Consider the following 72,089-nt stretch of genomic DNA (forward strand, 5'->3'; position numbering starts at 1 on the left):
TCTGCTAAACATTTGGTGTATACTTCTGACTTTCTTGAAGCCACCTATTGCTGCACAACTAGTGTTTCATCTTTGCAGACCAGCAAAACCCCACCCCTTGGCCCATTATCTCAAATCTGGGAGGAGAATCCCCCCTTACTCTTTGCCCTGTTCATACCCTCTTTGGAAGCCACTTTTCCTTGCTCATCCCTGCTGTTGTTACTTTCCTCCCAAATAGGATTAAGGCAAACCACTCTTCTTCACGAGACTGACCCATGGAACTGAATGACCAGACCGAGTCACAGGACAAAAGCCAGCCCACTTAAACACACTTGTAGACTTGCACATCTGCCAAGGCCTTGTCTGTGCTCTGTCCCCCCATTTGGAAGTACAACAGTACTACATACTGCCCAAATGTGCAGCATGAACAGCATGAAATCCTTGGGACATCATCCTCATCCTACCTCTAGAAAAGCAAGGAGTGAGGGTACAAACCGAAAAGCTGAGAAAAGGCGGACTCGTGCAATGACTCAGTGAGCTGAGGCGACCACAGAACCAAAAGCTCTCAGTGCTGCTGCTTTCTTTGGAGCGCACTTGCCTTCTCCCTCATTTGAGGCACTGCCGCACCTTTGTCCAGACTCACCTCCCCTGACACGCTGCCACACAGGCTAAAAGGCAGTCGTCCACCTCTGACTGATTACTCTTTCACTCCTATAGTTATTCTGTTCGCTCATGGCTAGTGATAAAGCCTGCCCAAGGGCTTAGCCAACCTGCTTTACATAAGGTAAATGTCAAATATTACCTCTCTCCCCTGTTTTCCTACAGGAAGGCATGTCCTTGCTGATGTAATGGAGTAAAAGGCTAATTCAGCTCAGGTGATGGACATGATCAAGTTTCCGTGAAGTTCCTTTGACAAGGTGACGTATGGCTTCATTTTAAAGCACCATAAATGGAACTACAGCCTTGTTACTCAAACTGACATTAAAGGTAAGTAAGCAGAGAAGGGAAAGAGGTAAGAGTCCAGGATATTGCATAAGCTGCAGAACTGTGGAGAAGAGGAGGGGGCAGGGAAAAAGAAGGAGGAGGGGAAGAAAATAAAACAAAGAACCAAAACCCTTTTACAACAGTTTTCTTGTGAAAACAAGTTTTACAATAAGCCCATGTTGACTAAGGAAAGAAAGGCATAGGTTGCAACAGGCAGAACAGTCAAATCTCACAGATTTCTGACCAAACATACTCAGATGTAAACTTGAGCCAGGCAGGCACACATTACAGGTTACATAACACTGTCAGCTGCCTCAGCATTACATTATTCATCCGTCATCACTCAACAAGGAACCATTTGAGAAAATTATTAACAATTCCTCACAAGAGGTAACTGAAATGCAAGAGGTTCCATCTGAACAACAGGAAGCTCTTCTTTACTGCGCAGGTGACAGCACTGGTACAGGTTGCCCACAGATGTTGTGGTCTCCTTCCTTGAAGATATTTAAAAGCCACCTGGACACGGTCCTGGGCAACCTACTTGAGCATGGAGCTTGGATGAGATGACCTCCAGAGGTCCATGCCAACCACTCTATGCTACTGTAATTCCTAAAAACACCGGGGGTCAAATTTTCTTCTGCTTGTTTTTTCTTCCCACACTGAGAAGACCTTGAGTAAGACTGAGTAAGTGGAAGCACACAGGCAGGATACAATTCCTTTGTATTTGGTACTACATTCTGCATGAACTTTGTGTGGTGAGGTATGAGCCTACTCAGATCATAAGCATCATGTTTGACTAATAAGCATCATATTTGATGGATGGAATTGGGATGATCCAAATTATAGTACTGAGGCATTTGTTTTTTAAAAAAATTTATTTAAACAAAGTAAGGTACATTTCACAGAAATGGTCACAAAATGCATAGCATATATAAACAGTATTGTTACTTTACATATACTAGTTATTATTTTAAGTATTGCTTTTCCAAAACCAACCAGCCTGCTTGATGAATCAGAAAGCTAAAAAAAACAGTTATCCCATCTTAGGGCACTGAAAAAAATAATGATATGACAAAGCAGATGTTCACTTCTTCATTCAGTCTACTGGAATTATTATTATTGCTGCTTTACTAATTTGTCAGTTTCTATTATGTGGAAACATCCCATCCCTGGAGTCACATACCAAGACAAGACTTCTATCAACTGGAACATGAATTGCATTTGCTCAGACAACCAAGACTCCATGCAACCACAAGGAAAGGTGACTGAAGTCTTCACGTTGATTAACTTAATGGACAGAGACTTTACGTGTGGACAGAAAAATCATCATTTTTTCCAAGTTGTGCAGACTTGTCACACCCATACTGCTGTTCATAAGCAACTTGATTGTAAGTTGGCAAGTCCATACATATTTCAAGCTTTACTTTGATGTAAAATTAATGCCTGGTAGAAACAGACCTTACCCTCAGCACTGATGCAATGTGGAATTGAGCCTATTTAGAGCACCTTAGAGCCTGAGCACACATCAAACATTCAGAACTTCATAAAATCAAATCCAGAGTTGTCTGTTTTTTGATCTTTGGGATGCAAGGGCAGAAAGAAAAAAAGCACAGCACTGATTCATAACCACAGCTGCAAGTCAGATACCAACTCATTCACACAACACTTCAGAACATGAATTGTAACTGAAATTCTTCCCATTCATACTTACATGACAATAGACAGAAAATAAATGCTGAGGTAAGAGGAGTTGCACCGGATTTGCACTGGCATAAGGAAGTCTAAAATCAAACAAGCTGTAAAATTCATTAATTGCTTCACACAGAATAGAGAAGGAAAAAACCTCTTATTTTCAAAACATACAGATACATGTATTTGCTCAAGAATAGAATGACTTTCTGTATTGTGACATAAGCTTTACAGTAGCTTAACCTTGGCTTGGACTGAAAATAAAGAAGTTTGAACTCTGGCCAGCGGAGCTCCTTTAGAACTGTTTGCCAAGCAAAACGAATGAAGGCTCAAGCAGTCCAAGAACATTGACATTTCATTCACCGTCTTCAAGAAGTTTTTGTAAGTTGTTCTGTATCTAAGAAAGAGAAAAATTAACTGGGCAACCAGAAGTGTTATACTGCATTTTTAAGAAAAATCAAGACATTCTTCAATATACTTTCTGTGTGCCTGTTAATTCTGTCACAGCTATTTATACCACAGGTATTCATGTTAAGTGCTTTCTGCACTAGTCAAAGGAACATCTAGATATGATCAGCCAGCAGCAAACCTAGCTGATCAACTGAAATCAGGCTGATAAAATCATCTCCTCCTCCCATGGATTCTCTTCTTCATTAGGTCTGAGAAAACAAGAGAACAAAACCAGAGCTAGAAAAAACGGAAAAGAAATGCAAATATTTTGAACTTGATCAAAATCTACTAAAAGCCTCAAACTTACAAGTCACAGCTTCTAGGTTTCAGTGGGTAATTGAAAGAGTTTTATAACAGCTTCAGCTACATAGACTGCTGACATGTGCACAGAAAAATAAAGTCTTCCAAACAAAAACAGTTATGTCCCGCGTTCCAGACTTAGTATACTGATTGTGGGACACATTCTGTCAATTAAACTGAAGGCAATTAAAGTCAGTCACATCCTCAAGATTATTTATGCAGACCAATTTTACACAGCCTGTTTATCTATCTTCCATCTCACTGTCCTTAAAAGCAGCAAAGGGGGAATACACTGGGACACACGCCATCCACATGCGTCCTATACATCTTAGTAACTAGTAGTCACCAGCCAGATTTAGTCACAGCTACTTTCAGACTTTAATTTGAGGATCAATTTGAGGAGACATTGTACTTCCTGTTCTAGACACCACTTCTTAATCCTACCTTGTGATCTTCTGGCCCAGAAGCACACCTTTTCCAAGAACAGTAAGAAGCACGTAGTTTTTTAAAAGTCTTACACATGAATTTCCATTCATCAAACTACATTAGAATAAGGGAATGAATAACATCAGGACACATTTTCCCTCCACTTTTATCCTAATAGACATGGTGCATTTTTTAACAACTTGTTAAAAACATTAAAAAAAACAAAGCAAAATTCTGCTAGGCCATGGAAATTTTGTGACTCCAGGTATGAAGTGGAACTGGTAAAAATCATAAGGTCACATTGAAAAAGTCATTGCAACATACTTTTGTACGGAACATTTGCTACCTGAAGAGTAATTCTTAAGTTTTTAACCTAGTTTCTGCAATGTATCTTACAATGCTGCAGTCCCACAGGAAGGGAGGGGAAGAAATGACAATTTGCACGGAAATTTTTATGCTAGTTTTGATTCTGAAGCCAGCTGCAGTCAATTATTAGCACTTTTCACCAAGACATAAAACAAACAAGCAAACAAACCCACCCCAGTTGAACAGTTACAGTAACTTTGCTAGGAGAACATACAGCTATTAGACTTCTACCAGTTTTGCAGTACATGAGTAGGGTCAAACACTGTTCTAACAACTGCTGATCTACATTAGGGATGTGGCAATACGAAGCTGCAGGCAATACTCAACTTGTAGCAGAAGAAAGTAATAGTGTCTTGAGTATTTTCCAATACAACATAAGGCTTCAATTCTGCAGGCACTAACTGAAAAAAGCACATGACTTAAGACTCTAATTCAGGACAGAAGGTCACTTCTCTGGGAATAGCTGAATGCTCTGACCATCCGGCTGCCTTTTACTGTGGCTCCTAGCTCAGGCTATATAAGGGACTGTGAAAGTGCCTAGGCCTGCTGCAAAAGACTGGCTGGCTTCCCACTGAAATGAAATGAGGTCTCCCATGGACCATCTTGCCAGCTGAAAGCCTGCCCCAGACAGCTGGAAGGCTGTAACCTCTTAAATGGCCTAATATGGCTAAAGATTGTAACTAGTAATCATCTGGTAAGCATTTTTCTCTTGTATTCATAAAGCTATCATCCAGAGCGTACAAAGGGGTTATGCTGGCATTATTCTAGATTTCTACAGATAAGGGGGTGGCTGTGTGGGGGGGAAAATCTGATATTGGCAGAGGCTCTATAAATCCTATGCCACACAGGTAACAGTGATATTATATAAACGTAGCTTTAGGCTATTTGGGAAACCTATTTTGGGGATAAAAAGGCATTGAAAGACCTTGGCAAACACCCAGTTTTAGAAACAGAGGCAAAAGTATTCCATGTGACTTAAGCATGTAGGAATTCCAAAAACTTTTGTTTTCACTAATCCTTTTTTTCCATATTTGGTGAGTGATACTGACTTCTTCCCAATATACACGTTTCATATGCTTATACTAGGCATAGGTGTCAAGATTTTGGTGGTGTGTACTGCAGGGTGACCTCTGTGAAGAGGCTGGGGCTGTCCCATGTTAAATGCAGCCATTCCAGCTGGCTCCAATGGACCCACCTCAGGACACAGCTGGGCCCAGCAGAAAAGTTGTTTGTACCTCTGGGAAAGCACATTTAATACATGGCAAAGACACCAGACGGAGAGAGAAGGAGAGAAAAAGAGTCAGAAACAACACAGAGAACATCAAGGCTGGAGGAGGGGGAGGAGGAGGAGAAAGGAGAAGAGGAAAGGTGGAGGTGCCCCAGTGGCAGAGCAGATATCCACACTGCAGCTCATGGAAAGTCCACAGCAGAGCAAGTAGATATTTCCTGAAGGTACAGCTGCCCTTGGATGAGCCTACTCTGGAGCAGGGGAAAAATGAAAGGAAGGAGTGGCAGAGACAAAACTGTCTATGCACCAACTGTAAACCCCCCACTGATCCCCAAAAACAGCTCAGGGGCAGGGAGGGAGAAGAGGAATCAGCAGTGAAGGAATGAAGATGAGCCTGGGATAGAGGGGAGAAAAAGTGTTGTTCTAACATTTGTCTTGGTTTCTTGCTACCCAAATCTATTTTAAATGGCAGTAAGTTACACTGATTTTCCCCAAGTTTGTTTTGCCTGCAGTAGTAACTGTTTTGCAATTTCCCTGTCTTTATTTTGATCCACAGACTTTCTCAACCTATTTTCTTCCCCTGTCCTGCTGAAGAGGGGGATTGCAAGAGCAGCTGAAATGGTGGGTCTGACTGCTGCCCAAAGTTAACCCACCACAACACCTAAAGCAGAAATAAGGTGTCCCCACCCACTCTTGTTTTGCATAGGATTCCAATTTCAGCAAGGGCATTTAGTCTTGCAATTAGAGAATGGTAAGGTGTAAAGGTCAGGTATAGGGAATTACACAGCTGGTGAAACAGCATTTGTGTTACTGAAGAGAAACAGGCAGATTTTAACCATTCTGTATAAGGAGGATGACTATGAATGCCAGCATGTTTTTTGTTTATTTGTTTTTTAAATCAAAAATACAAAAACACAAACAAAAGCTACAGACAAGGAAATCCTGTTAAGGAAATTGCCTGCTAAGTTCAAAATCCTTAGCCCCAATGGACAAAGGAAAAAAAAATCAAGATCCATATATGTAATAATCACCTCCTGAAGTGTCTGATTTACTAGTGTTCTGTATCTTGAGCCTCAAGTGAAGGCAAAACACTTACATATATTAATGCATGTACTTGGGCTAACTTATGATAGACAAAACCTCAGTCTTTTGTCTAGTAAATATGCCAGTTCTGTGTACCAAATATGGGAGTGACTTGACATTTTCAAAATAACAGACTATAGAAATTCAGCAAGAACCTGATTAATGTATTGGCATTTACATCATATCATATGAATTTACCTTTTCCAATTTTATAAGATTGGCAGTTAACTCATCACAGAGGGCATCAGCATTAATTTGCAGATGAGATCCCAAACCTTGGCGCACTGGATGGCTGTCAAACAGAATGAAGAATTCAGTATGATGGAAGTGAAAAAGTAGAAAGCAGAACTGAAGACACGTAGATAGAAATACTTTGAATGGTAACATTGTGAACTGTACTTGTTTACTGAAGCAAAGGCCTAAGTCACTTTTGTACTCTTGACTGCATTCTTTGTATTGTCTCATTCCCCAGAGCTTGGATGAAAACTTTAGAGCTATTTCCACTAGAAGTTAAAGAGTTGCATAAGTTCTGTGCCGTGTGACTTAGAGGAAACCAAAAAGTCCAGCCTGTTGACAAGGGTGAAGTGCACATTAGGTCATCCCGTATGTTGTACTGTTTAGTATCAGAATGACAGAAAACAGGACCTTCCTGTTTAAGAGTGTTTCTGAAGAGCGAAAAGTATCCTGCTAATCAAAATGTGCCAGAAGTGGGAAAGTTTTTTTTTTTTTAAACATTGCCTACTATTTAGTATATTTACCCTTCTCCTTGTATTATTGGTGAAACATAGACGTACGCCTTTTTAAGATAAAGAACTATTTCCTTCATATTCTTTTTTTTCAAGAACCTAAATCTATCTTCTAACACACGCATGCCCGTCATGCTGCTTTCCACAGAACACACATGAAAGCAGCTGGATCCTGAGCAGCAGAGTCATTGTTCAGTATGACCAAGATTGCATTGTTAGAGTGACGTATTTTTCATGGAGGGGTTGTCAAAGTAAGCTGAGTTAACAAGCATCTGCACTCAAGGATTTGCTACAAGTCTGAAACACTTTGAAGACAGTTCCATCCAGTCTGGTACAGCTGTCTTGAATTTTATTTTCTTCTGTTTTTCAGGTGGTGCTTCCCTAGCTGTCAGCATTTCTAACTGTGTGTCACTGCAGGCATTGCAGTGAGATTTACAAATGACTTTAAGTCATGTTTTTCAGGGAAGCTCAGAAAAAAAATCCATTGTAAGCAGGGGAGAAGAGTTAATGCAAAACGTAATACTAAATAAGTTCATAGCATTCTCAGCACACAGCTGAACTGCCTTCTGTCCTAAGAGAAGAATAGGAAACTGATATGACCTACAGTGGCATACTGCCATGGTGCATGCCCCTGAACTGTCTCTCCATTTGCTGTCTGCAGATTTCCTGTCCATGCAACATGGATAAAAAAATAACATCGGGGTAGATTACATTCATGATCTGGGTTTTTCCACAGCTATGGAATAAAATTACTGAAGAATTGCTAGGAGAATTCTAATAAAAGATCAGCAGTCCTGCACTGGTCCTTCCCTAGACTTATTATGCACTAACAGCATATTTTCTATTTTTTTTTATAGCTTGAGTATTTCTTACGTGCTACCAGGAAACATGATTTGATAACTATCTTTCTACCTTATATAGAGAGCAGTCCTTGAACCCTTTTCCTATGGCCTATCTTTTTGCCATTCCCCTTCAAATAAACAAAGAATGCTTCCTGGTTGCAGTTTTTACTATTACTACTATTATTTATTTTAGAAGGACAGGACATCAGTTTCTAAAGAAGATCTGGGCAGCCCAAAGCTTTGGAAAACATCCTACAAACAAATCAGATATATTAGTCCAAAGACTATGAAATACCTTCTGTCATCTTAGGCTAATAAAATGACATTAAGACCTAAGACTAAAGTCATAGCTTTTTAAGAGAATCATTATCTGGAAAAAATTTCTCTTTAGCAGTTTACACTGAAGTTACTCACAGCTATCTTTACATGCTGGAAGTAATATTACATCATGACATACTACACTTGCATTAAAACTCTCGAACAGAAACCTGTGAGATGAGGTTTGTGCAAATACAAGAACTACAGACCACAAAGAATCCCGAGGGCACTACAATATCACAGGAGTTTCAGAAGAAAACAGATTGGAGCACGGGAAAAATAGATATTTTTTAAATTAAAGTAGCTACAGAGTGTATCTTACTCTTTAACATGTGAATCAAAGGATGTGATGGAAATAAGACGTTCCTCCAGGACATTGATTTTGTATCTCATGTAGAAGGTAGAAAATATTAAAACACAGACACTGTAAGAGAGCAAAATAAGGCACTTCAGTTAAGTTTGTATGGACATGGAAACTTCAGAAGTACCTGAAAAATTTAACATTAAAAGGCCATTAAATCATTATTTGTACATGTTGAATAATAATGGCATCTTTTAAAAATCTTAAGTGTCTAAAACTCAGGAATACCCAACCAATGGCATTCAGACAGTTCTGAAAGTCTATTCCTTGAGCATGGCTTTGATAAATGCCCCATAAAATGAACTTGCAAGTTGTTAAACTCCAGCATTTCCTGAACCAAAACATCCTTTACTTTTATAATTAAAAGGCCCATTAAATAGGTCTGACCTGGCATTTCTATTTCTGAAAAGGATAAAGGCCAAAATTCACAACAATTTCCTCTTTCAAGTAAAGCTTAGAAGATACTAATCTATGTGTATGTAAGAAAATCCAAGTATTTTGACAATCTTTATATTAATTGTTTACTTACAGAACTGCATAAAATATAAGTATGTGGTTCAGCGATAAGAGCTTCTGGGACTTCATTTTGTGGAAGAATCTGAAAGCTTCAGAATGACCTCCTAGGAAAAGAACAAAGTGTTATTTTGATCAAAACACAGCAGGGTACACAAATGGTGTTTTGAAGCATGCAACAGATGATATAAATTATATGAACTTAACTAACTCCAACTGAAGATCTGCCTTTAATTCCTTACCATTTCGAAGACCATTTCTGGCTTTTCCTTCAGGTATGTGTTTACTGTGCGCATCTGAACGGGCAGACTTTGCTTCGGTCTTTGAAACTTTCAAGTGAGTCTGTGTCTCAACGACATGATAATCTGTCAAAAGCAAGATTTTGAATAAAGCCAAAATATGAAGTCAAAGGAAACTATCAGTAGCTTAAGTTTGTCAAGAAACAGGAAGAGTTTAACAAGCATTTCTGGACATGGATAGAAAGCAGCAGTTGGTTTACTGTCCTTAAAACAGTTTGCATGATAATTCAACATAATGACAAAACAGAAAGAAGCACCTGGACAGGAAGAGGATTGTGTATGGTAAATTTACATTTCCAGATCCTTTGAGATATGGCAGCCCATGCAAGCTCCACAGATTATCAATTAATTTCCAGTCAGAAGATTAAACAGACCCAGAAGTAATCTCTCAAAAGGACTGAATATACAATAGTGATGATTCCAAAGTACTTTAATAGCAATTTCAAATGGAGATAAAACATTGTTACTTTAAAAGGGAAGACTATAGCTCCCTCTCCTGCCCAACCCCCCCTTTTTTTTTTTTTTTTCCTAATTGCAGATGATATCTTGAGTGAGATAGGACAGAAAAATCCTGTCTCACACAGATTTGCTCATGTTTTACTTGTACATTCTGGACTGATCTAATGATACCAAGAAACAGAATCACAAGGGACATCTGCCCCTCAAATGATTTTCCTTTAATTCCTAGCGATTCTTTAACTGAATATTGCTTTTTTTCTGCTGTGTAAAAGAAAATTGAAAGGTTTGAAGTAGTTATCAGCCTTAAGGAAGAAAGACAGCAAGTTAGATTATTATTCAGAAGCATTCACACTGCAAGTAATGACACTAAAATTTAGGTACTGCTCCACAAACACCAAACAATTAAAAACACACACAGTAAATACGAAAGCAAATAACCTCAAATTGTACTACTGAACAAAATTGACATCGGAAGAAAGAAGAGTTAAATAAAACTAACCCAACTGAAAACTGCTATTAAAAAATATATTTATAATGTTTCATTTGAAAGTAAAGGTAAAAATTTCTAATTATACAAATTCACTGAAGTCTAGATGGAACCAGGAATAAAAATGGAACAAAACCACATTAATATGCTAATATATAGTAATTGCATAGCAGACTAATACCCTAGATTTTGCTGTTAATAACATTCAGCATGTGCCACATTAAATGAATTCTGCAATATTTATGAACTTATGTGCAGTGTGTTTCTTTATGACTGCAAAGAATAAAACCAGGGTTTAAAAAAAAAAAAGGAAAACCATTTCAAAAATCTTTTTTTTGATGACTAAAAGCCTGTGAATGACAGAGCACAATCTTTATTCGTATAGATTCGAAGACGTTACTGTGTAACTTGAACAACTTCAAAATAGTTCACTAAAAAAAAAAAAAAAACAACAACAAAAGAGAAGAATAAAAGGAAAAACACCTCCTAAGTTGTATATCTGGTAGCATAACTGATAGGGAGCAGACAGTGCATGCAACTGGAGGCAGTAGTGATAAATCAAACCTGATGCTTACAAAGTCATTTCTTAACTCTGGATGACAAAGGGGTATAATAATGGAAACTCAGTTATTGTGACTTGGAGGAAGATCTTAGATAAAAAGAAAGGACTCCACAGGACTGTGGAGAACACAGATACACCTCCACATGAGAAGGGGATTGCAGAAGCAAAACTGAGAGCTAAGCTCTACCCATTTTCTTGGGGCCCCATGATCCCACTCACCTTGAAAGCATTCAAGCTCTGGGGTCTGTGAGCCTGTGCTACTGGACTCCTCCATCTCTTGTCTTCGTTGCTGCACTATTCTATCCAGATCAGAATAGTCCTCATTGAAATCCTGATGGAAAAAGAATCACAGCAACATTCAGCCCTGTTCTAAGTCTAATCGGTCTTACTTCCTCTGACCTCCCTTTAGAAACCGAACAAGCAATTACAGATTTAAAACTGTCTGACCAGGAACAATTTTTGATATCAAGATGTTAAGATCAATGTCAGCAAAATAGGCCCCTTATCACCAGAATTTAAGCCCCATTTCCTGCCCTCATTTAAGTAAAGAGATTAAGCCTGTCAGCAAAAGAAATGCTATTAGACAAACACAGAAGTCTAGAACAGGCATTACTAGTTAGAATCTGGTCATCACATGTGGCTAACACAGCTCTTTCAGTTGTCTGAGCTGGTTCACAAAGGAAGAATTGCAACAAGAAACACTTCAAAAATAGTCAATGGCAGAGGAAGCGGCAACTGTAAGTTAGTACCGAGAGTTGTGAAATCTGTCAGCTACAGAGAAATATGTAGGGCATATGCACCTAATCAGATCAAACTACACCTTTGCTAATCATTTCCACTGCTTCTTAATGTTAAATAGCTCATAGAAGCTTCAGAAACAGATGTCACAAATCCCTTTGGTTTCCTTCCCTCAGAATTTATAAGTGGGACTTGCAATGAACAGCGCCATGCAACAAAAGAACAAACACTGAAGCTGTTTACCAGGGTCAGAGTTGTAGGACGATCAGCCCTGAAGCTGTTTTCAGCAGAAGATGGATTGGAACTGTTGCCCATACTTGTATCCTGAAAAAAACAGCAGTTTTAACAAGGAACACATTTAGCAACTGCCTAGCATTTAAAAGCAGTAAAGCAGTAATAATGAACACAAAGCTACATACCATTTTCATTCCCATTAGTACTTACCCCAAGATGTCTACAGATAGATTTTAATAGCTTGTAGGTGGTATCTCTGGAGAGCAGGGAGACAAACATGTACTGAAAAACAAAATTTCCAAAACTGTTTGGAGAAAAGACACACAGTGCAAGCTTCCTTTTATCTAACTAAAAGTGGTAGGTGGTTTTGTTGATCACGTAACTATTTTAAAGAACCTTCATATAGCAGGGAAAACGTCTGCTCTTTCTAAACCTATGAACTGAGGTTAATCACATGGAACACGGAACAAGCACAGAAAATTCACCATGTTCTGCTGCAGAAACCAGAGTATAGGCCAGATCTATTATTCAAAACAATTTTTCTTGTTTGTTTTAAAGACTTTGCATACTGTGTTTTCCCTAACTTAAAAAAAAAAAAAGCTCATTCTTTGTACATTCTCCCATGTCCACAAAACTATTCTGCCGTGAAAATGGGTCATTTCTAAAGCTGCTGATAGGATGGATAATCACATTTTCTACAGATTGATGCAATTACAACAGAGAATTACTGGGAGAAACTGTATTTTGTTGCAGCTAGGGTGTTGCTGATCAGATGAGTCACCCAAATAAATGTAAGAATACTGTAAAGGGCTGCCAACAATGTAGGTAACCCTCCCTGCATACACTTTCTGACCCAATTGTTTTAGTTCCCCCAGTGCCACTACATAGCATTCTTTGAGAATGATGAATGACAGATTACAAGCAACAAGTTGCAACTAGAGATTACCTTTCTCTTCTCCTCATAAAGCTAAATATAACTTTGTTTGCTGCAGGTCCAAAGAAAAAAGACAGGAAGTTAGCAGGAGGGAAAAAATGGTCCTTGCCTGTCACCAGAGAGGAGGCAGAAGAAGCTCAAATTATCCCCTAAGAAACCAGATCCTCCAGGGTCAAAATCTAAATGATGACAGGTTACCAATTCTTCTAGCTGTTTAAATGACCACCTGGCACCTTCAAGAATCCCTCACGATTACTGCCTGTAAATAGTGAGGGCAAGAAAGCAGGAAAAAAGTGAAAAAGAAAGCAGTGGGGTATGGAAGTGTTGTCCTCTACCAGTACTTACTCTATCTGTGACTGTTGCTATGATCAGAGCATTTGGCACAAGAAGGGCAGTTTTGGTTTTCTTCAGAAGTGTCACTGAGAGCACAGGTATGCTAATCTGAAACAAGACCATTGTAGTGTTAGTCCCAATACATGCACACAAATCTGCATACACAAGGAGCCAGTCTACTAATTGCTATAAATCAGATCTTCAGTGCTCTACACACAAATATTTATCTGCTATATCCCTGATTACTAACAACTCATTTGGGTAGGTATGGTTTCAGAACAACGCTATTTCTTAACTATTTTTATTTCTATTTTGATCAGATGCTAGTCCAGGCTTTTGCTTATGTTTTCCTTTTCTTACTCCTTCCAGCTCTTAAAAGACTATGGGCTTAGTTCACAGTAGATCTGCAGAACAAACTAGTCTTAAAGTTAGGCTTCCTGTTTAGGAAAAAAAAAACAATAACAAACACTTCAGAACACATCAGACAAGAGGCTTGTTGAAGAATGAACCTATAACTCTTCACCACTTTACAGACCCCTTAATTTGCAACAAGCAGCTGAGTAAACAGCTTGTCCTTCAGTATCACTGAATGATCCAATACCCACATACCTACTGTCTCATTTAAATTGATTCTTGTCTGTGCCATCCAAACTTCAACATTTATGTTGGAAAGTTCTCAATTTCGCCTCCTTTGCATTTATATCCAACTGCATTAGTGATGGTTTCAGGGTATTTCAATTCAGATATTCTTTATGGGGTCTTGTAAACCTCACATAACAAAGGACTGAATAACTGGTTTGACTTACTGTTGGAAAGCCTAGAGCTTAGGAAGTTAGACAAATATATCAATCCAGGATACACATGGATAGATGACAGCTTCTGTTAAATATTCCTTTGCTTCAACTACCTGAGAGATTCAGAATTAAAAGTGTCCAAAGATTGACCAATGAGTGATTAGAACACTGAAATGAGTTCTCCTGAATTGATGTGTTTTAAGTTAACTCTGTTCTGTTTCATAAAACCTTGTTATTATTCTGAAAAAAAGCTAAGTGCGAAGCAACATCAAGTCATGAAATGAAAAATTATCATTTGCTTCAGGTAACAAAAAATTTGTTTGTGTATGTTTGTCTGGATGCAAGATTTCCAGCCACTGTTTAAGCATGGCTAATCACTTCACTGATTGTCATATAAAGGCCAGAAAGTCACTCAATTACTCAGTGCTTAGTTTCATTTAAAAAATCTGTGCTAGAGGGGAAGGGGGTGCGTCTGGGGGTGGGGTGAGGGGTGTAAGACAACCAAAACAAAATCCAATGCCTGTAATTTTATCTTATCCTTAGGCCTAGGCCTGTAAGTCTGGACACCATTTTTCTATCGGTTCTTGATATGTCAAGTCTATTTGTCCTGCTTCAGAGGTCAAGTCTTTTGAAAAGAAGTTATTAAACAGCTACTCCACTATACTTTTTCTTGAAGTGGATTATTTTCTTGTTCCACAAAGTTTTTGTAACACTTTCATTCCAAAAACTTTTTTTTCTGGGTGGAAAGAAGGGGGCAGCTATGATGGGTGTTTGACTGGAGAAAAACAGAACTGTCATGCAGTCAGAAAACAATTTGCATCACTTTTAAAAAGCAAATAAACAACGCCAAAACAAATAAAACCCAAAAACAACACAGATTTTTCAGCAGAAATTCTAACAGTAATAATAAAAAACGTGTTTTAGAAGTTTTGAATCGGTTCAGTCCACCTCAAAGAACTTTAAATAAGAGATGTTAATGGCATTCTGTTGCCTACAATTTTGATGGATAACGTTACTGTAATCAAGACTAAAGAGTACTTAAGTGGGATTAACTACTTGCTTACTGCACTCTTACTTCAACATTAGATTAAAATGGGAAAATCACTGCAAAGTATTTTATTTCTGTCTGGAGTAATAATTCTTTCACGAAACAAAGTTTTCCTGCAGGTATCTTGGAAAGCAACTAAAACACTATGATGATGCTTAGCTCCAGGAAAGATCGCAGGCCAAGACAGGTGTATAGCCAAAACAGAATGACATGGAAAGAGTGAACTCTTTCAAAGCCAATTAAGTCCTGCAGAAGGAATCTTGTTTTCGAACATGCAAAGTGTTTGCATTGCAGATTCAAGTCTCCTGACTTGCATAGCTATTTCACCTACCAAAGGTTTTAACAAAGATTCTGTAGGTAGAAAACCTGTGTTGAAAAATTAAATAGAACATGTAGACCTGCTGCTTCTCAAAATAGATGGGTTCTGAATAAGTTTAGATTGTTCCAAGTAATAGAGATTTTGCATCTTGGCAACTTTGTCAATATACGTGACTGCTGTGAAGGTGGTTTTTCCAGTTAAGCTTGATTTCCTCCTCCCTCTTTTACATTATTCTTTATTATATCCCTGATTTCCCTGTTGTTTTGTTGATGATATTACTAAAAGTCAGTGCATGCTCTACGTGACTGAACCTAGCTTTAAAGTGTGTGTGTTGAAGGGGCTGAAGAAGACAGACGGAAGTAAAAGACCAGGCCAATCTTTCACTCTTCATTTTTTCCCCTCAATGTTTTCTAAAAAATATTCTACAAACATTATTTTCTAGAACTACATGATTATCATTTTGCATCTTTTTTAATGTCTTTCTATTCTACTTGGCAGACTCTTACTGAATTTTAGTAATATACATTTAGCTTAGCTTGAATTTTAGAAAGCTGTCCCTCAGCTTGGAATAGACCCATGCACATTTCATTTGTGCTGAACAGGAGATTACTTACATGGCAACTTTAATTTTAATGACAGGATAGGTGTTACTAACTATGAATGAAAAGAGTAAATGATGAACTAGTCTCCAACCCTTTGTTAATTTTGATTTCCTTGTTGTGCTACATAGCTTTCACTGACATGCAAACCACCCACATTAACATACTACCTGTAACTAATACAATCCATCAACTAGGAAACAACCATAGCTCAGTTTCTTGGCCAAGCAGTAATATGCAATAAGCCATTAAGTCACTCTCAGCAGCGTGTTGTTAATCATTTTAATCATTTTTTTAAACCTATTCTACCTTCCTAAAAGCCATTTCAAAGACATACCGTGTTCCATCACAACATTTGACAGAAGAGAAATAAGATATTGCAAGTACTAAACTGGTTTCAGCACCTAAATTCACTGAGAAGGGTCTTGATCTGAACAGGAAATCATTCAAGGAAGTACTTGATAAAGAAGGAAGCAAAAATCAAGCCATTTCCCAATAAAAGCTCAAAGACAGAACAGAGATTACATAAACAAAGAAAAAGACCCCAAACCTCCAAACCAATAAAAACAGAACCCACCTCTTCTTGGACACAGTTTTTTTATCTGTATAAATAGTATTTGCCACAGGGGCTGGCCTAAAACCTTATGTGGGTCATATCTATATCGAGAAAAGAGTAAATGATGAACTAGTAAATTAGGATCTTCCCAATTGTTCATGTCCTATTTCTGTTCTTCACATTAGACTCACAAGTTAAAACCTTGCAGGCTGTTTTTTCTTTCCCACTCGTCTGTTCATGCAAAACCAGAAGGATCTGCTAGAAGAGCCCCTTTGCCACTCCTCTCTGAAGACTAGTTTAGTTTCTTCTTTAATTGTCTGTTACTCAGCATGCTTGATCCTTCCCTTCATTTCCCCAATGTAGTCCTTAAACTTTTCAACCCTGCCTCCTCCTCCTCTTTTTCAAACACAAAAGACACATTTTTGTACAGTTTCTGTTAAGTGGGCTTGGCATCATTATATTTCATATCCTTTCCTTTCACCTTTTTTTTTTTTTTTTCCAGACAGGAAATACTTGATAGACACTCAATCCTAGAATGATTTTTGGGCTTAGATTCTGAACAGTCCATGTATTCAGTGCGTGTTTTCTAGCCTTGCACAATAGATTGAACTTCTAGTGATGACCAGATTCCTAAGGAACAGCATTACTATTTCATACACAATGATTTTACAAACCTTAGTGTCTTTACCAAAAACCTTGGAATGGAAGCAAATCCAGTTTTCAGAAAGGAATAACTTTCCTTGGTACAGAATTTCTTTCTGCAGAGCACAGGTAAAACCTAAAACACAAAGATATTCTATAATATTTAAGGTAGCCATAACCCACAATAAAAATTTGGCATCTTTTTTTGCTCTTTTTTTTTTAAAGCCATAATTTGTTTGGGTATATGCCTTTTGATAAACATTGTCAAACCTTGAAATATTCAAAAAGTTTTAAGAATACATAGAGAAGCTCAGAAGATTTCACAAGCCTAAATTTAATTCAAAACATCTGAAAAAGACTGAAATGCATAACTTGGCTCCCATAAGCCAAGAATCTTTTCTGAAAGAGTACCACCTAGGCTCCTACAAAGTTTTAGACTAGCTTTCTGGTAACTGTATTATGTAAATATCAAAAGCATAAATTAAATGTTTTAAGTTTAAAACTTTTAGGTCTTAAGCAGTTGTCTGGACCAGATGACCAATAGAGGTAGAACACATGTAAAATAATCCTGCTTTTACTTCACAACCACTGAGCAAAAGCAATTCTAATTCATGAACTGCTATCCTTGTATTCCTTTCAAGAAATGTTTGCCCGTCATCTCTATGTAGAATTCACTTGTTAAAACTATCACAGGAAACAGTAGAATCTTTTAAGTCCTCCTCCCACCAGTGCTTTTAAGTTTCAGAGCACCATCAACAACAAGAAAAGCCCAAGCTAGTCACCTGACTGGTGCTGTCTCAATTAAGCAGTGCCTTTAGTGAGGGAGCTTCAGTACTAAAAAATGTTGCACTGGGTTACTCTGTGAAGAAGTGCAAAGTAAACTACAACTCCAAAACATGCCCAACACCTGAAGAATAAAGAAATCTGTGTTTTGCAAGATTACAATGGAAGCATCCACTGCATGCAGGTGAAGGCCTTGCAGCTACAGGCAGCTGTAGTTTAAGGATTTTAAAACGTACGTAGTGCCTTTTATATGCTGCCACAGTTGGCAGGTAACAACAGTATTTTGGTCCACAGCCAGCAGTGACAAGGGTCTTAATACTTACTTTGTTTCAGTGGCTCATCAATGGGAACATCCAGAAACAGCTTATGAAAGTGTGCATTTGCCTTCAGCTAAAAAACAAAAAGCCCCACCACCAAAGATACATGCCTTATTAGATATTCTTATGATTAAGTGACCCATTCCACTGCATATTCTCCCAGTACCTTCTCATTTTGCCCATTTGCTTTATAGTAAATCCTCACTTTCGCTATGTGGTTATAAAGTCATTACCCTACACAGATGAATAAAGGAACCTGTATTCTTATATAACCATGAACTATAATACTAGTAAACAACAGTGCTCTTGTGCAGTTTTGTATTTACTCTTACTAGACATAAACAAACAAGTCCATCCTCTGCCCTACCTGATTTGAGACACGTTTTTTCCTTTCAATCTTGGAATCATTCTTGATATCTGTTGTCAGGAGTGGACTGTCTGAACTGCTTTTTGTCCTTAAAATAAAAAAGACATACTATGTGAGATGCTTGATCTCATTTCATGTATCTTTATAAGTTACCAACAGGACATGCTTTTCTATAAAACACATTAATCCTTCAGTAGCAATTATCCAATTCTTCAAGGACTGTACAGCAATGAAGAAGAGTCTGTCTTAGCCTTAAACCATGCTAGTCCTCACTGAAGGTCTTTTTTAATTTGGAAGGAATATTCTAAATTACTAATTGTAAGGAAGAAAAAAAATAATAATCAAGGCATTTTTACAAACAATGTATCATCAGAGTGCTTAGCTTCACATTTGTTTGTTTCTGGTCAACACATAAAATACTAAGCATGTTACTTAGTAATGTAAGAAAAGTAAGGCAAAACATAGTCATAGAGAGTGCAAGGCAGCGTACTTGAAGCTATGAACTTGTACTACAAAAGGCGGTCCCATTTGGAAAGTGCAACAAAGAAACACAGATGCACAAATCAAAGACTGGCTATGAACTGTGCAGAGTAGTGTATGGAAATCATGAAGATAGCCAGCAATCCTAGAAGCGAGGTCTCCAATAAATGAAAGGGAGTTATGATTGACAGTTGGGTAGGAAATTGTTCCTGTACAGCTTTAGCCACTCATACTGGAAAAAGAGAAACAACTACTTCTGAGTTGTTGGGTTTTTAGAATGAGTATAGAGGAAAATCTCTGAGGACGATGGGAAAGTAAGTTCTGTTTGTTTGTTTTATACAGGAGAAACTCATGACATGAACTGTTTAGAAAAACAAAAACAGAGGTGGGATAACACTGCAGAAATGAGAAAGAGAACATTATCCCTGAGCTTACACTGCACGCAGAAGAAAAATGTATAAACAGGCTATAAAAGAAGTTAGTTCTTTTTAGAGGCCTTCAGATGCAGACTGGCGAAGATCAGCAGGAAGGATAAAACACAATACAGCAACTCTGCTGAATGACTGGAAGAACGTGTCGTGCTGAGCAGCGCTAATACCATGGGGAAAAAAAGGTGCTACAAGCTTCCGTTACTGCACCGTATCTTGCATGGTAAGTCTTCTCTATTTCCTAAACTTGTGAGGTTCAGGGTTTCCAGTCAAAACTGTAATGCTTATGCAAAACTGTAATGCCTTATAGCAGAAACCTCCCATACACATGGATAGCCCCATATATTTCCATGCAATATACCAGTCAAACTGAACAGCCAGCCTTACACAAAACCTATGCCAGCCCCTCTGCAGCACACAGTTAAATTGTATGAGAGAGATAAAACTAAGGAATGTTTACATAAACAAGTAGTCATTAATTTCTTCGTATTACTTCAAACACCTTCTCCTTAAAGATGCTTGAGGAAATTAAGTGATGCTTTGCAACTATCTGACTTGTGACCAGAACCACAGTGTCAGGTTGACTGCTGACTTTTGCAGTGGCTGCTCAGTTGAAAGTGAAAGGGATGCAAAATCTGTATTTAAGTCCACTGTGTGGTGGACTTCTGCTTGTCAAACTGGCTGTGAAAGAGATATAACCAGCAGAGGCACTGAACAGTGCAACATATTTTTCCCCAGAACAGGAAAACTAAGACAGCCCAAAAGTTCATATTCCCACTGTTCTGGCTGCTTCTGGGAAATGACATATCAGCTCCTGGATGTAGGCTCTGATCCCTGTTTACTCATATCGTGTGCAAGGCAACCCACAACTGAGATGTCTGCTAAATCTCGCCTTTCAGTTTAGCTTCTTGAATGGATGGTAAACATTCTGATTATCTCACTAGCAGAAACGTGACAATGCTCCTGACCATTACCTAGCAACATCAACTTTCTTCCGGTTATCAAAATGTTCCACTTCACCGGTAGGAGTCTGCAGCAACAGAATAGGTGATTTTCCTGGCTTTTTTCTTTCATCTGTTCCATTTTCTCCATCTGAACTGCAGAGGGGAAAAAAAAGAAAGCAATGTATTTTGCGGGATTCATAACAATATCAAATACCACTTCAACATGTTGACATTATTGCATATACTAAAGAACAAAATTATGACACATTTTACACTAAGGTCCTGACAAGTGTTCATCTACTGACTTGACAGTATTATACATCTGAACAGGTATGAGCTCCAGTACTGGAATTTCAGCAATGAGTAGAGGAAAACTGAAATACTGCCAAGGATATTTCAGTGCTTATAACATTTGCAGCTCTAGCTTCCTTTCCAAAGATAATGTGCTGCTTCGGAAAAATGCATTCCACATTCAGTACTTAGACTCGATGACTAATGGAAATTAATTTGATTGGCACGCTGGGAGAAAAACATCCTGCATAACAATATGCAGTGCTTAGAGAATTGTTGGTTCAATGTTCCAAGAGGAAGCTGGATACTATTTTGTCTCTACCTTTTCCATGAGAATTGACTGGCATGGTTTTCACAAATGAAGGGTGCTCTCAAAGTGTCAAAAGCACTGATTTTACAAAAGCAAAACTTCTGTCACAATGTGCTGTCCTTTCAGAGCACATGGCACTGCCTCAGAAATATAGACTAAGCAACGAGAGCCTGAGCGCCAAGAGATGTGTCATCAAAACACATCAAAGCACTTTCTCAGAATCCCCTTTTAATCATTTTCAGATACAACATTATTTCAAGAAAATTTAGAGGAAAAAACGTCATTAATAGCAGAGTATGAAGAATGGCAATACTTTAAAATAAGACACGACATGTATGGACATACATACACATACACACACTTTTGGCAGACAAAAGCCTCAGCAAGATTATAGGATGATATTTGCATTAAAGAAAGACAAACTATGTTGCCCATTAACTAAATGCCTGGTCTGAATGAGCGTATTAACAGAAGTCTTCCACTGCAGTATTTAATTTCTGCAATTTTACAGCAACAACACAGCCACTGCCATTAAGGGACAGTGTCGTGACAATAAACAATTTATTTTTCCTACTAAGACAAAAGTTTTGCTGACAGAGGTTTCCAGAGTAATATAATTTGCTTTTAGTAAGGGCATAATAAAATCCACTGCTTTGATTATGCTTTGGTAAAAAAGATCAGAAGATAGTCCTCACAATGTCTTAGTGGAGATCTAGTGAGTTCAGCAATACCCTACTTCACAGCTAAACTGAGGTTAAAGTAACAGGACCAAAGCCAGGCAAGTTTTGCCTTACTGGTCCTGGGATTTGTTCTCAAGGTGTCTTAAGCTTCCATACAGCAATTATTCCCCTTTCTGATCCTTCCCCGCCACTTAACCCTCCCCACAACAGGGGCACTGAATTGACACATGCTAAGTCACATTTTTCATTACTTGAAAAGGTTACAGCACTAATAAAAATCTATGAGGAAAAAAAAGAAATAGTTTCCCTGTTGCTTCACTGGATTGGCCCTGCCTGACCACCAGACACCAGCTCTAGTCTCAGCCAACATCACTAGAATTAAATGGGGTGATTTTAAGTGTAACGCAGTTTTTTGCCTGAAAAACCCAAATAAAGAGATTTTACGTCATTTGAGATTTTAAGTGGATGGACCCGTCAAGCCTATATTCCAAAAGCTTGCAAATCCTACAAATGTCTTAGCTAAGGTGTTGCTATCTGTTATTTTTCTGTTCCCCAAATTTGTAGGATTCAAGGAAGGCCAGAGAATACCAGGCATTAGTGCTATGAGGAACGAGATGAGGCAAATTTGTCAGGTTCAATCCCACCTGTGTTTGAAAAGAGCAGTGCAGCATGGAAAATCCCATGTGAATACGGCTATGACACAGTGGTACAGTGATATTCTTAAGAGGTAGCTGCTTGAGCCTAGAGCCTGACCAGCATCCTTCATCACTGCTGTGGACAGCTGGCCACTCTAACCTGACAATGCTCCTGGCAGATCAAAGCAGCCTATGTCACACCCACACTTCTGTACCAGAAATTTGTTTTCAAAAAATACCTGTGCCATGGGGTTTGGTGTTCACTTACACCCATCAGCATGGTTAGACGTTTTGTTACCCCTAATTGTATAATTACCTACCACTTGATAAGTAATAATTGCTTGTATTCACATTTATGATAATTACTTGTATGAAAGTAAAGAAATGACTTTTCCACCACCTGTGAATTAATCCCTACTTTGCAGTTAAACCTAAGAGTCTTTCTATTCTGTCTCTGATGGTAAGCCCCTTACCTTCCCTCTTAACCACTGCTATTCCTGAATTGCTACTGTCTGAACTCATGCCCTCCAGCTGCTTTCAGATGCCAGAGAGACGGGGAATAAAGCTAGGGCATCTCACCACACTAATCCTACCGACTGTTCTGTGTGGAAAAGCTGAGCTCTACCATGCCAGTCTGGTCACCTCTCCAGGACCATCTTCTGCAGCCAAGGACAGAGAGAACATACCCAAACAAGAGTTGCCTCCAAAACATCTCAAAGGTGAGGAGACTCACCCTCCTAAACACATTTGGCTGATTGTAGCAATTGGGTACATTCCTACCAGCCGACAGTCTTGCTGTATCTATCCTTCACTCCTCTCCTGTGTGCCCACTTCAAAAACTACATAAGGATTTGTCCTTACATTTCTGATATTTGTAGCTCCGCATAGCAGCTGATTTCCTAATAGATATTTTTAAAATATCAGAAGAATCTTATTTCAGTTGACCTTCTGGAGAAGGCGAGATCAGAGGTATGACCTAAAAAACAGCACACTATCTTTTGTCAAGCCACAAGGTAATTAAAGCACTCCCTACATTTTTCACGTGTAAGTATGAATTCATAAATGCTTTCTAAAAAGAACACAAAAGTCAGAAGTCCATGCAAAAACAAAGATCAAGGGCACTTAAGAAATCATATGGTGCTTAATACAACTATTAACAATAGTTGCATGTAAATGAATATTTGCAAATATCAGAGAAAAGCATGTAAAGTTTGAAACACCAGGACTTTGCTGATATGAAAATAAACATTTTTCAAATCGAATATGTATCATAGACTTGATACTACTATTAAGCCTATTTAAAATAATAGCCAAAAGAAAAAAGTTGTCTCCAGCATAAAGGAAGTTTGTCATAGGGAGTATTTTCTAACCCAAGGGCTTGTGCTTACTATGGGATCATAACTTCGCTTAGATACAAGGATAAAATAAACATTAGTTATAAGCAGTGTAGTTAAACTCCTTGTAAAAACGTCTCTTTTAAAACATACACCAGTAACTGACAGATAATTTAAGATTAAATCACATAAAAGGGAAAATGCAAAGAAATAAATTAACCAAGGCAAACAAACAAAGTTTCATTCTACTGAAGTGTTCAGAGGTACATTATCAGTTGATGCATTTCAAAAGTCAGAGGAACTTCATCTTGTCTGATTTGAATTGTTTCTGTGGAATAAAAACTTTCTGACAGACTGGTGTATCAAGCTCTTGGCACTACAGAAAGCTTTCTGAACTTCAAATGTTTTTCTTGTTTGGAGCTAATCTTCTACAGCACCTGGAAAATTCAGAACTCCTATGAAAATATGCTATGTCCCATTAATTCAGTGGGAATTTTTCAAGAAATCAAAAATTAAAGATAGAATTATAAAATGTGTATTTTTTCCTTGTCCTTTTCAAAACTCGTTTGAATAAGAAACACCAAACGAAGTAATATAAAAGAGATGTGGTAATAGGCCACAGTTTGGAAAGGAAGCCTTAAAGAATAACCAAGAATAACTGCTGCTTTTAAAAGCCAGATACAGTCTTACCAAACACTTCTCAGGCATACGTAAAAGACCTCAAAAACCTGAGGACCGTTTAGTGGTTACTGTCTTCTAATTGCCCACATCCACACACACCTGTGCACAAAGCTTCCTCAGATCCATCACAAAGACAACCCAGGCTACTTGGTCTGTGTGATAACAGGTCTAAAAGAAGTTTGAAAGCCAAAGAAAGTTGTTACAAACTAGTCCCACAGTCCACAGATTACGCAGCAGCTATGTAAAAAGAAAAAGGCATCTTGAATACCCAGAGGTTGCAATTTTGATTGTTTGCAAAACCACAGACAAAACAGTATTTTCCTACAGTTTAAGACGAGTCAGTCAGCATTGCTCAACCTTTCCTCTGTGGACAAGGCATACATATTGGATTGTCATGTCACCTTAGAAGCCCTGTTACCCTTCTTCATCTCTTTTATACAAAAAGGATTAATTTTGCAGCAGCAGCTAGACTGCTGAATTGTTGCAAAAGGTTGACCAAAAGAGCATGAAGCAACTTCACCTCTATTGTCCACAGCCAGGCTTGGTACAACATACATGGAAATATTTATCATGAATACAAAGATATTCTGTATATTTCAGCTCATTTAGGTATCTACTGGATTTACTGAGTAGATGTTAACAGATCAAAGGGACTTGTCAAAGAAATTGAAGCCGTGAAAAAGGCCAAAATAATAACAATAGTGTTACTTAAGCTATTCTTACTAGCAGACATGAGTCTGTTCAGATAAAGGAACTGCCTATTCTTTCCGAAGCTAAAAATTAAAGGGAGAGGCTAAAAATGTCACAGCAGCCTGCTTCTAGTAGAGGTGACTGCAACGGGGCAGGGCAAAGCATGCTGATGTCTGGAAGGACATTGCTAAGCATGTCTCAGGCTGCAAACACTGCCTCAGCACAGACATCCCTAAAGGAGCAATCATCTCAGCCTTCCCTTCACCAGGCCTATCCACGCTGAAGTCTTAAATCTTCCTTCAGAAGCTATGTCCTGACATTCCACTAAACCTCTTTTCCACCCCAAACAAGCCTGAACAAACCTTTTCTGGTCATGTAATCAGACTCTGGAGTGCTTCATCTGATAAGTTTGCATTCATACCTTTTATAGTTGAATTATTTCACCCCTGGACAGAAGAAAATACCTTTTTTTTTTTTTTTTTCTTTGTAAACTCTCCTATTGTCCTCTTCATAGCAGATTAGAACTGTACTGCACAAACCATCAACAGAGCTCAAGTCAAGGATTTTAGAGCCGTCTGTTCAGCCATGCTCCAGCTCTACATGGCACAAGGCACTGTTTATGGAGGAAAGTACATCTCCTAGAGAAATATGGCTCACAGTAATAAGTTTTAACCTCTTTCCAAGACAAAGTATCACTTTTACTGTGCAACTGGAAAGCCAAACATTGTCACAGATCATCAAATCGGGAAGAAAATGAGCTACAGTTACCTTACTCACAAAGGAATAGCAATCTGCTTTAACAGTGCTGTAATAGCTGTTAAGGATAGCCATAACGTATCCCCGCAGAGTATCTTTGGTATTTGTGTAATTTGACATCATACTTGGTATATAGCCTGTACTCAAGGCTGAAAAGTAAATGGGTAAAGCAGCTGTATGGCATTTCTTACTCAAGTATTTTGTATGACAGATATACAGCCAGCAGAGGTATTTGCACCCAAGATGGAAGACAGCAGGAAAGCATTAATGAAGAAACAGAGGTGTGAAATCCTCCATGAGGGAAAGGGTCAATTTATTAATACAAATAAGTATGAACCAGGCTGAGATTCAGTTGCTTCAGGTTGTTCGAGGTGCAGGCTAATTCTCTTCTCATTAGATCATAGTCAAATATGGCACAATGATGGCAAAATTATATAGTGGCATGTTAGCTGAATATCATACGCACGTGGATGGAAGCACAGACATATATACCACGTGCTCCTCCATGCATTTTTTGGATGAAACTGGTCTGTGTACACAGGTGGAATCCTGATGTCAGCTAGCATTGATTGTCAATGGCTAAAGCCTTTATTATTATTATTATTATTGTCTTATTTTTTATATAAGTACTGAATTTCAGAATTATTATTTCAGAACAATTTACCGTGTTCTATTTCACACTTATCTCTAAGAATAGAACTACCTGTGAGTGTTACAGGTGTCTATGCAACTATAAGTTTATTAAAAGGATGAATGAAATTTTTGAGTTAATACTGAGCAAAAAACCTTCCAACACTGTCAAAGATAGAAGTCATTTTTTTTTTCCCCTCCAATGACCAGCCATTTCACATAATAACCAGATCAGGTTTTACACCACCTTACCACTTGGACATCAGCAAGATCACTGTGACACCACAGATGTCATTAGCAAGTATGTAAATTCTCTGCTCTAAATACCATCTATTATTAACTGGCTGTATTCCCTGTCTAATCAAAACCAGACTGCTATCAAGTTCCCTAGACAGAAAAAAAAAAAAATTCCCTGTGCTCTGAAACGTGATACACAATAACAAGATATTTTATTAGGTTAACACTAGCACAGGAACATAAGCCGTTTAGCTCTCTTGTCTTGTCAGGAGTTTCCCTTTCAGATATCCACTTCAAAAAGCAAAAGCCTGCTCAAACACATCTTTGCTCAACCCCACAAGATCCCCATGATGCAGTTTTCGTGGGAGTCTCAGCAGGGCGCCCAACAAATATTCATCTGAATGTAGGCATAGACAAGTCAAACACATGAAACAAATCCTAATAGACACATTTCTGGGGAAAAAAATAAATAAGTAAAAGGTCTCAAGGGAAGATACTCCTTCATTTCTACTTTGGACAGGAGCATGTGCTTTCTTCCTTCTCCAGCTGGCTAGCAGCCTTTAGTTGGGAAATTTTTCCTATTTCCTAGTTCTAGCCTACCTTATCTTCTAACCCAGAACAAGATAAAAAGCAGAACTATAATTCCTATTGAAGAAGAAATGTGCAGCCTTTCATTAAACCACATTTTTATCTTTAGCTGCCACAGGTGACAGGAAGAAGGGAAGAGAAAGACGAAAGAATTCCTGATCTATGGTTTGTTCAGGGTGCAGAAAAAAGAGGACAAAGGCACTTACATGCCTGGGCTACCAACTGTTCCGTATCATATTAAATTAAAATAAATACTGCAACTGTACACAATCCATGTGTGCAGTATGACCTCACAGGGCTATATCAATTAGATCTGCTACGTAACTCAGGCAAAGGTGATACAAATCTCTCTCTGTATCTGCACAACTGAGGCACGATCACCAGAGCATACGTACAAAGGTTTGGCCTCACTACCTGAAGCTACATCTCTGTTTTGGAGGAAGAACTCTGGAGCAACATGCCTCCACATGATAAAAGACTTGGCTGCCAGCATTAACTGTGTTTCTGGAAAAAAAAAAAAATTAAGTAGTTATATCAGACTGCATTAGGGTTTAAGAAAAAGAAAAAAAAAGCAGCAGACACCATCAGTTATATTAGTGACTGCTATTAAGAATGCAGAACAGTTAGAGATCATAGGAGAGGTTTGGGAGTAATCCTACCAACACCTTTCTTTTTCTTAAGTGGCAGGGGAAGGAATAAAGCCATAAAACAGGAATCACTTGCTCAGAACATTGTTTCATGGGTCTTTTAGAACTATGGACTCAATATGCTGCATGCAAACTGTCTGAATCAATGTATGGTGAAAAAAAAAATCATTTTCTTTCTTTAATCAGGGTATTAACAAAAAGAAGAATGACTTGGTTTGATCATGTAGCAGTTTCTTTCATACCTGGAATTGACAACAGATAATCCACAATCATCAATGAGATTTCTCTGTGGAAAAGGCTACACTATGTTAGCACAGAAAATGTAAAAAAAGTTATGTCAAGGGATGCCCAACTACAGCTTTTGTTGCTGTAGGATTCCCAGCAAGAACAGTACACATCAAGGCTTAATGTCTAATTGAGATGAAAATGATTATCTAATTGTGTCCATCTACCCTGTTTCACCACGCTTTGATCAGTTTCCACCCTTGATGGAAGGTAAAATAACTACTGGAGGCTCCCTGCTCACCAAGGGTCTGGCAATGCTGAATTTCCCATAATTATCTCTGCAATCTATGATGATGATGATCATTATTATAATTAATTTTTTACTTCTGTTTCTTTTACAGACTTGCCTATATGTTCATGGAACAGGCCCAAAGAATGTAAATACACATAATACAAAATATATTATTTCATAGTAGGAAATACTAGCCAAAGATGACACAATGGGCCTAACCAGCATTAATCACAACAGTGCCTTGGATTGTGACACTGCATATAAAAAACCATTTTTCTTCCACAGTCTTGGAAAAAGATATTCTTCTTAGAACCAGATGTAACACATGGTGACCAAACCCCTGTGAGGCCAGCTTGCCTTTCTGTTTTCTGTGTCACAGGACACAGAGTCTGAATGCCTTGTAAATCTCTTCCTCTACTTTGTGGAGCATTTCCACAGTCCACATGCTGTCCTCCACCACCTGGCCTACAGCAAATTTACATGGATTCTAAAATTCCCCACAGTCGAATGGACTTATAATTTCATTATACACTGGACTTTTGCACTATAAAATTCCTTCTTGTCCAGAAAAAGGTTGAACAAACCTAAATGGCTCTTCTTGAACTACTGTAACATAAATGGTAACTGCAAAACTACTATCAAGATTGTAGGTGGTCTATCTTTAGAAATAGCCTAAACTAGAAAGAAAACAAAACGAAACAAAAACACACTATCTACCAGTAAGGAGAAAGGGTGTATTAGGAAACCTAGCAAGGGGGAGGGAAGCAGAAGGTAGACAGCCACTAGACAGTCTGATGGGGCACACATTAATAGTCTGCAGGATTACCTTTTAAATGGAGTTAAAATCACCCTTTAATGAAGAAGAAAAAATGCCAGAGTTAATGCAGCTCATTTTTCTGGGAAAAGACTGCATCATTTTACCAGGGTACCTAACTGTAGCATTTTATCTGCCATTATTTGCCCAGCACTCTCAAACTTTGAGTTTCTTCTATGGCAAGATTCCCAGAGGGCTAAATCACTGAAGTGCCCACACGAACAGATCTTTGCAATGGACACACCTAGATAGGATTGATTCCTGGGGGGCATCAGGAACTGCTATTTCATAGTGAAGTAACTAGAAGGCTTTGCCCGTCCATCCACAGAGGAGGAAGGTGTCAGCCTGCCTCTACCTCCCCTATCCTGCTGAGTTTCTCTGCTGCCTATCTGCAACTTGCACGTTATTTCTTGCCACTCTTTCAGGGAAGTTTATTAACCTTTCTCACCTTGGCATGCATGATATTTTTCAAGGATGGAGGTAGAAGATTTAGTTAAAGGAAGCGAGTATTTTGGTATAGAACTGACGGTCAGTTACCGGGTAATTAAGAAGAGGAAAACGTGTTCTCTTCGTACATACACTACAATCCTGGTTCTCCCTTTTATTCAGGTGTCCCACCTACCTGCACTTAATTCCATTACTGTAACAGGCACCCCAGCATGAGGCAGCACACTACACTATTTTACAAAGAAGAGGCAAGGGCTCTGTGCAGAGGGCTGTCCAGGAACAGCAGCCCATGTCCTCCTAGAGTCTCCCACTGACTCTCCTTCCACTGTCAGGAAGGAAGAACAGATGTTTTAAATATTTGTTTACAACTTTCTGGCAAGAAAACATGAAAATGTCTCTAATTTTGAGTAACTCAGAGATGATCTAGAAAAAGCAAGATGTTTATTTCCAAATAAAAGTGGAGGAACAGGCATGATCAGCTTGTCCTACTCTCCTGTTATGTTCAGAGAAGGAACTTTCTGCATTAGGACAGTATTTGAAGAGACCGCTGCTAAGCATCCTAGCTGGATCCAGACCTACCTATCAATTTTGGTTAGAATAAAGAATATCTGCAAAGATTGACAGACCAAACACAACGTGTCTCAGGTGTAACAGCAACACAAGTCCCAAAAGGTATGCCAGTTATATCTGTCCTAGCCAAAGGGTTTGACACCTCCTTCAGCCACAAAGGAAACAGAGGCTAGGGAAAGCTCTAGCTCTAACGCTGCCACTAGTTGAACTGCTTTGTGAGTTTTCTTCTTTTTTCTCAGTTTGGCTTAGGTCACATGGGTGAAAGCTTTCCAGTTGATCAGCGTAGTAGATGGACCAGGCAACAGCAACATATGGGGCATGAAGACCACTGGTCTCAGCAGCAGCACCACTAAGTAAGTATGTGATCTCAAACCACTTGACTGCAACATTTATGGGGATGGTTTTAAGGTGAAAATACTTTGATACTATCTTTGTGCATCACCTGTCAAACACCAGCAACAAATCCCACTGCCCAAAGCTTATCTGAAAATAGTATTATATTGCCAACAAGCAGTTCTGGTAGACCACAAATAACCAGTAAGGGCAGCAGATCTGGGAGTATTTCAGGCTAGCCAATGTGAAGGACTTCGGTACAAAGAAAATGTCTGTTCAGATTCATGAGGTATGCATTTACACATGGCACAATTTTTTAATTTTTTTAATTTAGAGCATCTATATAATTTAACTAAATAAGAATGAGAAAAAAAAAAAGAAAAAAGTAGGAGCAATTAAAAACAATTATCATGAACAAATGGAGGTTGTCCAGATCAGAAGTCTCATTTCTCTCACAACTCAAATTCAAATGTTCCACTTTGCAATCCTAGCCTTCTTTTCAGATCACACAGTACAATTGCCTCTTAAAGAATAACAAAGAACTAAGAGGGAAGTATTAAAAAATACGATACTTAAAATGCATTAACAGGACAGAATGTGAGTGTAGGCACACATGTACATCTTTCTCCTCCTCAAAAACAAACAGCAGCAAAAACAAACAGCAGAAATTTAGCTGCTGAAAAGGGGTTGATCTGTATCAGATGTTTTAAAGAGTAATAAATAACCTCCACTTACCTCTGTGCATATTCTATTTCTCTGAAGTAATATCGTTAAGGACAAAAGTTAGTGTGCTGTGATTATGTGCAGGTCAGCCAAATAATTATTTTTTAACTTATCAGTTGACAAATAATTATGAGTTAACATCTGTTATTACAGCATAACACAGAAAAACACCATAAAAGTCGCATTCTGTCTTTTCCCAGAAGTACATAATTTGCTTGTAAGCATTTTCTACTGCTTTCAGTAGCACATTTTCCCCAGGATCTACAACCTATTTTAGCTCAAAAAAAATTAAAAAAAAAATCTAGAAGATTCTACATCTTTCAAAGCCTCAGCTCTTCATTTCTTTAAATTAACTGGACACTACCTTGTGCCAGCAACTGTAAGAGGACAGAACATGTCACTTAATGTTAGCAATATCTTACCATTCAGTCACTCAGTACCCTGCCCTCACATAGACAGACTTAATGGTCTCAGGACAAATACTGCCTGTAGTGGAAACCAGAAACTACCACCCTAACTCACCAGAAACAAGTATGTGTGAGAGGAGAAGGATGCTGACACTGAATATGAAGTGCTCCTTCTTACATCTCTGCCACTTCTCTTTAATACACAGCGTTTTGTTTTCAGAGATACAACTTCTGTTCCACCAGCAGTCCCTGCAGTACGGCTAACAGCTCCTTAGACAAGTTGAGCACCACCACAAACGTCCCAAATAACGCACCACAAGTCAGAGAAATAAATGTCTTCTGAAGACAACGCAATGGTTAACTCTCTTTTGGTGCCAGGCCATCCTAGAACATAGTGGTCATTGAAGACCACCTGGAAGGTGCTTTCTGACCATGAACTTTTTCACTTGGGAAGAACTCCATTTAATGATGAACTTTCCATGCACCACTATTTTGGATGTGGATAATGACAGCACACATCTTCCGTTCAGTGATACCTCTGGGGTTGTTCAAGCCCCAGAGATGAGCTGCATGCTTTGCAAAGAAGACATGCCTGTCACCAAATATGCTAGAAAAGTCAATTTTCTACATCTATACGAATGTATTTAACTCTGTGTAAAGTTTCCTGAGTCACTAGCAGATAATCTTCTCAGATTTAACTTTGAAACAAAATAAATAAATAAATAAATAAATGGATACTTGTACAGCTTCAATCCGTCACAGGCACCTATCCCCCGGGGAACTGTTGTGCTGGCGGAAGCTTATGGAGCCACAAAGTCCATCTCTAAACTGAACAACATTTTAGGCATTCCTTCTGGAAGTGCAGATTAGCATACACATAAATCTCTCTCCCCTGTGCATTGGAAAATGCTAAAAGATTCCATGAGCCTCCACAACTCTGCAAGGGTTTTTTTTTCAAGCAGAAGCCAGCACGAGCCCTGTTGGTTGCACACTGTTTCCTGGAAGTACATGAAGGGAAAGAACACCCCACCCTCCCATGCACACGCTTATTTAAGATATTTAAAAAAAAAAAAATCTTCAGTGATTCAACTTTTTGCTAGCTCAGCTCCGAGTGAAACAAAACCAAGTCATGGCCCTTGTTCTTCACCTGAACAATCCCGCCTGCAGATTAACTTCAGCCAAACCGAAGTTACTTAGTTTCTGACATTAAGTCACGGTCAAATAAACACAATGCTTCTTCAGGGATCCACTTCTCAGTTAAAGTAGGATTGGCAAATAGCTGGAAACGAAGTTAGAATTTGTGAAATGTTTAAGTGATTCTCTGGTTTATGACAAAGCATTTCAACATCTTCTGATGTATTCCACAACGCCCGGTGTTTTTACCCTCCTGCTGCCTAGGTTAGAATTGCTGAAAACTTTGTAGCCAAAGACCACCATGCTGCCCCCCACATGACACCTACGTTCTTCTGAACAGCAAAAACTGAGGGCTAGGAAAAGGGCTGTAGTAGTTACGGAGACTTCTCCATTTATGACACTGGTTAAGACTAACCTCACTTCTGAAAGCAGACTAGATCCAACTCTGAAAGATTAAATGCTTGGGGACAAAGAAGAGCATCATGTAAAAAATCTGATGATAAATTCTCTCTAAATCATCAGGTTCCTGGCCCCATTCTTAAGCATGGAATCAGACATGGATCTTGCATACCTGAAAAGCTTCGTTAGGTTCATTGGCACAGTTCTGTGGTGGGGATCAGGACCTAAGGCTCGAAGTAAGAGGGCTCTGAAGTTTGGGGAGCTACACCTCCCTTGTTATGTGAAGTCTCTGATGTGGCTACACCACATGGGACAAAGGACATTTAGAAGAAACCTGGGTTATTGCTGCTCTCCAACCAGAAAGTTATTTCTGGCAACAGATTTCACCGTGATATGTATTTTGGGGATACAGCTGCTTGGGGATCAGGGACACAACGCAAAAAAGAACCAAACCCACAGACCTCCGCAGACTTTCTTTCCAGAAAAGGCGCCAGTTGCTGGTAAGTTGCTCTCTTGGAGCCTGTTTAAGATTAAATCTTTGTGCAGAGTTTTCCTCCGGGGAGGAAAACCCCCAAAGAAAGGGAGAAAGCGACTCCCCACCCTACGCCCCCTTCTTGGCGAAAAGCTGCGGGTTTTCCAGCGCCTTCTTTCCCCGGTGTCAAACTCCTCGCACATCGACGGCCATCGCCGCGGGGTGGCAACTGGCCGGGGGCACTCGCCACCTCCCTCCCGGGCTAGCCAGGGACCCGTCCCGCCTCCCCTACATCTCCCGTCCCGAGCAGAGGCCGGGGCTCCCCGCTACTCACAGCCGCAGGGCGCCCCCTGCATTCCCGCCTGCCGCCGGCCCGCCCAGCTTTCGGCTCCTCCGCCTCGCAGTGCTGCTCTGTCATGAGCACCATGGGCACGACTTCTCCCCCGCTGCCTCACGGCGATCAGCCGCCGCTTGCTGGCCGGGCTGGGCCGGGCTGGGCAGGGCCGGGCCGTGCTGCCCCCGCCCCGGGGCGGGCACTGGGGAGGTGGATCCAGAGTTATGGAGGCTAAACGAGCAAATGGCCTCCGCCGGGCTTTGTACACGTGTGGAGGCGCTGAGGGGAAGCGCTGAGGGGAGGCGCTGAGGGGAGGCGCTGAGGGGAGGCGCTGAGGGGCGGCCCGGCACACACACACAGAGACACAGAGATACACAGACACACACACACACACAGACACAGACACACAGACACACACACACACACACACACACACACACACACAGCCCGGCCTCCCGCAGCCTGGATATTCTTTCCACCTGCCAGCTTCCGCCGGGATTTTCGTTTTCCTTTCTTTTACGGTTGGTTTGTCAGCCCCGGTAAACCACTGAGTGTTTTGTAAAGTCAGACAAAAAGTAACAGCTTCCGCCCCCCACCCGGTGCTCGTCAGGTCAAGGGGGCACTTGCTTGCAGCCCGGCAGAGTTTGGTGCAAGCCATCTTGCGTGGCTGGCACGAAATATGAGCACACACATATGGGGGAAAATGCTTTCGTTATCTGGTTAAAACCTGACAAATAGTTCAGTTTGAGGAACTAGTGTTTCCACGAAGCACCGCAACGCAGAAGGACAGAGTCTGTGGTTTTAGGGACGTAATCTAAAAAAGGCCAACCTTGGAATGAAAGTTCCAAATAACATCTCTAGGAAAAGGTCAGTTTTCATGGCTTAATGCATTAGAATATATCAATGGAATTAATAATAGGTTTATCACATTTTCTTCATCTACACCCATCTCAGCCACCAGATTCACGGGAGGTAAGGGCAAAACACATACAGAACTGTGGTCTCTGTGGATATCAGAGTAGGATATAGATGCTAATGTATCTTCCAGTGGCATTAATAAGATTCATAGACGCTTGACACTTGCACAGTATTTTGAAAAGTGAAAGAACTAAGCATTATGTAATGTTGCAATATATTCAGGAAATGGTTAAAGAAAAACAAGCGTTAAAGGTTAAAAGGATCAGGACTGCCAAAACTGGTTGGACATCCTGCAGAAAATGTGAGATTAATTTCTGGTCTTAACTAGACTGGATGAGTTTTGCTAGCTCCAGTCCTATAAAATGTAAACTCTATGCACCAAGCTGTGTGGAAAGTAAGAATTTTTAAATAGTTGTATTTCTGGGAGAAACCATTAACTAATATTTAGGTATAACAATGTGAAAACGAAGGCATGCGTAGAAAAACAAATGAGCTGTAGTTATAGGAAACATTACCCTAACCTGTTAGGTTCTGTATCTGTGAAACTTTGCTGCCTTATCCTCCCCTGTGCAGCACCTGAGCTGGTTTGGCATTCCCTCTGTCACCAGTGTAGGCCAGACACAACCTGTGGCTGTATAGTGGTGTCCTGTTTATGGAAAGGAAAACAGAATAGGCCCCACTTCAGCTGTATGGGCTGTGAGTAGAGCTGGAGCTGAAAGGCAGGGTTGTCTGTCTTCCTGTGTCTGATAGGATCCAGGACCCTGTGCTGGGATGCAGCAACCCATGTGAGGCTTCGAGTTCCCTGGGAATTATTCTCACTGTCAGTGAGCACTACCACAACATGCACTAGCAAAAACCCAAGCACACTTGCTGCAATCCTCGGTGTCTAAAACCAGCAGAAAAAGTGGCTGCTTTCCCTTTGTCTTGTTTTTGAAGGCCTTTCATTACTGGGATGCACTGAAAATGTATTAGTTACTATTTTAGTTTTCTTGTGTAGCTCTGCTCCCTCCAGCAGAATAATGCTGATTTACAGTAGGTGAGAGTCTAGCATTTAGATATTTGAGCAGATAAAATCATTTGCCTTTTGAACACTTTGGCTTTCAATCTCTGACAGATTTAGCTACAGCAGAGAAATGCTACTGCTGCCTGTTTTGCTCACTCCTCTCCAGAGATTTCTGCCTCGACCACAGTGGTTAAAAAACTGGGAAGAAGCTGCTTGGCCCCTGCAGCTTAGTTTCTGCCGTTGTAGTTTCAGCCAGCTCCATTCTCAACGTATGCAAAACATTCTGCACTGAATAGTCAAGGTATTTACTGTAAAAAGAAAGTGGCATTCAAATAAATTGATGCCTGCAGCACAGACACTAAAAGTGAATCCTTACTAGATACTTTATCCCACATCATGGTATCTTAACCCTTGTCAGAGACTTGGTTCTGGCAAGTTTTCAATACATGCCTCTCTAGTGATTCTTCCATATTTTGTTATTCTCCTTTAATATCAGTGGAAGTAATAAGCAATGGTTCTAGCTTGTTGGTTTTGGAGGATTTGAAAAAGAAACTCTGTGGCCAGCCTTTGTCAAAATGTGCACAGTGCAGTAACTCCAGAGCAAAGCGACATATTCCAGGGTGATAAAAATCATGAATGCCAGAATTCTCAGTAGTAGAGAGAGAGAGTAGTAGTACGAGAGGTGTTATATTAAACTCTCAAATGTGTAGCTGGTCATGTGGGTGGAATATTCTCGAAAGCTTTATGCTTTTACTTTTATATGCTACAGCAAGTCTTAAATATGCAAAAAATCACAAAGGAGCCTTTACTGTACAGGTATAATTGCTGGTGTATAATAGATACGGTAAAGTGAATATGTCAAGATGAAGCCATCAGCAACAGAGACCTGTTGTGTGAAAATCTGAACTGTAGTTTTCTAGCTGGTGAAGTTCAGATTGGGGAGAGAAAAAGAAATTAGTGTGTTAAAATTTCTGATTACTGTTTAATACCTGCAGCACTAGTGATGCCAGGTAGGCAAAAATTGACATGCTTTTGCTCTGAAGAGTCTAAACTAAAGGGTCAAAGTTTCAAAGGAGGTCAGGAATACCTTTTTCAATAAGTAGGACCTTAAAATTATGTATAACACAGCGAATGAAGAAAAACTAGAGCTGAAATACTAGGAAAAGCTTTTGTTAAAAAAAAAAAAGAAAAAAAGAAACGTATGAAAACAGTAAAATTGAACTGGGAGAGACTCACCAAGTCATCAAGTTCATTCCCTATCCCTACTCCAGTGTTTGCTATCATCATCCATAGGAAGTCCTCCTTAATCTCCACTTGTCTTGAATGACATGAGGAAGGGAAGGGTAAAGGGGCCCAATGAGACACACCAGGAAGGTCAGTATAAAACAGCAGTAGGACTACCACCCATGCCTAGGGATTCTTGGATAGGATATTGCCAATGAAAGATTTAAAAAAAAAAAAAGACAATCTATCTGGAAATAAACTGGGTCAGAGATTGTGATAATCAGCATTATTTAACTTGTGTTTTTATTTCAGTACGGTAATTAAGGATATTCATAAAGTATTTCTCAGTTTATATGGTGGATATCAGCATGCCTAATGTGAGCAAACTTCCTTGGGACAGAACAAAGCAGGAAATGACTACAGTGACATACAGGGATATATATACATGACTACAGTATATATTGAGCACATATCTATCTACTCAGTAGAGAATTATTCTGTACTTGTTTGTGCCATTCCTCCTCCTAAGTCCACAAGTTTTGCTTTGAAAGGTAAAAGCCAGAAATACTCTTCTATCTGTTCCTCTCAGTGTTACAGTTGATTTCGAAGTTAAGAAAATTTTAAGACTGCGTAAAACAACTTTCTAGGAGATGGATGTCCCCATGTTGAAGATGAATTTGACTACCTAAAGCTTGGTCTGGTGTCTTCTGCATAATTAATGAAGTGTGCTATCTGAAAGACTGTACTTTAATGTTTCATTTGCAATACTAGATGCAGAACAAAAGCTTTTCTACTTTAAGCTGAAAGCAAATCTGATCTAAAAGAGAAGCCTGTACTACAGTAAGTGATGATTAAAATAACATCATTGAGTTTTATCTCTCACAGCATATATTATTCTTTCATATCCTTTGTCTGTTACAAATTTCAGTACAAAGTCAAATAGTAGAGAACTTGTAGGTAAATTTGGCTATTATATTCAGTGCAATGAATTTCCAAACCGTAGTGTTACAGTCTAAATGCTTTCCATGAATGAGGTGATTTTTATCAGAAATGTCAATTGGCAAAGTTTCTCAAAAATGACAAAATCAGGTGCAATAATAAAAAAAAAAGATACAAAAATATACAGCCTTTATCGTACCTCAATACTGGTACTTTTGAATGGCAGACCACATCTCAATTTAAGTCTTTTCTTCAGTTTTCTATATAATACTCTGCATTGTTAGGATTCTGTAAAAGATACTCAAATGTCTTGGGAGCCATTAAGTGATGAAAGAACCATTAAATAAATCCTTATATTGCTCTGTGGAAATACAATAGGAAAGCAGATGTGTGATAAGTAGCATATGACTAGGAGCTGTGATAGTATGAGACACAAGTTAGACACATCTGAGAAGATGTTGAAACAGTAAGAAAAATTCATTTCCAGAATGTATGTAAACCACCTGCAGGCCACAGTGAAATGACTTACAGCTTGGGAGGTGCAGACTGCAAAAGAGAAAAAAAATTATATGCTAAAAGAGTGATGCAGCACTGGAGAAGGTTACCCAAATAGGCTGTAGACTGTCTATCTTTGGAGGTTTTGAGTCTCAGCTATACAAAACCACACCTGACCTGATTTAGTGTTGGTGATACTCCTGCCTCAAGCAGGAATGCTCAGAAACATCTGCAAATCACTCAGCATACTTGGAAGTGTGCTCAAAACGAATGGAATAAACCATCATTGTAAACAGTCAGTAGAAGATAACTAGTGCCAGAACAGAATGAGAGTTCTGTGAAGGCTAAAAGGCAGTTTTGGCCAGCTGATCCCCATTCCCTGTCTGGATTAAGATTTTCATAATTTATTCATTTTTTAAAAGTGTGAGCTTGCTTTATAGAGACCTCTGGCAAGTGATAGGTTTCATCTGATCATTTTGCTACAAGTCATATCAACTTATACATCTCTGATTTTGTTTAAAGGAGCCTAGATTACTGTGTTGGTTGTACTGCCCTTCAGATAGGGGACACGTGAACTAGGCTGGCTTTACAGCTAGCTGGAGCATTTCTCACCACAGACAGTGAGGCATGCTGAGGCTGTTCGTTGTGGCTGAATACTGAAGGAAGTGGATGCAGCAGACTACACTGCAAGTATGCATTGTAGCAGCCAGCAGGAAAAAGCAGAAACATTTTCACAGAAAATTTATGGGTATTAGTAATATGGTGTCAGCCTGCCTCGTAGTGAATGTATAATAACATTGCATATGTACTCCTTCAGCACATTCACTGTCATTTCAATACCAATGTCCTTCACACAACTTACTGCGTAAAGTCATTGAAGACACGCTGCACACTTACACAACGCATCAAAAGAAAAATATGGAAAAGGGGGGTTAATGGCAATATGCAGCCTCAGCAAAGCACAGTGGAAGTGGTAAAGCAAAGGAACATTCCTCTCTCCCCAAATCATTCATGAAAACTTTTTCATATTCTGAACACAGCAGCCTTGGTACATGTAGTAGTTTTCTTGCTCTCTACGTCATCTCTAAGTCATTCTAAGTCATCTCTAAGTCATTCTTGCTCTCTACGAGATGGCATTCAGCCGGCTGGCACTGCTGAAAAGCACAAGTCACTGTCTCCTCATATTTCTTGAGAAAAAAAGCAGTCATAGCATATTTCCCAAGCAATACATTGCCCTGGATGCTTCATGGATGGCACTGTTAGAATGCGGTGATGCCTAGATCTTGACACTTATAATGAAAGTACCAAATCCCATGGCAGTAAAATTCATTTCTTTTCTGCATTTATGACCATCATTTAATGCTTTAGCCAGGTAGGCAGGAAGAGCTAAGTAAAAATATCGCTTCTTCTACTGTGGTGGATCAGCTTAGCTTGATTTGTTTGTAAATATCCAAAGGAAATCCTGGGTGTCATCCACGTGTCACTTTTCTTTGTGTAGATTATGTGGACAAAATTTTTAATCCAGGTGCACCAGTATGTTACGGCATCAAACAGATTATATGTCTAACGAATAATGTGCATGCATGTATGCGGTTTTTATATCTGTGTGTCATACAGGAGTGTATATATACATACACCTTCTTGGACCACATATACATGCATTTACATATTCAACGTACATCTAAATTTGGTGATCACTTTGTGAAGAGAATCATTCAGTCATCTGGCAGTCTCTGAAGAACAGCAATATGTTAAGTATGTAAGAAAGTGAAAGCTAGCACAGCTTCCTTGAGGATACACTGAATCTTCCAAAAAATAAAAATAAAAAAATAATAATTATATATATATAATAATATATATATTGTCCAGACTTCCCAGGAGCTTAGAAAGGTATTGCTCTTATCCTGAGGACAGCAAGCTTAAAGTGAGGGGAACAAGAGAACAAGATGACATGAGAAAATTCACGATGCTATGGGTTCTCACAGTCTACATTGGAGGTGGTTGTGAATAATAAGCTGAATGATAATAATAACTGGATGGACTTGTGAGTTATAAACTGGATGAATTTACTGTTTCATCTCACTCAGAACCAGGAGTTATATTATTCTGAGGAAAATATTACCTAGGTACATCCTGCATAGGAAGGCCATACAGGGTGAGCACCAAACCCCAGATACAAACCATTGAACTGTGAAGTGTTTGCTGGTGTTTCAAGTGCTCGTAATTAAGCTATAAAGACCATGTAATATGCCTTTTGGAGTGTGGTAGGTATGTGCTTATCTCTTTAAATTTACTGCTTGGACTTGTCTGAACTAAGCCTCAGTCTCACAACAGTACATTGAATATGTTTCTGAGATCTGTAATTTCAACATAGAAGAAATTTTGTTAAAAAAAGTTCACAATCCCGTATAAAAATCTTCAGAGAGAAAGCCCAAATGTATGGATCCTTTGTTGTACCCAAACAAAAATGCAACTGCAATAAAACAGTCATTACATTTTATGTTACAAATTTTGTTACAAATATGTATATATATTTCTCTTATTCTGCTGTAGGAAAAATATTAATGGCAGATCACAGATGGAAAACACTAGTGTTTAATTAACTGATTTTTGGTGCATCACATTGACAAATCTCTGAAGATGACAAGTCAAGAGGACCCTTTTGACTTCCATTCCTATGACTATGCCTTTAGAAAACATAATTCTTCCATATTATACTTTTTTTTTTCTGATTTTTTAATGTTACCTAGTATCAATGAATGCCAATGGCCAATGCCGAACCCCCACTCCCCCACACCCCCACCCCTTTTTTTTTTTTTTTAAAGCATCTGATATACTTAGATCTTTTATGCCTGCAGTTGATTGCTGCTAAGGTTGATCTTAACATATTTAGCACTATGACATTCACAGAGTTCTTGGTCACTAGTTCTGATCTAAATTGCTGAAAAATCATATGTCCTTGTGTTCAAAGTATTTTATTTTTTCAGATTTGTTCTGGAGGTTGGCCAAAAACCAGAAGGCTTGAAGTTTATCTAAAGCTTAGGAGATCTGGATGCAGAATATTGACTCACGTTATAGAGATGGGTTCCAATGGGGAGGTTGAAATCCCCATTTCAAGCCATGGTGATAAACTGTGAGCTCCCTAGTCTGAAATGTTAATAACCCCATGGATGCTGGAAAATTTGTGCTCATCTGCATGGTGCCAATTACAGTGAGGTGCTAACGGAAGTGTATAATAACTTGGGTATATTGGCAGTTTTGGGCCTCAGGCATGAATAATTAGGATGAACAGGAGCAATCATTAATACAGTTAAATTGCCTCTGTGGATACATCTTCATTTATGGGAGATATCCTTTCAGAAAATAGGACGGTATTGAAAACAGCATGTAAAACCACAGAGTCTGCATTTCTTTTTCCCGAGAATTGTTCCCTTGATTTTTCACGTGCCTCATTTTAGATAAGCATATAATGACTGCGTCAAACACATGAAAAGCAAGTTCAGTGAGAACAAGCCCAGTCCAGCTGCTAAGCTCACAGTGTGCAATCATGCATGCTTCTTATTAGGTTGCCTTGTATTTATAGCCTGTTATTCTGTATTTTTTGCTGATGGAGGTATAGTTTCACGCAGAGCTTTATGGTCATAAGATTCCTTCTTACTGGAGAAGCAGTTGAATAAACTGGATTTCTGGAAGGCCTGCCCCCTGCCACTTGGTACTTGGCAGACAGGTCAATTATTGAGAAACACAAGGCAAAGGACTCTGTTCTTTGTAAGGGTTGGTCATGTTGCTATCAGAGTGTATATGGTAGCTTTTTGTGTACCAGTTATCTAGCGGTAAATAAAAAGTGGGTAAATCTGCCTGCTCAGAGTTCCAGGCTGGAGAGAGAAAAGAGGGCAAACTTCTTATTGCCCAAATTACAAGTGATTAAACATAACCTACTTGTGTTCAACCCTCTGTCCACCACTGTATTTACTCTGTACTTACTTGCCTAACTGGAAAATAAGAATAAGAGAAGCATAAAAATACGTATGTGGATGTTGTTTTAAAAAGCAAGCGCTAACTAACTACTTCTAGGTAAGAGCCCCTGAGAGCTCTAATTAAAACTTCAAATTTATGGTTCCTTATTGTGTGTTCAGACTGTTGGGCATTATCTCTCCCACATTTGAGTTGGAAGAAAATACATTATACAGGTATAGTATTAAAAAGCCCAAATAACATTTCACAAGGGGAAAAATGAGGCCAGCAGACTTATTTATACTCGTGACCCAATTAGTGATACAAGCCATCACCCAGCTACAAAGAAATTTAATTTAGTCACACAAAGAATAAATAGAGGTGCTCCCTGCAAATCAGTCTTCAAGGTGGACATGAGCAGATACGAAAGGCAGAGCTTACTAACGAATTTTCATGTTGGTTAAGGAACAATAAATATTTAATGTTACTTTGCATAGCTTTTTAAAGATAATTTATTCATAATGGGTTAACATAGATAGTGGTGATGTTTACCTGTCCCTCTCCTGCAGTAGATGGGAAGGAATGAATGAGGAGTGCGAGCAACCCTCTGACTCTGCATTTCCTCATTTATCTGTGCTGTCTAAAATGTGCATGATTTGTCCAGAAATCTTCCTTACAATGAACTCTACCTCATTATAAGTTCACAATCCAACAAGTCCACACTTCTACAGTAAGAAAAGAGATTTCACCTTGAAAATCATTTGTGATTGTTCTATCAGAAAACCCATTAGCAATCTCAACTTACATGAATACTCCTTTTTCTGATGATATCATTTCTCTTGAAACATAATTTAAAAAACATTGTAAAGTTTCCTGTAGGCCAAAACATACATCAAAATATTTTGTCAAATTCCCTGTTCTAACCCAGTTTAAATTTGTTTTGTACAGAGATAGTAGATAGTATTTGATGACCTTGCAGAAGTCATTTAAAGACTTGAGTTTATATAGTACTATACACACTCAAAGCCCTGCTTCAGTGTAAAAGTTACACGAAGAGAGAACACCCTCCTGCCCCCCCAACAAACTTCTCCTTTACACTCTCCCCTTCCCAGTGCAATCAGTAATGCAAGATAAATTATCAGCTCTGTGTGCATTGCCTTCAAAAATTAAGCTTCCCCATCAGGGTATTTCCACTAGTGTTTGTCCCAGTGCCCTCCTGTGTTGCTGCCCTATCCCTCCTGGCATCAAGTATGTAAAGAGCACCCAAACGCCCCTGAGCTTACCTTATAAATACTGATCCGGAACTCTCTGTAGGGCTGACTGGAGGAGGGTCATTACTTGACTTTCGGAAGCTGCTCTGACTTTCAAAATGAAAAACCGAGTCTTCCAAGGAATTCCCTTTTCTCATCATGTTAATGGTGCTAACTGCAGAGTTAGGTAAGTTTGGGTCTAGAGCGATCCTTCAAGCACACAGCCTTTCACTGCTGTAGGAAATGCATTCTTGGTGTGACTCCAGCTTGGGCTAGCTTTAAAATCAGTTAATCAGTAACACATTAATGTGACATCACAAGGTTTTTTTCTTTTATACCTGCAGCACTTCATAGATATACTTTGAAACAAATCTCATGAAATTTAGGTGTAGTATGTCTTTGGAAAGTCGATACTAATAGCAATAAACTGTTTGGATGAATTTAAGAAAAAAAAAAAGACAAGAAATCTTAATTCAAATGATGTTGCATTGCCAGGCTTGTACTAAATGTAGTAATATGATGTCAGAAATTCTACTTTGTGAATTACCTGCAGGTCTCTAATTTTCCAAGTTCGAACAACATAAGAGTGTGTGTTTCAGAAGTGACTATATCCACCTGTTTTGACATGCCAAAGTCACTATATTGCACTTCTGCAGTAACATATTTGTGCACATGCATGCAGGTAGTTGCCATGAAATAAAGTCATTGCAGTTCATTTTAAACACAGAAAATCTTTTTAAATCTTAGTGCACCAAACACAAACTGAACAAGGCCAGTTTGCCTAATCATTTTTATTTATTTATTTTCCATAGGAATTGGCAAACATTAACTACAGAATTGCATGGTTTACTGTTTGTTGAAGATGACTATAATGGTTAGGTTAGTCAAAGAAATGATAAGCAGCATTTCTTTAAATTGTGAGCCATCCCATACAACTGAAGTAACATCCCATGATCTCCAGAACTTCTGCTAATCTTCATTTAGGGTCTGCATGATAATAAGCCCTAGTCTGTGAGACTGAATAAACATGTGGACTGTAGCTCTCTCTTTCTATTGTCAGCATCTATAAATAGATTGTGAAACAATACACATGCATTTGGACTGTTCTCATATTTTGCTGCTAAGCTGAATGAAATCTAGTCAAACTATTCTGTCTTTCTGAATGTGTCATTCCCTGTTCACCCCCCTTCCCCCAAGCCCTACCTTCCTAATGACTTAAAACCTGGTCGTTGCATTTTTAAAGATAAAATTCATTTTGAAGTCAGTATTAGCCAAACTGTAATGAACTCTGTAAATGATGGAAACAACAGGAAGAACAGTAACTATTAAAATACAGGATTAGCATAACAGTCAAGAAGTAAAGGTAAAGATGAAACAGTCATTTTCTTGGAAGTGAAAATTCCAAATAAATGTGACTCTCTCTTTTCTTGAAAGGAAAAAAAAAAAAGAATAATATACACACTCTTGATCCTCGTAGATATTCCCTGTAAAATGGAACAAATGAAACAGTCTGTATTTAGGAGTGCTTTTCAAGCTGCTCAAAATTTTCCTGAGTTAATTTTTCAGAATGAATGCATCTTTCAGTAGCTATGCTATACATATTTGCTTCTTGCCATCAGAGCCTTTTTTTTTACTTTGGTTCTGCTTGATTCTGTGTGATCATAGACTACAAGCACAGGGCTGGTGAGCTATGCAGTGTTTCTTTATTCCTATTCCATAAAATAAGTGATATAACCTTCAACACATCCAGCAAAGAAAAGCTGTTTTCCTCCTCTAGTTACAAGGAGAATTTGCCTTGGCTCTCTTATTTTGTTGACATCTACCCACTTGTGATAGCAAGTCCTTATTCTTTTTAAAGAAACAAAAGTCCTTACAACTGAATAGAAAACTTAAGTGACATAGGAGTGGCTGAGGGAGCTGGGGTTTAGTCTGGAGAAGAGGAGGCTCAGGGGTAACCTTATTGCTCTCTGCAACTACCTGAAAGGAAGGTGTGGGGAGATGGGGGTCGGCTTCTTCTCACAGATAACTAGTGATAGGACTAGAGGGAATGGCCTCAAGTTGTGCCAGGGGAGGTTTAGGTTGGAAGTTAGGAGACATTTCTTCTCAGAAAGAGCAGTCAGGCATTGGAACAGGTTGCCCAGGGAAGTGGTGGAGTCACCGTCCCTGGGGGTGTTCAAGGAAGGGTTGGACCTGGTGCTTAGGGACATGGTTTAGTGGGTGATGTTGGTAGCAGGGGGATGGTTGGACCAGAAGATCTTGGAGGTCCTTAATGATTCTATGATTCTTTGATAGTGAGCTCATAAATTACTAATATGAAATGTTTATCTTTGAAAACACACTATTTGTATATGAAAAAGTAACGAAAACCTTTAATGACAACTGTGTTCCCTCTGGACATTAAAGAGCAAGTATAGAGAAAGGGCAATTGAATTTTTTCCTGAATGGATAAGAGCAGGAATCTTTTCAGCAAGGAGCAACCATGACACAGTTTCCTTCCTTAAAGTTTACGTATCCATGTTATTGTCCACGAAACAGTTAAGTTCTGTTACTGAACACCCTGACCCTCTCTAAATTACTGTTTTCTGTCATATGCTAACACAGGCTAAGTGTATGCTTTCCAGCCTGCTATGACATGACCACGTTGAGTATGCTTACATAGCATAGTTGGAATGGACCTTACAGACCATCCAGTTCCAATTCTCCTGCCATGGGCGGGGACACCTCCCACCACACCAGGCTGCCCAAGGCCCCACCCAGCCTGGCCTTGAACACGTCCAGGGATGGGGCACCCACAGCTTCTCTGGGCAACCTAGCCAGTGCCTCACCACCCTCTGAGTGAAGAATTTCTTCCTGTGCTTGTACTGAAGAGCTTCCAGGTTTCCTGATGCTGGTGCTAAACTAGCCAGATCAGGTACTTGCCTGGTGAGTTAAATGCTCTTGTGGCCACACAGCTGATGTTATCTGACTATGCGAACTGTGTTGCAGCAACACTGGCATTATCCACAGCCATGAGAAGCAAAACAAGAGAGTGGGATGGTGCCTTCAGATGTGCTGCTGCTGCTTGTTAAGAAAGCTCAGTTTTCTTGGGCATTGGCAGCACTAGCATTAGCTGCCGCTAGAAGGAAGGGAAGCAGGCCCTAAAGATTTTTTTTTTTTTTTTCCTGGTGGGAACAGTGAAGGTGCAATGGTGGCACCGGTGCTGTTATATGCCCAAGACATGGAGCTTTCCTCTCCTTACTATTAGTGTCAGACAAACTGAGTTTATGATGGATTTCTAATGCCTCTGCACAACTGTGAGTGTGATATGTTTTGGAGATTGTTTTGGGGCTGGAAAAGAAGGAGATGGTAGTTTATAGTTAGGAGTCCACAAAGCTGTATAAGAGGCTTGAATGGCTTGAATTCATGCCATTTTTTACTGGAAGGGATTCTCAACTGTATGATCTGCCTGGGAATTGTCCTGTTCTGATGCATGTATGTGCAAGCATTTTAGTTTGTGATTACTGTGCCAATTTTTAAGACAGCCACTCTCTCTCTCTTTTGGATATTGGTATCCATAAAATTTTCTATGGAAGTTTTAGATGCTCACAGAAACTTCATCTATAGAGGCATGTGGAAGAGACAGTGCTTACTTTTCTTGCTGCTTGTTTCAGATCTCTTAGCAGTAGTTAACGGAAACCAATTTTGTCAGTATATCTTTTCTCGTTCTGATGTGGTGGATCAGGTGTGGAGAGAAGTTGATACTCCTGATGGTGTAGCTATCTGCTGTACACTGACTTCTCCCCAGAGAGTTGTTCATCATGTTCTGCAGAAATTGGTAGCTCAGTGATGTGTAAGCTTAAATGTATTTATCTGACTGTTTCTTGGTGGCCATTATGATAAAAACAGGTTTCCCCCTTTTACTTACTGTTTCTCTTCCTCTCTTCTATTTTTCTTCAACACCATATTCATATTTGGCTGCTTATTTTCCTCAGTTATCAAACTACACCCTTAAATTCTTACCTTTGACACTGACATTTTATCGCTAACCTGCTAGGCTATATCTTCTGAAGTCTAGTGCTGTTGCAACTGTTTCTGATAGGCAGGCAGAGGAAAACAAAGAAGTGGTTGGTGCCCTTGAACTTCATACAGTTTTATTCTCAGGCACAGCCACCACTGAGGGGTTAGAATTTATTTTGAAAAAAATTACAATTCTCTCTCGCTCTCTCTCTCTCTCTTTTTTTTTTTTTTTTTTTTTTTCTTTAATCCTCATGACTGCTGGGAATTTTTTTCAAAGCAAGTTACTCCAGGAAAAGAAATGGTGGTTTGTTGTTACTTTCTCCTGAAGAATTTGTTCTGGGGAAAGAGACACCATGTCATATATTAGCAACACATGGAATTGTGTTGCATTTATTTTAACTCACTGTATCTTGATGAAGTGATCCCATGTTATCAGATAAGAAGAAAAAAAGTGGCAAATTCTGGGTATTAGAGTAAGATCTTTGGTTCATGCCGAGAAATCATTTGTGCCTTGCAATAGGTGGCTGATAAACTGCATAAAGACTGTAAGTTGAAGTGATGATAAAGGGAGACTACTAAACAAAAAAAGTAAAGAGATGGCTGGAAATACATTCTGAAGAAAACATTCAGTCTTGTTACACACCCAAGAATGAATCCAATCAACACTAAACCAGCTGTTGTACTCATGGCAGAATGTAATACTTATGATTTGAGATCGTAGTGAATTTTTTCACAGACAGCTTTAAAACAGTTTACATCTTGTCTGGAATGTAGCCACAAAACCTTATAGAGTTTATAAAAAAGAGCAGGGAAGTACATGAGTGAGTGTTTCATCAGGTTGTTCTGAGTCTAAGTTACAGTCTGAGTCTGAAGTCACAGTCTTGTAAGATTATGGAATAAGCCTGTGCATAATTACTATGTTGCGATCCCTAGAATAACGGGGAATGAGGACAGAGCAACATTTATCAAATAGCCTAAAACACTGGGTTCTCGCTTTGTTGATTTGGCTCAGATCATTTTCATTTTCTGTGTTACCTAAAACAGCAACTGCTCTGATTCAGACCTGACATTGTCCTTCATGGTTAGGATTGCCTTTATTCATTTATTTATTTTTCTTTCACTGCCTTGTCCAAGCCTGTGCAAGAACTATTCATTTTTTCTCCATTGTTTTCCGTTCAGAAAGTGCACCTTTCTTGTCTTTCTGTGGTCGCTGTGAGGATTACAGCCAAGGCGTGCAGTAAAACGTTGCTAAGAATGAGAATTGGCATTACCTTACCATGCTGGTAATGTGAAAAGCAGTGTAAGTTCAGTAAGCAGCACTGTGAAATGCTGAAAAATTCTGCTTGCTTGTAGAATTGTCATCATCTCTGAGGTGAGCTTGTGCTAGCTGTCTTCCATTTAGATTCTACTGTATCAAACACTTCACTTTGTACATGAGGTACTGGTTTGCACAGTGTGGAGGACCAACACTGGCTATGCTTTGGCACCCTCTCTCGAGGGTAGTGTGGCCGAAGACATTAGTGAATAAAATATGAAATTTCAGCAGAATTTATCTAGTGTAACTGTGCCAGAAAGACATGTGAGCCAATAATAACATGTGGGACATACAGTGAGATAACAGCTAGTAATGCAGTTATCAGAAAAATCAGCAACAAGGTCAAAATAGGAATAAAAGTCCAGCAAGACCAGCTGTAATGTGTCAGCACAGTAAATTGTTAAACGGGATGGGCGTTTGAGGTATTATGTAAAACCCCACTGAAATGAATAAAAGCTTCATATACTTTGTCAGACTTACAGTCAGATCACTGTCAGACAACCCTGTGCTGCAACACTGATCTTAATTTATAGATAAGAGTTATGGAAAAAACTCACTTGATAGAAGCTTGCCGACAGTAATCAATAAACACACTCTGAAAAAATCATGGATGTGATTGCTCTGATTTTCTCAGAAAGTTATTAGACTAGCCCATGAGGAAAATAAACATGTCCAGGAAACGTAACCATATTTTCAAACCTGATTTTCTGTTCTTTATCAGGAAGGTGGCAAGTTACTACTCTGATGCCTAGCAGTCCTGTCAGAATATGGGTCCAACTGTTACATTCCCATCCCACCTCCTATTGTATATATTTTACTGTGCTTAAAACAAACCTTATGAGGAAGAATCAGACAGACTGATTTAATCTTATATGATTGTACAGGAGATAGTTTCCTGAAAGCAACATAAAAGTACATTTGAAAAACAAAACATACCTTTTCCTTTTGACTGCCTTTCCAGAAATAAATTGCAGTCCCTGCATATGTAAAAATCTATTTTAATCTGCTGTATTTCTCTGTGCAAGTGTGTTAAAAGCAAAGCTTTATTTATTTATCTGATTATTTATTTACTTTACCAGAGTAGGATAATTAGAAAGAGACATGTTGGGGCAAAAGAGAAACTAAAGTTCAGGTGTGGCTCTTTGTCCTTGAAGATTACATTATGTTTAGCTATGTACAGGATTTAAATTATGTAAGCCTATAGTCCTTTTTTTCTTGAGGGGTAAAGGAGATAGAAATTATATTGCTCAGAAGCACAATATTTTAGAGGCAAACACTGTGTTTGCAAACAGGCTATTGTTTCATTTGTGTTCCATCTATCCATATGCTTAACCTCTGGGGCTGCTTCTCTTGTAGTGTGCAAGGAAGGGAGTGAGTGCAAAGGCTGAGGAGGTTCCTGAAGGCTGCTGCTGGCAGGTGCAGGGGGGTGCCTCGGCTCGAACCCACCATGGCAGCTGCAGAGCCCCCCCTGCTGCTGTGCCTTGCCAGCAGATTGGGCTTTGCACTGGGGCTGTAGGGAAGGAAGAGGCTAGAGCAACCTTCTGCAGGAGGGTGAGGTGTGGGTCGATTTTTATTTCATTTTATTTTATTTTATTTTATTTTATTTTATTTTATTTTATTTATTTTTGCACCTAATGGTAAGTATTTCTATAACACTTATCTATGAAAATTTATTGTAGTACCCATATTTACCACTTAAGAGAATTTGCCCCACTTTAGCTGCTAGTAAAGAAACTGGAATTATGCAGTGATAGGTTATAACAACAGGGCCTCATTGGTCAAAAATACCTCTGTGGGTGTTCTAATGAGGAGGTTAAACCATTGTACAAACACCACCCTTAAAAGCTGAATAACATTAGACCTGTTTTTACAATTACATTAAATGAAACTTGAAGATGTGAAGGTATTTGGGGATGGCTAAGGGCTAAAGCTGAGGCTAAAGGCTGATTTTGATCTAGTCTCTGTTACCAATTAATGCTGAGTGAAAAGCCTATTCAAGCTGCCCACATCAGTCAGATAAATAAGGTGGAGGGAGTCTTCAAAATTTCTGCTCTTCACTTTGACCAGTAGTACAGGATCGTGCCCTTGGGACAATACTTCAGATAAATTACTTAAAGCTATTGTTTGCAGTAGATAACGTTACTTAAAGGAGCCGACCTGTCGTAATTCTGGTTTGTTTGTCTCTGCATGAATTCCTGCAGTGGTGGTGACTGGGGTCAGTTTTTTAGCAACCTCTTACATCTATGTTTTAATGTTCTAGTAGCATGTTTTTTTTGTTTTTTTTTTTTTTTAATCCATTGGATGAGACTGAACAAAGCATATGTATAAAAAACAACTCAACAAAGCTGGCAAGACTTGCAAGAAAAAAGTTAACATAAATCTTTATTAAATTAAAAAAATGTGTTTGAAAGTATAAGGAAAAGCTTCAAAAATCTTTGTATGAAGATCTGGCTTTATGCATCAAGCTTTCTGTACTTTCCAGGGGTTACATAGGTTATAACTTAAAATTATATGACTTAGAATTTCAGTACAGACCATTACTCTGTGTGGAAAAATATCTTCTATGGTGAACAAAACACATAAGAAACTATCTAGTAAGATAATAGCAGAAGAAGCACTATAAGAAGACTATATCCTTACAAACACTGTTCAAACTTACCATTTTATACTTGTTTTTTTGGTGTGGTGGTAATTTTGCATGTGCAATAGCAGTTTTCATCAACATATTTCTTTCAGAATAACACAGGATTTGTTCTCTGCCTAATATATGTTCAGCCTAACTTTGGTTTCAGCCTTGTTTCTGCACTTTCTGTTTGGAACTAGGAAAGATAGATGGTAATGTGCTTCTTGTGACTACCTGCAATCACTGTCTTGAATTCTTCTCTGCAGGCCTTCAGAAATAAGGTGCCTATTTTCTGAATTCTATTGAAAGTAAAACTGGATAAATCTCCACTTTTTGTTGTTGTTTTGTTATGACTTTTATCTTTTCTGCTTGTTTAATAGCTTAGTATTTTTCACACCTTTCTTCCCATCCCCTTTAGAAAAGTTTCCCTACAGCTCTACACAACACCCTTTGTAATCCTCTGTGTATGTAACTTTTTTTCCTCAACAAAGTCATTAACTTGTGTTGCTCAAGTCACACTTTTACACCATTTTTTTTCCCTGAAAATTCTATATTTTATTATCATTTACTCTTTTCTCCATCTGGCCAGGACATCATTTTCCCCCTCTGATCAGTGAATTTATTTTTCTGGTATGCCCTCAGGAGGTATGGAAGGCCATAGACTATTACTTTGAAATGAAGACAAAATGAAATAGGTCATCTAGAAAAAATAGTCTTTGTGTGCAGTGAATGTGTGACATATACACACCAGTATAAAACTGCAAAAAGTCAGGTTTATTACCTGCAATTTAAATTAAACTTTTTTTACTTACAAAGGAAATTTGTACTTTCCACAAAAAATATTTTCTAACGTTGACTATTTCTTTGAGTTAGTAAAGTAAGAAGACTCCCTCATGGTATAATTTAGGATTTGAATGAATAATAGAAATTATCACTAGAGTAGTCTAAGTAATAAATTATTGTAGACCACAACAGTTAAAAAAAACAGAAAAAAAGAAAACACTTCCTAATAGCAGGGCAAATTGTAATTTTCTGATCTAACTTTGCCTCAGGCAAAAGATGTGATATAGCTACATTCAGAGAAAGCTGATAAAATATTCTTCTGGAGCTTTCTCCACTTTTTTCCTTAAAAATAAACAAACAAATACCACCCCCCAATTAAAAAAAAAAAAAAAAAAGAAACCCACAGCACGCCCCCTAGTGAATATTTTCCTATTCTTGCTTTAGACTTGAAACGCAAAGTTCCTAAATCTGTGGGAGAACAGCCCCATCTACTGGATCCTGTCACCGCGAGTGCTGGCAGGAGGCATTTGCTCTTCTCCTCCTCTCCCTGAGCCATGGTCAGGGGCCACCGTGGACGGTAGCTAACAGCAGTGAGACAAAGTGCAGGTCCTGAAGTCAACATGGACCAGTACAGCAAAATTTTTTTACCTGCCTTTTTTTTTTTTTTTTTCTTTTTCACGGGCTGGGGGGTATTTAGCATATTCCATTTATCATGCAAAAATTATTATCACATCATTTCAGTTAAAGAGCATCCCCTACAAATATTCTCCGCTTGACAACACAACGGTCTAGGAACTTCTTGATTATCTCAGCAGTGCACTTATTAAAAGTTAATCTAGCTCTTCATTGGTAGCCTTTCTTCCAAAGTAAGCTTTTTGCAGTATGATCCATGAGTCCGTCTGACTCTCACAAAATGATGTGCAAGGGATGTTCATTTTTGCAAGAAGATAAATTAAAGCTACTTTAAGGGGTTGATTCAAGAATCATAGAACAAAAGAGGAAGTTGTGATCTGAAAGCAGCCAGATATCAAGACAAGTGTTTAGTAATTTTTTGTTGTGATTTATTTGCTACTTTTAATGACAGAAAGTAAGAAATTCACAAATAGAAGGAGGTCACATATATTTTTTCTATAGAAAAAAAGTGTATTTTTAAGCTGTTTTTTTTTTTTTTCCTCAATATTGTCTAAACTCCATGATAATATTGCATTTTATGCACCTGAGATTACTGAAGAACAGAGTAGAAGGTGTCCACCTGATATGACCGAGTACCAGTGAGATCGTGATGCCTCATCTGTATCTCATTTCTGATGTGGATGTTTGTAGTTTGTTAATTATAAGGGAAGCTATAAAAATTATGGTGAATAAATCAAGCATTGCAGAGTGATTGTGATGAATGACAACTAGCTTTTGTGAATTAATATCTCGAGCCTTCAAGAAAAGAAGAGAAAAAGGGAGACTGTGTGTAGTTTTGAAAAGGCTAGTTAGCTGCAGAACTGCTGAGTCTGTTCTCTGCATTAGCTTCATCATCTGTTTAGTATTGTTTGTTGCTGGATTTTTTTTTTGTTTTGTTTTCTCCACTGACCTCCAGGTGGGTGTTTCTCAGCATCTAATTTTTATGCAAGAGCTTTAAAATATCAGGTCTTAGGTATTTTAAATCATATATCTGAAATGAGTTATGGAGGGTGACAAATACCATATCCTAATCGATCTGACTGTCAAATGCAAACCTTGAATATATCCTGAAAAGGATGGGGAAAGATATAATCCGAGGAGGTTTAGCTATGGAATCTAGATTTAGAAAGATGAATTGTTTTTATGTTTGCCAGTAAATTTATGCTCAGTCAGAAACCCTTGGTGATAACTGTGTAATCCATAGCTTGTCTGCTCTAAGGAATACACTTGTTAAAATGATGAACACTAGTCCAGGCTGCCTATTGTACAGTATAAGCTTGCAGATGCGGATAATGCAGTAATCTGACAGGGGATCAAAGCTGGTGTGAAAGTTGTTGCCAAACTAGTGCTGGAGAGGTTGTATTGATGACAGTGCTTCATTTGGTAGGACAGGGCACAGAAACGTGAACAGGACATGGTACTTCTTTAGCTGAGAGGTCTCCAGGAACAGTTCAGTGATCTTCTGACTTGTGCTGCTTTTTTCCCTGTAGCAATATACCTGTCTATGTGAAGCTCTTCATCTGTTTCACATGGAATGTCCACCTCATACGTCTTCTTATCCACAGATGCATTCATTGTGGTTGTTGCTTATTTCCTTCCTTGTTTCCCACACTGCTAAAAGATACAGGAGTGCCATGTTGGTAGAACATGCTCACAGACTGAATTTTTGTCTCTAAGTCTGCATGGCAATCTTGCAGCAATATTCTGATGGAAATAGCTTGCTAGGCTGAATGTAGTCCCATTATAAGCTGGAGAAATATGAGAGGTAGTACTGTCCTGAACCTGATGTAGAAGTGCATGCAGTGCTGGTTGGCATTTGTGATGAGGGCTCACCATTGAAATTATTTGTGGAATTGAGTATTCACCTTCAGTTCTAAAAAAAACAGTGGAAAGTTGAACTGGAATTATTTATGGGGGAAAAAAGAAGTCTTTGTGATTTGCTTGTTTGGTATCTGTGTTTGTAAATCACAACCTCCCACCCTGGAGAAAAAAAGAAAAAAAAGCAACACAAATTTGTTTTTGTCACCTTTGGACAAAAAGGTACCTGAAAAAACATTTTGTAGATTACACTCTCTAAAAGAAGATGGGTAGAAGATAGATCAGGAATATCAACTTTATCATGAAACGTGCTGACATATTTTAGCTCACCTTTAATTCATCTACATCTATTTATGAATCCGAGGCTTTTGAAGACTTTTGCAGTGTCTGGTTTTCCTGATCTGGCATACTGATTTTTTCTGCCCAACAGTGAGTATCTCTGCCTGTTGCACACAGGTATCTGCACAGTCTGTAGGCAGTGGTCTAGATAGATAGAATTGCTAACCCTCTGTATCTGTTTTATTGTTTTATATTATTAACCCCCTGTATTTTTGTTTTTAATTGCTACCCCCTTGTATTTTGTATTATATTTACATTAAACCTTTCATAGTTTTGCTCTTACTGCACAAGCTACACTATGTACTTGAGCTCTATTACATCATAAGCACTAAATTTCCTAGTTAGCTGCACAGATATGGGACCAAACATCACTGTAGACACATTAAGTGTGTCCTAGCATTATTCATTTGACTGCATTCACAGCAAGAGGCTAGAGGCTGCAGGAACCTTTGCTAAATATTTTCCTAATGTATATTCCTAATCCATTAATATATTTTTTCTCTTGGTTAAACTGAATCCTCATTCTTGTAGGTTTCTTTCTCTGAGGTTTGTTTTGTTTTGTTTTGTTTTCCCATAGGTTGTGTTGGAAAGCATAATGTGTTGGGAGACCAGTACTTAGGAATGTGTTTAAAGTTGAGACAAGCAAGTGCTGTGCTGATCAAGAAAAACATACATGTATGTCAGTGAATTATAACAGCAATTTGAAACAGTAAAAAGGAGCATTTTTCAGTCCTCAGCATGTCTATATATAACTTCTGTGGAAGGTGAAGAAGCTCTAAAATCATTCTAAACTGCTTCTGTGGACATTTTTTCTTTTAAACTATCTAGTTCATGAAATATTCTATCAGCCTGATACTCATCCTCGTTTGCTTTGGAAATTGACTTGGTCTTGAGTGTTACATTAGGGATATAAGTAATGTGTTCTGTTTTTTAATGCACTTAAAGGAATATCTGGAATTCCTGGCTTGCACTTTGGCTAAGCTTTAATAACAAATTAATTTTCTGGTTGCATTACATTGAAAAAAGTGTTTATTTAATAGTTTGCCCCCTGAAAGCATGTACAGCACTTAATTTGACAGCTGTTTCTTACAAGTGCCTGAGGAAAAAACAAACAAACAAAAAAAAACAAGCGAAGAACAATTCATGTGCTGTATCAAGTAAACTTAGACAGCTTTAATTGTTTTAATTCTTTAGGATTATGATTTATTTACTTATTGTCTTTTTGTATGAGCTAGCTAAAACTACACAGGAACACTTTGAAAGCATGTTTTTAGCTTGCAGGAGCTTGTCATCCTTATACAATTGAAGAAGAGAGTATTTAGTGCCTTTTGATTATTTTCCTGAAGAAAGCAGTTCTTCAGATATTCCAGGCTGAGAATAACTTCTCATCCACTGCATCTTTTGTTGTTGTTATGGTAACAAGTGAAGGAGCTGATGCACACTAAGAAAGATCCAGGGGTGTTTTGATTTCATAGTATGCTTGATTTTATTGTACAAAGACTCTGTGTGCAGGAAAGCAGAAGGGTGTCAGCACACTCCACAACAATCAACATCCCTGGCAAGAAGGGACTATTGATTTGGTAATGCTTCCCATGTTACTTATTGAACCGACTTCATTCTAATAAATACAAAGCTCTTCCCTCAGCTGGTTGTCAATCAAAATGCAGGTATTTGCATACTATTGGAAAATTAGCCTTTCATCTCATCCCAAACCATGGGAAGTAAATCTGGAGTGTGCAGATGGTGATATGTAATCTCCAAGGCCTGTTATAAAGCCAGATAAAGCTGCTAGCTGAACATGTCTGTATGTATTTCTTCTCAGAGGAACTTCAGCTGGATATTAAATTTGCTGTACCTTGTTTTCCTTCCAGGACTACCCAGTTTCTAAAAAGATAAAGAGGCTGTTGATGAAATGATATAGAGTACAGCAACCCAAGAAAAGTCATCCTGACCAGCCCTGCTCTTACTGAGAGTACATGGTGGAAATTGCATTGGGTCCCATGTTGCCTTTTGGGGCTGCATCATCAGAATGCATGCCTACTCTGTGGGCCTTCAGCTTTTATGCTTAACATCTCATTTGGACTCTGCATAGTTGTTTTAGTTCCTTTGAGAAAAAAATCTTTTGCTTTTGCTGTGTTTCTCAGAACAACTGTCTTTGCAGCTTCACTTGAATAGCTTCAAATAACACCCTAAACATACGTAAACCAATCAAACAAGTTGAGAGTTATTTGGCACTTCTTTGATGCAGGAGTAGAAAATGTCAAATAAAACAAAAGCTATTGCTGGGTAGATTAAAGTTTAGGGCTGAGATGTGAGCAGACAGTGATGGTATCAGGATTTAATTAATCTCTGCTTTTCATTGGTAATTGTTGATTTCTGAAATCAGCTCAGCCTCTAGGTGAAGTACTAGGAGCTCCCAAAATGCAGATCATTTGTGAACAGGTGTTAGGGCGTAGAGCAAGGGAATGGACGATTTGGGTACCTGGAACCTGACTGCAGCTAATGCCATTGAAACAAAAACTAGAGGAGTAATGGCCCACATGAAGCAAATTTTTGATTCTGCTCAAGAATTCTGCTCTGTCTTACTCGGCTCTTTTAGTGTTATAGCCTGAAAGCAGTAAGAGCTCTTTTTTACAGTGTAAATGTGGTCCATAATGAAAGACAGATGCACTTTGAATTAGCGGGCAGAAAGTGGGCTGTTCATCAGCTGGGGTTATTTGGCTCTGTCCACCCTTCCTGCACCCTGCCCCAGTGTGCAGGGTCCCAGGCACTGACACTAAGATGAGGAGCTGGATGTTGATAATGGTAGTGGTAGGACTTGGCTATGCATGCCGTTTTTTCAGTTTATGCTGTTAAAGGATTTCAGCTATAGCACTGGTAATTAGTAGCTGTAGCTAAGATTATGTTTGTTTATTAAGTAGTTACATACCCCCAGTATTTGAAACCTTTGGGTTGGACTGTCGCTCTTTTCTGAACTTCTGACATTTTTTTAACCCCTTTCCTTGCTACAACTTTCTTCAGGATCATGATCCAATTGCACTGAAAACACTCATGTCTGTCACTTTTAACTGTTCGACCTCCACTTACAATACTACTGTGAATTTAAGTAGACAGATTTATGAAAAATGAGTTGCCTGCTGAGGTAAACAAATTTTTCTTTTGAAAAGCAATTACTTTCTTCTTCATTGTTAAAAGGTCGCCTTCACTTTGAAGGGATACCTTCAGTCTGTTTATTTTTCTGAGAATGTCTGGTAGGCACCATACTACTGGTGTTCATTTGACCTCACAGTGCAAGTCAGTAAAATTGGAAGGCTCTTCTTTTTGGAAAAGAAAAATGCATAATTCCTCTTTAATTTTGACATTTTGTTAAAGCCTTTTGTCATGAGGTAAGCAGCAAATCTCTGTGAAGAACAAAAGATTTTCATGGTCATTCCCCATGTCATTACAGAGCATTGTGAAGGTTCTGCTATTTAAAGGTCTTGTTTTTAAAAAAAGAACTACGTCAATGACATTGTAGCACTCCTGGCTCCAGCTTCCTTGCTGCCATAGGTTGCCTATGGACAATGCAGTGAATGTGAATGCAGTAATGACCAGTGTTAAACCTGGCAACCCTGTAGATCTCTTTTGATACCAGTCGATGTAGCTGCTTGAGCCGTGGTTATGCTGACAGAGTTTTGCCATAATATATATATATATATATATATATATTTATTAACAAAATCATGTACTGTTAAGAGTATACCTATTCCAGTACCCATTTCCTGTAGTGACTCAGAAAAAAAGGTAGTTCCTTATAATTTTCAAAGTGTAACCTAGCAAACACCATAAGCTGAGATGTGTTAGAAACTGGGCTGGCTAATCATGCCCTTTAGAAGCTCGTAGAGCTCATTAGATATCTTTAGAGCTTCCTTGGGCCCACACCCTACCCATCTTCCCTATGTTTGTCTTTGCCTAATAGCAGCAGGCAAACTTATATTCCTCAGAGGGCTGCTAGGCATTCCCCAGTGCTCCTGGACATTGATGCCAGAAGGTCCTGAAGTTTCCCAAAGAAAAGCTGTTGTGAAAACTGCTACATCTGTTGGCTGCTTCTGTTAGCTGTGCTGTAGATATAAACATATATAGATAGATACAAACAAAACATATATATATACAAATCATATATATACAGATAGAAACAAACAAAAAAAATCATTGCAAAAATAGAATGGTTACATAGAACCAGGAAGAGATTTTCAAGCCTGGAGTCCTTCCTGGCAAAGCCTTACATAAGTAAATCCATCCCTTTCCTCGTGTAGAAGAAAGATCTAGAGATTATGAAAATGGGGAGGAGGTAGTTATGTTTCTGTCTGCCCGACCTTACTATGAGAACATCATACTGTCCCAAGGTCTTCAGAACTTAAGCTTGAATTATAGAAAAGTTTCTAGACAAAATCTCCACATCCTTTCTCTAAATGAGGAAATGCAGCAGTAAAGATGGCTGGAGAAAGATGGAGACATGATGATCTGGGATTCTAAAGGGATTGGTGTTATCTGATAGAGACACTGATATCCCTAGATGCTATGTCACGTTACAGGATTTTGAGGATATCTTCCTTGTTCCTTTATTTTACTTCTCAAAGCATGCAGTACAATTCAGTGAATGAGAATCATTTGAACAAGGAAAAAAGCACCAGGCAATTCAGTTTTCTGTAAGGTATTGCTAACTACTGCTCGTAGTGGAAGCTTAGTTTTACTGCTGCCTGTACTTCTGAAGTTGCTATATTAAAATGTTTATGGTGATTTATTTATTTATTTATTTTACAATTAAATGCTGTAATATCCACTCATCACTTTGACATCATTGTCTGAAAGGCACTGAGGGCTTTTACTGGTAATTTAAAACAACTTCAGATGAAATTGCTGAAGATCTATGATAGTTGAGATAGTAAAGTGAAAAATTCTGATATACGTTTATTTATAATTATGACATTAATTCCTTAAAACAACAACAGAAAAACAAATCAAAGGCAAAACTATAGTGTTTAAGTAAATTGACCTTACAGAATCACAGAATAGGCGGGTTGGAAGGGACCTCTGAAGATAAGCCAGTCCAACTCCCCTGCTGAGCAGGATCACCTAGAGCACATTGCGCAGGATGGCATCCAGGTGGGGTTTGAATATCTCCAGAGAAGGAGACTCCATAACCTCTCTGGGCAACCTGTCTCAGTGCTCTGTCACCCTCACAGTAGAGAAGTGCCCCCTCATATTGAGCTGGAACCTCAGTTTGTGCCCGTTTGCTTCAGTTTGTGTGCGTTGCCTCTCATCCTGTTGCTGGGTGCAACCAAAAAGAGACCGGCTCCATCCTCTCGACACCCTACCCTCAGATATTTATACACATTGATGAAGTCTCCCCTCAGCCTTCTCTTTTCTAAGCTAAACAGACCCAGCTCTCTCAGCCTGTCCTCATACGACAGCTGCTGCAGTCCTCTAATTGTATTAGTAGCCCTCCTCTGGACTGGCTCCAGTAGCTCTGTGTTCCGCTTGTACTGGGGAACCCAGAACTGGACACAATACTCCAGGTGTGGCCTCACCAGGGCTGAGCAGAGGGGGAGGATCACCTCCCTTGGCCTGCTGCCAGCACTCTTCCGAATGCAGCCCAGGATACTATTGGCCTTCTTGGCCACATGGGCACATTGCTGGCTCATGGTCAGCCTGCTGTCCACCAGCACTCCCAGGTCCCTCTCTGCAGAGCTGCTCTCCAGCAAGTCAACTCCCCGCCTGTACCGGTGCTTGGGGTTATTCCTCCCTAGGTGCAGGAGCCTGCACTTACCCTTGTTGAACTTCATGAGGTTCATCACGGCCCAACCCTCCAGCCTGTTGAGGTCCCTCTGAATGGCAGCACGGCCCTCTGGGGTATCAGCCACTCCTCCCAGTTTTATGTCATCAGCAAACTTGCTAAGGGTGCACTCTGTTCCATTATCCAGGTTGTTGATGAGTAAGTTGAACACTGGACCCAGTACTGATACCTGGGGGCACCGCTAGCTACCAGCCTCCAACTAGACTGCACCACACTGAATTTACCTTAAAATCTGCATGGAAAAAAAATTTCTAAAGCAATGGTTAGTAACATTAATGATATTATCTATATATCTGCATAAGAACACGATGAGTATCTTTTCTGAAAGTTTTGTTACTTAAAATTGCAAGTAGTAAGTTTAAACACTGAATTCCAGCTTGATTCTGACTACTGTTACAAAAAACTGGGCCTAGAACACTCCTTTCTTTAACAAGAAAACAGATACATATTTTCCCTTCCATTGTTTCTGCTTTTACAGTTCAACAGTGAGCTTCATCCTTCCTCAGTTTTGAAGAAAATGTTAGATAGAGGCACTTATTTATTTATTTATTTTTTAAATTAATGATTTAAGCAAAAGAGATTTTTAAGAAAAGTGGACCTGAAATTTCCAGTAGATCACAGTGTAATTATGCCATCTACTGCTGCATTTCTGGTATCACATTTGAGTTGTCTGCCCAAGTAACAAATACCACAGTGGGCAATATATAATCTCACCAGACATAATGGCTTGGTGTGAGAAAGTGTTCTATGGTTTAAGTGATGAATACCTTTAAATGAGACACATCAATCAGTTGTTTTTTGTTTCTTTAATCCCATGAGTGCCTTTCCATTTGCAAAGTTTACAGATACTAATGTAGAATGAGATCATTACTTTCTACCTTTTCATGATTCAGCTCCTGAAGTAATATCAGATTTGCAAATAATATGTATCATAAATTGACAATCTAGAGATATTTAAAGGCAATACAATGTGAAGTTTGGATGCAGAAGTCACTGATAATTAGAAGAAAAGGAAAGGGATACCTACTTGAAGTACAACATCCTTAATGTAATTCAAATAATTCAGATGTATACTTTCTATAGGACAGTCACTCACCTCTTTCTCCAACGCCAGCCTTTTTTACTCGAATATTTGAATTCATTTTGAAGTTCATTAGAGATTTAGTATGTTTCTACTGTCTGTCATAGTGATTTGTCTAGTCTGATCTCAAAAAAGAGTAATGATAAGCACTCTCTTCCATTTCTAAAAGACTTGGATGTTAAGATTTTTTATTTATTTATTTTTTCATTGGGACATAGTGTAAGACTTTCAACCTTTAAGATCACTGAGGTTTACAGGGGACCTTAAAAATTTATTCCAATATATGTTTTTCAGCTAACTCTTCCATAATGGAAGATTTTTACCACATCCCTCAAGACTGAATAACCCTAGTTCTTTCAGCCTTTTCAGTTTTCCAAACCCCCTGATTATTCGTATTACTCTTTCCAGATTGCTCACATCTTTTTTTGAATTAGTGCCCAAAACCAGGCATAACACTCAAGCTGAGGGCAATGTGTGAAGAAATTCTCATGGGTGATAAAGCCTGTTCTATTATGCTTTTTCCGTTGGATCACAAACTCACCAGTTAACTCCTGGATCTCTTTCTACAGCACAGCTGCATGTGCAGTCATCTTTTACCCTCTGACTGTGCAACTGATTATCTCTAACCATGGAAATTTGCATTTGCTCTTATTGAGTACTGCCTAACCTCTGCTGTAGTGAGTTAGAATTCAGTTAATTGGGATTTTCATACTAAAACATTCTTTCAGCTTGGTCCCTTCCAGGTTGGTATTGTCTATAAATTTACCGAACATACCTCTTATTTCTTTCATCCAAGCTAGCAATGAAGTACCGAATAGTTCTGGACATGGGAAAGACTTCTGTAAAACGTCAGTCTGTATCCTGTTATAATTTGTCACTAAACTGCTGAAAAATTTGCTATTTAGCTTGTCTTACATGTTTCTTTCTCTTGATCTCATATTTCTTACAAGAATGTAATCTGAAACAGCTTTATAATCAAGGCTTAAAGTTGAGCTACTAATGCTTCCTATTTCTCTCCTGTCTGGAAGGGCCTATACCCTGTTAGAGGAACGGAGGAAGTGTGGTTAACTTCCTCACTTTCTCACTTCCTTTCTACCTTTGTGGTGCAGAAACTTTCTTGTTCTACTGTTTTTTTTTTATGAAGTGGAGGTAAGCTGACAGACCTCTGATTCCCAAGTTCTTTTTCCTTTTCCAAGGGCAGACACCATTACTGTTATTGTTGTTATTGTTGTGGTACTCTTCTCAGTTGTCTGGACTCCTCCAGGTCATTTATGAATTGTGAGAGATAGCTGCTAACAGTTCTGGAGTTGCTTCCTTTGGCCCTTTGAAGGCACTGTCCTCTACCCCTGCTTAGCCCTAGAGCACTGTTAGACTGTCTCCATTGTTCATGGAGACTCTGGTCTCAGTATATTCAAAGATGAGTTTCAAAACACTGCCAGCTTGAAAACATCCAACGTGCTCTTTAACCTGTGATAGCTGGAGATCTTACCTCTCTGTCACTAGGGCTGGTCACATTAACTGTCTGATGATACACTGGGTAAAGAAAGAGGCAAATTGCTACTGAATGTGCCAGTCACTAAGAACTGCAAAGCAGCACTTCCTCTCCATTGTGTATCAAACCAACTTGTCTGGTGGTTGTCTTCTCATTAAGTTATTTACAAAGTAACTTTAATTTCTCCTTAACTCTTCAAAAATTGGTCTTTCTAGACTTAGTTCTCTTGTATGTTTAAATTACTAATGGCATTAAAAAATAATCTAACCTAATTTCTACATATAATTTTCTTTTTGAATTCATGGAAAAAATGAATTAAGCAAGTTGGTGTCTTCCAGGTCTTCCTTATCTTTTCATTGCAGTGTGATAACTTGCACTTCTGCCCTTACCATTGTTCCCTTTAAAGGTTACAAGATCTTATTCCTTTCTCTTCTTCTAGACATTCATCCCGTGAAACTTCTGTGACCACGTCTGTAAGGTTATAAAAGTCTGTTTCCTGAAAGCTATTGATTTTTTCCTGTCCCCCCACCTCCCTCAGTTTCCTTCCTAAGAACCAGAAGTGTTATTTTTTATTGCTGTTCTCACCTCAGTTACTTTCTGCCTTTACTTTCTATCACTTCCAAATTGTGCTGCTCTCTTGCATATGTGATTAAAAGATGCCACTGTGTAGAAGAACTAGTTCATATCCTGTGCTGTTTCAGTGTTAAACATGCCCATTACCTTAAAATTCTGATGCCTAGATGACCCTGGTGCCCAGTGCCCCACAGAAAGGAACTTGCAGACTGATCTTGCCATCTGAATTTATATTAGATTTGTGCTCTACCACCTTTCTTGCTTTCCTCTTCTGTTATTTTGCAGTTTCCATTTGCCTGATGCCTCCTATAATTCAGATGTAACAGCAAGTATGCTTGAGACAACATTTTTTCTTGGTTGACTTTCTGCAACAGATGTATTTTTCTAGATTTCATGTTAAATCTATATGAACTATTCTCCAGCAAGTAAGAAATCATAACTTAAATTAAGAATAATATCCTCTATGTCATTGTGCTTATTCCCCGTTGTTCTTGCAACATAACATTGTGAGTAGAGTTGCCCTTTCATTCTTTCAGGGCTCAACAGATTTTTTTTTTTTGTAACAGTGATACATGAATGCGAACAAATATTGCACTAAAAAAATGGAAATATACTACTGAATTATTTCTTTGTGTTTGCAAAGAGTGTTATAAGTGCTGTCTGTCCTGTACTGATTAAACATGTAGAAATGGTGGTGATTAGAAGGGCAAAAAATAAATATTCATGTTCCTTGCAAATTCCACTGGAGAAATAAGGAAGAAATAAAGGAATTTTCAACTCTCACACTTCCTTTGTAGTTTTAACTTAAGCTAATCCTATTAGAAAAGTACGATTTGTAGAAAGAATTTGGAAATCTCAGTGCATTGCCAGAACAAAAATGAAGTAAACCGAGCTCTATGGGTGCCAAAGTCACAATGAAGATATAGGGATGAAAAAAGTATTAAAACATGATAATTACATAAGACCTCCAATTATGCTATGTAATATATGATAAACCAGCAGATATAAATCAAAGTCAGTACTACCCTTTTGTGCGTTTGTGTTTATGTCAAATGCTTCTGTAGATGCTGGGAATCGTCACAGAATTCCTAAGATACAGGAAGAAATCTGCTGTCTTAAGAGTGGAGAGGTATGTTCTTATTTTAATATGTTAAATTCATATTAATTTTAAATATAACTCCTGTAAAGGCATAACTGTAGAACATCATCAAGACACATACATATAGGAAAAAGTAAAAACACCTCCTTCATTTCAAAGAGATATATCAGAAAGCATACATAGAATCACAGAATCACAGAATCATCTAGGTTGGAAGAGACCTCCAAGATCACCTAGTCCAACCTCTGACCTAACACTAACAAGTCCTACACTAAACCATATCACTAAGCTTTAAATCTAATAATCTTTTAAAGACCTCCAGGGATGGCGACTTAACCAGTTCCCTGGGCAATGTCACTGTGCATTTCCAGGAAGAGTTCTTGTAACTTGCCTGGACCCTTGCACTTGCAAAATAGTGAGGAATGTACCTATTTCCCATCCCTCCTTTTCAAATGAATATTGAGTGGGTTTGCACATGCATGTGTATATATATGTTTCTGGGTGCAGCTTTCAGTGAGAATTGAATTCCACAGTTTATAAAACTCTCCAGGCGGCTACCGGTACTAGTAGTTACTACTAATAGCTACTAGTACTGGGTACAATTAGTACCTACTAGTAGCTACTAGTACTGTTAATACTCAGGTATAGAGAATCTGTTGCTCTTGAATGGTTTTGATAAATACAGTCCGTGCTTCTGTTGCATGGGAGTTTAATTTGGTGTATCTAGCTAATCCTCTCATTGTCTTCAGTTCAGTCCCATGCTAAGGAGACATTCTCTAAGAACACAAAACAGTTACTAACTAGCTTTTATGAAGCAACTGACATAGCATGAAGAGCAGGTCACTGACTTCAAGATACAATAAGATCAAGATACAAGAACTTCAATAAATACAGTAAGGTGGTAGGTGTGTGGCTGAAGACAATGTACTTTTCTTTTGTTTAAGAAATAGTTTCTTACACCATCAGCCTAGTGCTGGAAGGCTAGGAATTGAGAAATGTTTTGTCTGATCTGTTGGTCAAGCTGCCCTCCAATCATGTGGGAATTAATCTAGTTGGTCTATGAGCTGAAAACAGTTTACAAGTCCAAAGACAAGTGGTACTGTGATATAAACTTAAACCACTTAAAGTTATTACCTTTTTTTTTTTTGTTTGTTTCATATGTTAAAATTTTAAAATCCAACTTGTCACTTACCTATAAGCAAATCTTTTCAGCTGCCCTAAGGAATTTTGGTGGGTCTTTGTTGATGCAGCAGGATTCACAGCAGTATGAACAGCCCTGGCCTAACAGAAATTTTCAGAACTGGTCTCCAGTAAGCTGTTTTGGGATCTGTTTCATGGGAGAGGTTGGTTTTGAAGGGAAAGGCACTGTTTCTTTGCATTTTCAAAGAATTCAGATGAAATTTTGCTCTAGTTTACACTGTGCAGGAAACTTTGAAAGTAAAATAGTCAGACAGTTGTGTTTTGCATCTCTTGTTTGTAACAAAATGCATCTTATTAGAAAGTGGAGAAGTGTCAGATATAAGTGGCAGAAGACTGGGGTGGTAGGGTTGAGTGCTTTAAAGAACAGAGGGGGAGAGCTTGTGTGTAAGGAATAGGAGAGAATGAGAAACATTTATAACGGTCTCCTGTGAACTGAGGGGCTGTACCTAGCCCACTCTGAGGGGCAGTGACACTGTCACTTCATCACAGTAGTGCTGCTTAAATTGAGCCAGTGAGTGCAGGTCATGGCAGAAGGGGAAAGAATCTAACCCACTGAGCCAGTACCTCCCCAAGGAGAAGATTACAAATGCAATTCTTGCTTTCTTTTTTATGCTGACAGATATTGTTAAGCCAGTTGATTGCTGTTTGTGGGTGTTAGGGGAAATGCAGCAACAGAAGACATTAGCACAGCTTTCCTTGTTTTCTGGATGTACAACTGACCTAATTATTTTATTCTTAGATGCTGGTTATTTTTATATCTGAGTCGGACTTCTGTTGCTGACGGTCAAAGACTGACAGGATCAAATCCTGAGTTATTAAACCAAATGTTCTGTCAAAGCTGGTAGACCTCTGAGCAGGGTATGAGTGCTGTCCACTTACTGTTGGTTTACTCGTCTGATCTGTCTTCAATTCAGTTAAAAAGCAGCTTAGCTGAATACCTGTATATCAGCTAGTCGTTCACATAATCCTCTTCTGATCATGCCTGGAGATGAAACCAGTGTGGAGACTGAGGTTAGAAGAAAGTACTCTTTTAATTAAAGTAATTGTATTGGCTTTTTTAAACAGTCAGTTTAAATAAAACTCCCCTTTTACCTCTCCAATAAGAAAAAATAGAGTACGTCCTTTTGTTTGTTTTTATAAAGTATGTTTATTTTATTTTATTTTATTTTATGTTATTTATTTTATGTTATTTTGTTTTATTTGTAGTATGAAAAAAGGAAATGAAATTCTAGTGGTAGGAAAGTGAGATGCTACAATAATGTCATTCTCCATATGGTAAAAGTGGCCAGAGCACAGAAAAACTTGGAAAAGAAATAAGGGAGAGGGCTTGGCCATGCAAATTAGCTGCTATATTATTCTAAACTTATTTAAGCACTGTGGAGTATTAACAGACAATTTGCACTCCATCTAAAACAGCCTGATGACCTGTAATGACTAGGTTTTGAATCCTGTAATCTGAATTTACTTAACAAGGTAATTAAATATTTAAAGTCAGTTCATTTAGAGGCTAGAATGAATTATCTTTCCACATTCGCAAATTTCTGCCTTTCTATTAGTATGCATGGCTGTACGTTCTCAAATTTTTTGTTAAAGCTTTTCTTTCAAATCTGTATCTTAGCTTTTGCCATAGCAATTAAGACTGTGAAGAGCTTTCCGTTGTTCTAGGAATTGAGGGAAAAGAAATTACGAAATGCTGAATAAGACAAAATGGGTTTTGTCCTCCTTGTAGCATAGAAAAGCACTAAGGAAAGTTAATTAAGTTCAGGAAATAGACAGCAAGATAATTAAGATTAGGCCTAATTCTACACGGCAGGCATTCTGTGCTGTTTTTGAAGAAACTAAAGGGACATCATGTAGAGAAACTCCAGGCTTTCAGTCAGACTCTTGAAAGATCATTACAGGTGATGTTAAACAGTGAGACAGACTAATGTGATAGGGCATATGTTTTCTTTTACCTTTCTTTAAAAGCAAAATTGTGCCATAAATGTAAACAAGGACTAAATAGACAGTTTATTATTACTGGCAGTGAGATATGTAAGAAAATCTGCTGCTGAAAAACAATAGGTGTTGCTATTGTGGCAACTTCCTCCACCAGACTGGTCTGCCGTGCTGTACTGCCGTTTATTACGTTCTAGAAAACCACTGAGAAGGGTCTTTTGTTTAAATCAGGCATACGGTGTTTGTTTTCCTATTATTGGAGACCTCCAACATACCCTGTATGCTACTATGCAGTACCAATGTAGCTTCCTATAACTGCTGGAAAAAGAAAATCCGCATAGAGGCTGACATGAAACCTAATTACACTCTTATCTGCTTCAAATTTTTATTACTAGGTACATGAGAAATCTTGGAATTGAAAGTGATGAATAAATTAAATGGAAATGTGGATTCTAGTTATTTGATCTTTGAAATGCTTCTGCATTTGCAACAGCAAATCAGTCTCTATTCTTATTAAGCAAATTCAGGTACCAACGCTTTATTCTGTATGCCTGTTTTCATACACCAAAACCATCAAAACTTTCTGGGCAATCAGTCCCAGGAAATATTCTATACTTTCTTGAACATTTTTCAATCACTACTATGTGATAGTTTTGATTTTATGCTTTCCTGTGTAAATGGAATTTAAGGTTTATTTTGTATTTATGAGCTGTTAGAAAGTGTTGTTGTGTTGTTGCTGTTATTCTACTACCTGATTTCTATAAAGGCTCCATATAACTGTAAAGCTCTGTAAGTTGAGAAGTAAAAGAGCTGGAAAACACTGTATACTAGAAGGTATTTTCCCCCATATCTCCCTCCAGACTTAGTAACAGTAAAAGTGCAAATAAGGTATATAAAAATTAATTTTGTTAATAAATTTAAATACATAAGAGGTTAAAGAAATTGTAAGATGAGGATGAAAAATAAGCACATGAAATATCTAGTGCATCTATGTCAAAAACCCAACCCAAACCAACCAAACAAAAAAACACTACCCAAACCAAAACAACCCGCAGGCTGATGAAATCATCTGTGTGGTGCTACTATTGTGGTGTGGATTTGGATTAAATAATAAAATATTCTAATATATTTTGAGTGTGCATCACATATCTCAAACGTGGCAATTTCATATTCTTTTTCTTATATATCATGTTCCTGGACTCATACCTATGTTTAAGTTTTAGCTGTCATCCTAGAAGTGTTTATAGTCCTCAATCTTTAGAGAAAACTGATACTATTTCTTAAAGGAAACAAGTGCTTCTTTGGGAAAATGTAACCATACATTTAAAATCTTCTTATTCCAACTTAATTTCAATACATTTTTTTAAACACTTAATTCATGACTACTCTATTTAAGATTGGTGATACAAAAACACAGTGATTACTTGAGAGTAAATGAATTTTATATGCAGATAACTAAATGGAGAGTTGTAGCATGTAGTTTGTTCATTGTGGGTGATCAACTAAGTAAAACTGGATTTGACATAAAGGAAAGATTGGAGGGATTACTGGAAATGAGTTGAAACACAGTGGTTTATTTTGAAAACTACTTATCTTAATGACACTGTAGCATATCCAGTTGCTGAAACTTTGTGCAGAGGCTGTCACTTGATTATAATTTAATTTTTTTTTTCAATATTACAATAGATTGTATTTAGTTTCAGTTTCATACAGAACGTTTGAAGAACTCTGTTCTTCTCAGCTTGTCTGAGAAGAAAAAATCATCGGATTCTCTATTTCTAAAAGAACCCAAACCTTAAGTTATTTTAAGCTGGAAAATAAAAACTTCTACCAGCAAGCTCACTGAAAATTCTTATGGTGCCTTGAGTGTCAGTGCTGTCATTTTTTATAGGATGAACTATATTGTTGATATAAAATAAAATTAATGGAGTTCATTGTTAGAAGCTGAACCTTAGGTGTGCTACTGAACCAGTGTCTCAATAAAAGAAATTTTTTGTATGTTACCAGCTGTGCATTGAAGAAGACAAACCTCTGTGCTTGCTATCTGCCTTGACATGCTGCTGAAGCCTTGGACTCTTTTCTTCACTCACTTCTGCCATTTGTAAGGTTCATCATTCTCCCTGACACCCTCTGTTCTTTGGATATTATAAGCAGACTCTTTTAGGAAGGGACATTATGATTTTCTGGAGAAGTGGTGTTGAAAGCCAAAACATGTTTGTCTTCAGAAAAAGGGCTCCTAAGGTAAAAGTGCTCACTGTTGAAGTGAGAAATGAGTGTACAAAGTTTGTGCAGCAGTTCTAATACTTTAAGGTCCTTTATACATTCATATTACACACCTTCTAATCAGATACCTTAATATCTCTGCTGTCCTACGTAACAGGACACAACTAAATTCAGCTAATGTAGCTTGTTTGCATACATTGTATTTTCTCATTATGGTAAAATTGTCATCACTATCACTGTTTTAAAGTCAACATTCAACCTCCCCTCTCTACTTGGAAACTAATTTATTCCCCTCTGAATTTGAAAGTTTTTCTTTTTACCATTGTAGTTTGTGGGCAATGTGAATTTGGACTCTTCTTTCAGTTAAATAGTTTGTCTTGCTCTTTTGTGTGTGTCTGTGTGTGTAAGTAGTGTTTCACAGAATCATAGAATGGTTTGGGTTTGAAGGGACTTTAGAGATCGTCTAAAGATTTCTGAGGATGTCTCCAAAGAGGTTTGTTACTTTCAGTAGTGCAAGTTGTTTTCCCTGGGTTTCTGATCAAATCTTGGACTCTCACATATTTAATGGATGCTTATGTTCATACTGGGTAGATATATTTGTGGTTTTGAAAAAATATATATCCATTTACTTAAACAAAACCACCCTCACCCCCAAAACAGAATGAAACAAAAGAACCCCCCGAAAGAACATGAAAAATAAAATCCAACCAACCAATAAAAGCAACAATAACAAGAACAACAACCAACCAACCAACCATACAACAACAGCAAACATAGAATTTTCTATTTTGTATATGCAGTTTTTTTTTTTTTTTCCTAGGACATGATTTATCCTGAGAAGATGTTTTGCTGCCCACAACCCCTGGGAGATTCTGTATCACCATTATGGTGCATTCTCTATGCCTAACAGATCTTGTGTGCTGTTGCAGATATCAAGGCCAGCATCTCAGTCCTGAATGTTTTATTGAGACTTTGTTAATGGAGTTATTTCTTTCAAGGGTGACTTGACATATTTATTTGCTTCATGTCGCTGTTGAAAAGCTAAAATTTTAGCTGCTGACCCAGCTTTGGCTTTTGGTTG

At 38.5% G+C, this 72,089-nt stretch overlaps 1 protein-coding gene across 1 annotated transcript; it reads right to left on the minus strand.

Annotated features, from left to right (window-relative positions):
• Window positions 1-2,709: 2,709 nt before the first annotated feature.
• Window positions 2,710-54,984, minus strand: GRAMD2B (GRAM domain containing 2B). Its single transcript, XM_050716542.1, has 15 exons — window positions 54,908-54,984; window positions 31,504-31,524; window positions 20,639-20,761; window positions 18,757-18,844; window positions 18,396-18,462; window positions 17,322-17,425; window positions 13,344-13,439; window positions 12,275-12,346; window positions 12,074-12,154; window positions 11,312-11,423; window positions 9,528-9,650; window positions 9,302-9,392; window positions 8,734-8,835; window positions 6,704-6,797; window positions 2,710-3,049 (listed from the first exon to the last, which is right to left on the minus strand). Exons 1-15 carry the CDS (start codon window positions 54,982-54,984, stop codon window positions 3,008-3,010), a joined length of 1,293 nt encoding a protein of 430 aa, XP_050572499.1. The 3' UTR covers window positions 2,710-3,007.
• Between the last annotated feature and the right edge of the window lie 17,105 nt (window positions 54,985-72,089).

Source organism: Cygnus atratus, chromosome Z, assembly GCF_013377495.2.
Source record: "Cygnus atratus isolate AKBS03 ecotype Queensland, Australia chromosome Z, CAtr_DNAZoo_HiC_assembly, whole genome shotgun sequence".
NCBI lineage: Eukaryota > Metazoa > Chordata > Aves > Anseriformes > Anatidae > Cygnus > Cygnus atratus.

What these genes read in the sequence shown, in the direction of transcription:
- GRAMD2B (XM_050716542.1), bottom strand. Translation starts at nt 54,984, where the DNA reads ATGAATGCATCTGTGGATAAGAAGACGTATGAGGTGGACATTCCATGT. An exon ending in GTCCTACAACTCTGACCCTG is followed by an intron (nt 11,424 to 12,073) that starts GTAAACAGCTTC and finishes TTTTTCCATCAG; the next exon opens with GATTTCAATGAGGACTATTC. An exon ending in TTTGATTCACATGTTAAAGA is followed by an intron (nt 6,798 to 8,733) that starts GTAAGATACACT and finishes TCTGTTTGACAG; the next exon opens with CCATCCAGTGCGCCAAGGTT.